Below are 72,089 nucleotides of genomic sequence, written 5' to 3' on the forward strand. Positions count from 1 at the left end.
CATGGCTCTAGTGCATCCGTTGCATGGCAATCCCTACTCCTCATGTTGACATCAATTGATGGGCATCTCCATAGCCCGTTGATTATCCTCATCAATGTGAGACTTTCTCCTTTTTTGTCTTCTCCACACAATCCCCATCATCATATTATATTCCATCCATAGTGCTATATCCATGGCTCACGCTCATGTATTGCGTGAAGGTTGAAAAAGTTTGAGATTATTTAAGTCTGAAACAATTGCTTGGCTTGTCATCGGGGGTATAGAAGTTGGGGACATCTTTGTGTGACGAAAATGAAGCATAGCCTAACTATATGATTTTGTAGGGATGAACTTTCTTTTGCCATGCTATTTTGACAAGACATGATTACTTTGATTAGTATGCTTGGAGTATTATTATTTTTGTGTCAATATGAACTTTTGTCTTGAATCTTTCGGATCTGAATATTCATATCACAATCAAGAAGATTTACATTGAAATTATGCCAAAGTACCACTCCGCATCAAAAATTCTTTTTTTATCATTTACCTACTCGAGGACGAGCGGGAATTAAGCTTGGGGATGCTTGATACGTTTCCAACGTATCTATAATTTTTGATTGCTCCATGCTACTTTATCTACTGTTTTAGGCAATATTGGGCTTTATTATCCACTTTTATATTATTTTTGGGACTAACCTATTAACCGGAGGCCCAGCCCAGATTTGTTGTTTTATGCCTATTTCAGTGTCTCGAGGAAAAGGAATATCAGACGGAGTCAAAACGGAACGAAATCAACTGGAGAAGTTATTTTTGCAAGGAAAGCAACCCAGGGAACTTGGAGTGCACGTCAGGGGAGATACGGGCTCCCCACGAGGGTGGGGGGCGCGCCCCTTGCCTCGTGGGGCCCCCGTAGCTCCTCCTACGTACCCCCTGCACCCATATATACTCTTGTACCCTAAAACTTCCAGAACAGAAGATAGATCGGGAGTTCCGCCACCGCAAGCCTCTGTAGCCACCAAAAACCAATCGGGACCCTGTTACGGCACCCTGACGGAGGGGGATCCCATCATTGGAGGCCATCTTCATCATCCCGGTGCTATCCATGACGAGGAGGGAGTAGTTCACCCTCGGGGCTGAGGGTATGTACCAGTAGCTATGTGTTTGATCTCTCTCTCTCTCTCGTGTTCTCTCTCGTGTTCCTCTATGGCACGATCTTGATGTATCCCGAGCTTTGCTATTGTAGTTGGATCTTATTATGTTTCTCCCCCTCTACTCTCTTGTGATGAATTGAGTTTCCCCTTTGAAGTTACCTTATCGGATTGAGTCTTTTATTAGAACACTTTATGTATGTCTTGCGATCCACTTGATGTATGTTTTGGTGATCAACTTGCGGGTTTCGTGAAATTGGGAACCTATGCATAGGGGTTGGCACACGTTCTTGACTCTCCGGTAGTAGCTTTGGGTCACTCTTTGAAGTACTTTTATGTTGGTTGGATGAATCTGAGATTGTGTGATGCATATCGTATAATCATGCCCACGGATACTTGAGGTGACAATGGAGTATCTAGGTGACATTAGGGTTTTGGTTGATTTGTGTCTTAAGGTGTTATTCTAGTACGAACTCTTTTATAGATCGATCCGAAAGAATAACTTTGAGGTGGTTTCGTACCCTACCATAATCTCTACGTTTGTCCTCCGCTATTAGTGGCTTTGGAGTGACTCTTTGTTGCATGTTGAGGGCTTGTTATATGATCTATCTATGTTATTATTGTTGAGAGAACTTGCACTAGTGAAAGTATGAACCCCAGGCCTTGTTTCCTATCATTGCAATACCGTTTACGCTCACTTTTACCACTTGTTACCTTGCTGTTTTTATTATTTCAGATTACAAAAACCTATATCTACTATCTATTTTGCACTTGTATCACCATCTCTTCGCCGAACTAGTGCACCTATACAATTTACCATTGTATTGGGTGTGTTGGGGACATAAGAGACTCTTTGTTATTTGGTTGCAGGGTTGTTTGAGAGAGACCATCTTCATCCTACACCTCCTACGGATTGATAAACCTTAGGTCATCCACTTGAGGGAAATTTGCTACTGTCCTACAAACATGTGCACTTGCACGCCCAACAACGTCTACAAGAAGAAGGTTGTGTAGTAGACATCACATACCGTCGGGGCGTGTATGACCCATCCCTCGGAAGGGGCGAAGGTGCTCGGCGGTGGTTGTCGCGGGCGTACTCACGATCATACTCTCCATGAGCTCTTCCCAGGTGCCGATCTTGGCGGTGACCACGATCTTCACGCCGCAAAGGCGACCTAGGACTATGTGTCGACTGAACAATGTCAGCCCTCACGGATCTGCTGTGAATTCTGTTCCACGACTGGGACATGATGGAGTTCTGGTCTCCTGCAGCTTGGAGCAGCGCCTTGATCTGTTCCAAATCTCTTCCAGCCTCTGAATGGGACGGCTGAATAGGCTCTACAATACGCGCAGCAGCTGCAAGATTCTGAATCGGTGTGCGAAATACCTGAGTTTCTAGTGGAAACAATTGCCGTGGACACCGACTAGACTCGGGGATCAGTCGACGGGCACGCTCGTCGAGAGAATGTTGGAGATTCTCCAAACGAGTGGACTCAGCCAGCATGGCCAGGCGCACTGCTTCCAAGGCACGAGCCTCGGCGGTTTCCCTTATGATGGGGGTCTGGAGATCCTCCATGTCGCGACGATGCAGCTCCTCCCTCTGCTGCGAGCTGAGAGGTTGGGGCTGATACTCCTCATGGCCGAATGACGGGCCGTCACCATCACCGTCGCCACCACTACGATGAAAACCAGGTGGGCTGCGATGGGAGTCGACCATGAGGACTTCCGCCGCGGGGTCGCAACTCCCGCTCTCCGAAAAGGTGCCTACGAAATCAGTCGACAGGTCGACTGAACCGCAGTGAAATATGTTAGGCTCGATCGCCGTGACTTGGGGGTGAATGCCTGACGAGCCACCGCGTGTTTCACCCACCGCTGGAGCCGTGATCGACCAGACCACTTGCGGCGGCGTCCAGCAGAGTAAAACGACGACACGAGGACCGACTGATACGGGGTCGACGGCTGCTGAAGGTGGACGCCGCAGGCACTCGCGCGGAAGTGCGATGAACCATGGTTCAGGAGGGACTCGACATCGAGGGGGGTCTCCTGGAGCCAGGCAGAGTCGTCAGCGATGAAAGTGAGCGCGCCGAGTTGGAACTCGCGGCCCATGACCAAACTGCCGCCGAAAACCATGTTGATGAAGATCGAAGAAAATGCAACCTCGCCGGAAGTGGCTAAGACGCTTTGCCCCATGGTGGGCGCCAACTGTCGTGGTACTAAGTCTGACAGGAAGTATAGGGGTACGTATGAGGAGGCAAGGTCCTAGCTTCGGTGAGATTGTACGCAAGAGTTTACGAGTTCAGGCCCCTCTCGGAAGAGGTAAAATCCTTACGTCTCGGTGCCCTGAGGCGGTCGACTGGAATATGAGTGTGTGTATGTGTGTGTGTGTGTGTGTGTGTGTTACAGGGGGTGCAAACCCTTGTCCCAGAGGAGGGGGTGGATTATATAGAGTGTGCCAGGACCCTAGCCCACCTCCGTTACAGGGGTTCAATGTACATAAAGGTAGGGCGTTAGTGATAACGCCAGCTATAAAGTGCTATTAATGATCTTGAAGGCTACGGAGTGAATGTCTGACCGCTGCCGTCCTGAATGACTCCTGGCCTTCTATAGGTTGAGTGGTTTCTCGTATGGTCGAATGGCTTCGTCTTGGTCGAGTGATACCAGGAGGGAGGGGTACTGGTCGAGTGACTTACACTCGACGACTTTAGTTGATACTTCTGGTTGTCTCTTAGACGTCTTTGCTTCTAGGGTAGTGACCTTGGGTAGGACGTATAGGTCAGTCCTATGACCCTACCCTAGGTCTATATCATCATCACTAGGTGCTTACCGTGTGGAGTTGATGTTCATGTAATACTCTATGTAACATCCAAAGTGAAGGGTTTCTTCTCCCCATCCTCTCTTTGATATATATAGTACGCACACTCGTGCGTATTCAAGGAAAAAACGAATGTAAGAAGACTGATGATGAGGACATGATATTACCATGTACTATTGTATTGTGATGTCATCCATCGTGGACTGGTAGTGTTGTCGTTGCCACCACTCGTTGGCTCAGCTTTTTGAATCCTTGGCAGAAAAAATCGCACGGTGGCCAATCAGTCAAACCTGCGGCATCAGCATCAACGTAGGAGGTTGCATCGTCTGGAGCTGGTGAAGTGGCGGCGGGAAGATGGTGAAGCAGCCCACGGGGTCGGTGGCGGGCGGGGATCCGATAGTGGGGCGGTGCTCGCGGGGCTTCGCTGCTGCCTGGTGAGGTGGAGGCGGTCGGTGGTGAAGCAGCCCACGGTCAGTGGCGGGTTGGGCTCCGACTTAGCGATCAAGGCGGCGGTTGCGCGAGGCTCCGGGCAGTTGGGTTCCGGCTGGCGGGGTGGCGCTTGCGCAGGGCTTGGGGCTTGGTGGAGAGGCGCATCTGGTGCTTTTGACAGTTTTTTTTGTTTGAGAAATTGGTGCTCCAAGCACTTGGTCCCCAGCTGGCTGCCTGGCGCTCATGCTAGGTTGGGGGTTTGTGAAGCGACGCATCTGGGGGATTAGTGCCGTCTCAGCGGGAGTCAACCCGACAATCCGAGCCATGGGCGGTGGCGTGCATGGGCACCCTACCCGAATGGGTAGGGTATGCGTCAGTATCTTCGCCCATGGGTAAGCCCGATGGGTAATCCTATTAGTTGTGGGTGGGATATGGGCATAACTTCTTCCCCATGGGTCACCCAATGTGTTGCCCGATTAACTGACATATGGCTGGAATTGAAATAAATATATTAGTCAATATGTATTTCTTTGTATGCAAATACACTTCATATAAAATACTAGTATACGCTAACATAACTAGTAGAAGTAAAAGAAAAAAATAAGCCACAACTAGCAGGACAAACACAACCTTGGGCGTTCTCCATGCTCATAAGAACAACACGACCATTCACATGTTTCATTCGGTCCAACTTTACTAGGCCATAGGCCCTATCTCATGCATCTGGCTAGCTCGGTGGCTCGTAATAGTGTCGACTGGCTAGCGAAACAAAGAAGCAAAGGTATCGATGATTATATAATATAACTAAGGCGGCAAAGAGTTGTGCTGTCAGACCCCATGGGAAGCCTGTTGGGTTGGGTTACCCAATGGATTTGGGCATGGGTCTAATTCTATACTCATGGTAGGCTCGTGGGTGGATGATATACCCAGTAAGCTATTCTGGCATGGGTTTGGGAGAGGTCAACCTGGTCAAACCGTTTGGTGAGTGTATCTGGACTGTGGGAAGATCAATAGATGGGTAGAGTGTTGTTTTGGATCTCCACACTTTATGTTTTTATAGGGGTAGTATGGATAAATACATAGATAAAAGCGTTTTTAAACAAAAATTTTACATATATGACCACCTTTTCAGCATATGCTAGAGATGAAGTACTATATAGTGGATTTTAAGACCAACACTATTTTGGTATAGTGCTATTTTATTTCCAAAATCTTAAAAGTGCACGCGCACTTTTTGGTGAGACCGAGCGGCCGGCTCGCGGCCGCATGATCCAGCCATCACACGCACTATCTGGCAACTTCCCAGCCCACCCACCGACAGCCTCTCTCTCTTCACCGCACCACCCATGACTGCTCTCTCGTTCTCTCACCCGACCCGCGTCTCCCTCTCACTCTTCCCACGGATCTGGATCAGAGGGGCTTCTCCCCTCAACGCCAACCATTAGAAGCCCCCCACTAACTGGCCACCATGCTCCATAGGCGGATCGGAGGAGGGGAGGACCATCCCGCGTGGCTCTGCCCTGAGGTCCTCGTCGCGCCACCACCACGACTGTTGGCTTGGCCACACCACCACCGGCCTACTCCACCACGGGATCCTCCCCAACTATCTGGCTGCTCCCTGCCCAACCAGATCCAGCCCCATCGCCGTTTTTCCTTGCCGCCGTCGATGGGATGGGGTCGTCATCTACTTGCTCTGCCCGAGGCCGGCTGAGATCCTTTCCCTCCCGCTCCGACTGAGTCCTCTTCTCCCCAGATGGCGGGGGTGGAGGATGCTCCGGTCACGGTGGTGTGTGATGTCGGTGTCATGCTATGGCGGAGATGGAGCAACCTCCGGTGGTAGTGGTGTCTAATATAGTCTTTCCGGCGTTATGATCTGTTGGGTGGAGGTGCAACAATGTCAGGTCCAGCCGCCGGCAGCGTTTCTGGGCTGATTCTTGCAGAGGGGTCCCATGGGATAGCGTTACATTTGCTCGGCTGCGAGAGCTTCTCATCGGAAATTCTTTGATTGAACCATCATATCCTAGCAATATGTACTGCAGAAGCACAATGTTCAGAGGTACCGGTGTATTTCTAGGTGCCTGCATGTCAATAAAATCTAGTATAGTATAGTAGTATTTTGCTAGTAAACCTGGCACACGAGTCTAGTTTATCTTCACATCTTTAATTAAGTACAATTTCCTGTTCTAATTTAGTGCTAGTCTGCTAGAGTACATGATGATAGTTACTGAAGCAAACTAGTACAATTCTATGTATGTCTCATCTTGCTTGTGCTATGTCTTGAGCATGCGTTGGTTTTCCTTGAAGAGGAAAGGGTGATGCAGCAATAGTAGCGTGAGTATTTCCCTCAGTTTCTGAGAACCAAGGTATCAATCCAGTAGAAGGCTCCTCAAAAGTCCCGCGCACCTACACAAACAAACAAAGAACTCGCAACCAACGCAATAAAGGGGTTGTCAATCCCTTCACAGCCACTTGCGAAAGTGAGATCTGATGGAGATAGTATGATAAGATAAATATATTTTTGGTATTTTATAATATAGATGCAAAAAGTAAAGATGCAAATAAAAGTAGATTGAAAGCTAATATGATAAAAGATAGACCCGGGGGCCATAGCTTTCACTAGAGGCTTCTCTCAAGATAGCATAAGTATTACGGTGGGTGAACAAATTACTGTCGAGCAATTGATAGAAAAAAAGAATAATTAAGAGATTATCTAGGCATGATCATGTATATAGGCATCACGTCCGCGACAAGTAGACCGACTCCTGCCTGCATCTACTACTATTACTCCACACATCGACCGCTATCCAGCATGCATCTAGAGTATTAAGTTCATAAGGACAGAGTAACGCATTAAGAAAGATGACATGATGTAGAGGGATAAACTCAAGCAATATGATATAAACCCCATCTTTTTATCCTCGATGGCAACAATACAATACGTGCCTTGCAACCCTTTCTGTCACTGGGTAAGGACACCACAAGATTGAACCCAAAGCTAAGCACTTCTCCCATGGCAAGAAAGATCAATCTAGTAGGCCAAACCAAACTGATAATTCGAAGAGACTTGCGAAGATAACTCAATCATACATAAAAGATTTCAGAGAAGATTCAAATATTTCTCATAGATAAACTTGATAATAAACCAACAATTCATCGTATCTCGACAAACACACCGCAAAAAGAGTTTACATCAAATAGATCTCCACAAGAGAGGGGGGCATTGTATTGAGATCCAAAAAGAGAGAAGAAGCCATCTAGCTAATAACTATGGACCCGAAGGCCTGTGGTAAACTACTCACAACTCATCGGAGGGGCTATGGTGTTGATGTAGAAGCCCTCCGTGGTTGATTCCCCCTCCGGCGGAGCGCCGGCGAAGGCTCCAAGATGGGATCTCACGGATACAGAAGGTTACGGCGGTGGAAATTGTGTTTCAGTGGCTCCCTGGATGTTTTCGGGGTACGTAGGTATATATAGGAGGAAGAAGTACGTCGGTGGCCGCTCGTGGGGCCCAGGAGACAGGGGCGCGCCTAGGAGGGGTGGACGCGCCCTCCTATCTCCTTGCCGCCTTGATTGCTTCTTGACTTGCACTCCAAGTCCTCTGCATCACGTTCGTTCCAAAAATCACGCTCCCGAAGGTTTCATTCCGTTTGGACTCCATTTGATATTCCTTTTCTTCGAAATACTGAAATAGGCAAAAAAACAGCAATACGGGCTGGGCCTTCGGTTAGTAGGTTAGTCCCAAAAATAATATAAATGTGTAAAATAAAGCCCATCAACATCCAAAAGGGGTAAAATAATAGCATGGAACAATCAAAAATTATGGATACGTTGGAGACGTATCAAGCATCCACAAGCTTAATTCCTGCTTGTCCTCGAGTAGGTAAATGATAAAACAGAATTTTTGATGTGGAATGCTACCTAGCATATTTCTCAATGTATTTCTCTTTATTGTGGCATGAATGTTCAGATCCAAATGATTCAAAATAAAAGTTCATATTGATAAAAGAAATAGTAACACTTCAAGCATACTAATCAAAGCAATCATGTCTTCTCAAAATAACATGGCTAAAGAAAGTTCATCCCTACAAAATCATATAGTTAGGCTATGCTTCATTTTCGTCACACAAAGATGTTCCCAAATTCTACACCCCCGATGACAAGCCAAGAAATTGTTTCGTACATAAATAATCTCAAACTTTTTCAACCCTCACGCAATACATGAGCGTGAGCCATGGATATAGCAATATGGGTGGAATAGAATATGATGATGGGGATTGTGTGGAGAAGACAAAAAAGGAGAAAGTCTCACATTGACAAGGATAATCAACGGGCTATGGAGATTCCCATCAATTGATGTCAACATGAGGAGTAGGGATTGCCATGCAACGGATGCACTAGAGCTATAAATGAATGCTCAACAAAATAAAACTAGTGGGTGTGCATCCAACTTGCTTGCTCACGAAGACCTAGGGCATTTGAGGAATCCCGTCGTAGGAATATACAAGCTAAGTTCTATAATGAAAAATTCCCGCTAGTGTATGAAAGTGACAACATATAAGACTCACTATATGAAAAACATGGTGCTACTTTGAAGCACAAGATATGAGACTCACTACATGAAGAACATGGTGCTACTTTGAAGCACAAGTGTGGAAAAAGAGATAGTAACATTGCCCCTTTTATTTATTTTCTTCTTTTTTTTCTTTTTTTTCTCTTTTTTTCTTTTTTTTCTTTTTTTCTTTGGCCTTTCTTTTTTTTCTTTTTTTTCTTTTTTTTGGGCAATGCTCTAATATTGATGATCATCACACTTTCATTGATTATAACATATGAATTACAACTCTAAATTAGAACAGGATATGACTCTATATGAATGCCTCCGGCAGTGTACCGGGATGGTGCAATGAACAAGAGTGACATGTATGAAAAATTATGCATGGTGGCTTTGCCACAAATATGATGTCAACTACATGATCATGCAATGGCAATATGACAAAAGTAATGTATGTCATGATGATAAACGGAACGGTGGAAAGTTACATGGCAATATATCTCGGAATGGCTATGGAAATGCCATAATAGGTAGGTATGGTGGCTGTTTTGAGGAAGATATAAGGAGGTTTATGTGTGATAGAGCGTATTGTATCACGGGGTTTGGATGCACCGGCGAAGTTTGCACCAACTCTCAAGGTGAGAAAGGGCAATGCACGGTACCGAAGAGGCTAGCAATGGTGGAAAGGTAAAAGTGCGTATAATCCATGGACTCAACATTAGTCAAAAGAACTCATATACTTATTGCAAAAATTTAGAAGTCATCAAAAACCAAGCACTACGCGCATGCTCCTAGAGGGATAGATTTGTAGGAAAAGACCACCGCTCGTCCCCGACCGCCACTCATAAGGATGCACAAGCCAGGTACACTTCATGTTTCAAATTTGTTACACAACTTTAACCATACGTGCATGCTACGGGAGTTGCTAACTTCAACACAAGCATTATTTAAATTCATAATCACCAAACTAGCATGACTTTAATATCACTACCTCCATATCTCAAAACAATTATCAAGTATCAAATTGATCATAGCATCCAATTCACTTTCTATGATAGTTTTTTATACCCAGGTTGGATGCCTACCATTCTAGGACCAATTTTATAACCATAGCAAATAGCATGCTGTTCTAAAAGACTCTCAAAATAATATAAGTGAAGCATGAGAGACTAGCAATTTCTACAAAATTAAGCCACCGCCATGCTCTAAAAGATATAAGTGAAGCACTAGAGCAAAAACTATCAAGCTCAAAAGATATAAGTGAAGCACATAGCAAATTCTAATAAATTCAATCAAGTGGGCTTCTCCCAAAAGGTGTGTACAGCAAGGATGATTTTGGAAAACTAAAAAACAAAGACTAATATAATACACGACGCTCCAAGCAAAACACATATCATGTGGCGAATCAAAATATAGCTCCAAGTAAAGTTACCAATGAACGAAGATGAAAGAGGGGATGCCTTCCCGGGGCATCCCCAAGCTTAGGCTTTTGGCTATTATTGAATATCTTGGGGTGCCTTGGGCATCCCCAAGCTTAGGCTCTTGTCACTCCTTATTCCATAGACCATCGAAGCTTTACCCAAAACTTGAAAACTTCACAACACAAAACTCAATAGGAAATCTCATAAGCTCCGTTAGTGAAAGAAAACAAAATCACCACATAATGTACTGTAATGAACTCATTATTTATTTATATTGGTGTTAAACCTAATGTATTCCAAGTTCTCTATGGTTCATACCACTTAATACTAGCCATAGATGCATCAAAATAAGCAAACAACACACGAAAAACAGAATCTGTCAAAAACAGAACAGTCTGTAGCAATCTGTTACTAACGCAAACTTATGGAACTCTAAAAATCCTACCAAAATATAAAGTCCTGGACAATTTGTTTATTGATCAGCAGAAAAAAATAATCAATGCAAAATCACATTTCTGTGATTTATTGAATTTTTTGTCGTGAGCGCAAAGTTTCTGTTTTTCAGCAGAATCAAATCAACTGTCATCATAGGTTATCCTATAGGTTCTACTTGGCACAAACACTAATTAAAACATAAAAACACATCTAAACAGAAGGTAGATGAATAATTTATTACTAAACAGGAACAAAAACAAAAAACACAAAGAAAAATGGGTTGCCTCCCAACTAGCGCTATCGTTTAACGCCCCTAGCTAGGCATAAAAGCGAAGATAGATCTAAGTAGTGCCATCTTTGGCACTTGATTCATAGGTAGCTCGCATGATAGATTCATAAGGTAATTTGACTTTCTTTCTTGGAAAGTTCTCCATGCCTTTCTTTAACGGAAATGGAATCTAATATTCCCTTCCTTCATATCAATAATCGCACCAATCATTCTAAGGAAAGGTCTACCAAGAATAATAGGGCAAGAAAGATTGCAATCTATATCAAGAACGATAAAATCTACGGGCACCAAATTTCTATTTGCAACAATGAGGACATCATTGATCCTTCCCATTGTCTTTTTAATGGTGGAATCCGCAAGGTGCAAATTTAAAGAGCAATCATCAAGATCATGGAAACCTAGAATATCACATAAAGTTTTCGGAATCGTGGAAACACTAACACCCAAATCACACAAAGAAAAATACTCATGATCTTTAATTTTAATCTTTATAGTAGGTTCCCACTCATCATTAAGTTTTCTAGGTATAGAAACTTACAAATTAAGTTTTTCATCATAAGATTGCACCAAGGCATCAACGATATGTTTGGTAAAAGCTTTATTTTGGCTATAAGCATGAGGAGAATTAACGCATTGCAACAAGGAAATACAACTTTCTAAAGAACAATTATCATAATCAAATTCCTTGAAATCCGAGATAGTGGGTTCAATACTATTTAAAGTCATGACCTCTCCAATCCCACTTTTACCAAATTTAGCATCAAGATCTAAAAACTCCGAATTCTTGGGACGCCTTCTAACTAAAGTTGACTCATCTCCAGTCCCATTGTTATCAAGATTCATATTGCAAAACAAAGATCTAATAGGAGACACATCAATAACTTTAAGATCTTCATCATTATTTTCATTGAAACTAGAAGAACACGCCTTTACAAAGCAATCTTTCTTAGCACGCAATCTAGCGGTTCTTTCCTTGCACTCATCAATGGAAATTATCATTGCTTTGAGAGACTCATTGATATCATGCTTAGGAGGAGTAGATCTAAGTTTAAGAGAATCAACATCAAGCGAAAGTCTATCAACGTTCCTAGCCAAATCATCAACTTTCAGCAATTTTTCTTCAAGCAAAGCATTAAAATTCTATTGAGACATCATAAATTCTTTCACACTATTCTCAGAATCAGAGGGCATCTTATTAAAATTACCATAAGAATTATTGTAGGAATTTCCATAATTATTAGAGGAATTACTAGGGAACGGTCTAGAATTAAAGTTTCCTCTATAAGCATTGTTTCCAAAACTATTCCTACCAACAAAATTCACATCCATAGATTCATTATTATTCTCAATCAAAGTAGACAAAGGCATATCATTGGGATCAAGAGGAGTATTTTTAGTAGCAAACAACTTCATAAGTTCATCCATCTTTCCACTCAAAACATTGATTTCTTCTATAGCATGCACTTTTTTTACTAGAAGATCTTTTAGTGTGCCATTGAGAATAATTAGCCATAATATTATCCAGAAGTTTTGTAGCATCTCCTAATGTGATTTCCATAAACGTGCCTCCCGCGGCCGAGTCTAAAAGATTTCTAGAAGCAAAGTTCAAACCGGCATAAAATTTTTGTATGATCATCCATAAATTCAAACCATGAGTAGGGCAATTGCGAATCATCAATTTCATTCTTTCCCAAGATTGGGCAACATGCTCATGATCAAGTTGTTTAAAATTCATAATATCGTTTCTAAGAGTGATAATCTTAGCGGGAGGAAAATACTTAGAGATAAAGCATCTTTGCACTTGTTCCAAGAATCAATACTATTTTTAGGCAAAGACAAAAACCAAACTTTAGCACGATCTCTAAGTGAAAACGGAAATAACTTCAATTTAACAATATCATTATTTGTATCTTTCTTCTTTTGCATATCACACAAATCAACAAAGTTGTTTAGATGAGTAGAGGCATCTTCACTAGGAAGGCCGGCGAATTGATCTTTCATAACAAGATTCAGCAAAGCAGTATTGATTTCACAAGACTCAACATCATTAAGAGGAGCAATCGGAGTACTAAGGAAAAAATTATTATTGGTATTGGAGAAATCACACAATTTGGTATTATCTTGCGCCATGGCAACAAGTAATCCAACACACAAGCAAACAGAAAAAGGCAAGCAAAAAAGGCAAGCGAAAAAGAGATAGAGAGATTGGGAAAGAGAGGGCAAATAAAACGGTAAGGGTGAAGTGGGGGAGAGGAAAAAGAGAGGCCAATGGAAAATAATGTAAATGCGAGGGAGATGAGTTTGTGATAGGTACTTGGTATGTCTTGACTTGAGCGAAGACCTCCCCGGCAACGGCGCCAGAAATCCTTCTTGCTACGTCTTGAGCTTGCGTTGGTTTTCCTTGAAGAGGAAAGGGTGATGCAGCAACAGTAGCGTAAGTATTTCCCTCGGTTTTTGAGAACCAAGGTATCAATCCAGTAGGAGGCTCCTCAAAAGTCCCACGCACCTACACAAACAAATAAAGAACTCACAACCAACGCAATAAAGGGGTTGTCAATCCCTTCACGACCACTTGCGAAAGTGAGATCTGATAGAGATAGTATGATAAGATAAATATATTTTTGGTATTTTATAATATAGATGCAAAAAGTAAAGATGCAAATAAAAGTAGATTGAAATCTAATATGATAAAAAATAGACCCGAGGGCCATAGGTTTCACTAGAGGCTTCTCTCAAGATAGCATAAGTATTACGGTGGGTGAACAAATTACTGTCGAGCAATTGATAGAAAAGCGAATAATTATGAGATTATCTAGGCATGATCATGTATATAGGCATCACGTCCGTGACAAGTAGACCGACTCCTGCCTGCATCTACTACTATTACTCCACACATCGACCGCTATCCAGCATGCATCTAGAGTATTAAGTTCATAAGAACAGAGTAACGCATTAAGAAAGATGACATGATGTAGAGGGATAAACTCAAGCAATATGATATAAACCCCATCTTTTTATCCTCGATGGCAACAACACAATACGTGCCTTGCAACCCTTTCTGTCACTGGGTAAGGACACCGCAAGATTGAACCCAAAGCTAAGCACATCTCCCATGGCAAGAAAGATCAATCTAGTAGGCCAAACCAAATTGATAATTCGAAGAGACTTGCAAAGATAACTCAATCATACATAAAAGAATTCAGAGAAGATTCAAATATTTCTCATAGATAAACTTGATCATAAACCCACAATTCATCGGATCTCGACAAACAGACCGCAAAAAGAGTTTACATCGAATAGATCTCCACAAGAGAGGGGGAGAACATTGTATTGAGATCCAAAAAGAGAGAAGAAGCCATGTAGCTAATAACTATGGACCCGAAGGTCTGTGGTAAACTACTCACAACTCATCGGAGGGGCTATGGTGTTGATGTAGAAGCCCTCCATGGTCGATTCCCCCTCCAGCGGAGCACCGGCGAAGGCTCCAAGATGGGATCTCGTGGATACAGAAGGTTACGGCGGTGGAAATTGTGTTTGCTCGGTTGTTCCCTGGATGTTTTCAGGGTACGTAGGTATATATAGGAGGAAGAAGTACGTTGGTGGCCGCTCGTGGGGCCCAGGAGACAGGGGCGCGCCCAGGAGGGGTGGAAGCGCCCTCCTATCTCCTTGCCGCCATGATTGCTTCTTGACTTGCACTCCAAGTCCTCTGGATCACGTTCGTTCCAAAAATCACGCTCCCGAAGGTTTCATTCCGTTTGGACTCCGTTTGATATTCCTTTTCTTCGAAATACTGAAATAGGCAAAAAAAACAGCAATACAGGCTGGGCCTCCGGTTAGTAGGTTAGTCCCAAAAATGATATAAATGTGTAAAATAAAGCTCATAAACATCCAAAAGGGGTAATATAATAGCATGGAACAATCAAAAATTATAGATACGTTGGAGACGTATCAGCTTGCAAAAACTTATCATTCCGCGGACGATTGGGTGGTGAAATAAGTGCTTTTTTAGTCAGCTAACATTGAATGATTGGGTGGTGAAATAAGTGTTTTCTTTAGTCAGCTAACACTCTAACGCTTATATGCTCTGTAAATTATCAATCTTGAATTTTCTGAAGAGCATAGGAAGAGTTGCACAACCATATTTTCAGAGTTGCACATTGACTACCATGCAGTTGGTCGGGGCTGTTGTCAGAGTTGCACATCCTACTGGTAGGGAGTTGCTTAAGTCGGTCTATTTTTGCTAGTCACATATTTTTTTTGGCATCTACAGTATTGTAGTTGCACATATAGTAGTTCTCAGTTGGATATGACCATTGAAAACTTGTACAACACTACTGTAAACTGGAAGCATCTCATCCTACAAGTAGGCCTCATCGTCCACCTTTTTTGCAACTAGGAAGGTCCCCTTATCCAAGTTCTTTTGATTGACTATCCAACCAAGTAGTATAATTGTTTCTGGGTGGAAATTTTTTCGCTCACCCAGGCAGGATTCATGTGCAACTTTCTGTTTAATTCTTGTGCAACTTGTTATCTTGAATTGCCAAATTCATATTAAGAGTAGCCATTTTTTTTCTTTTTTTCTACCCATGTGCAACTTGTTAATTTAAGTTGCCAACTTCATATGTAAATGTAGCCTACCCCACCCCCATTTTGTCTTCCCCTGTGCAATTTTGTTAATTTTAACTAATATCTTTGTTCTTTTCTGTTTTGCAGACACAAAATGGTTAGTGAAGGAGATGTGCCTGGCACTTAAACAAAGGTTCACATTTCTTTTTCTTTTATCGTACTACCATTTATATTTGCTCTTTTCTTTTATCCTCTTAGGAGTTCAATCTTTTTGTTCAGTAGGGTTCTCCAAATAGGACCTCTCGGCGGAGCTCAAAACAGGCTGCTAAGCGGCAACCACATGGCACTGATAATGATCGGGATGGAGAGGATGATGACGTGTCCCGGAGAGTATCTAATGATCTGGCATCCTTAGGCTTTTCTAGTTGCACAAGAGTACCTGCTTAGTTGGCATCCTCAGGCTTTTCTAGTTGCACAAGAGTACCTGCTTAGTTGGCATCCTCAGCATTTCTAGTTTCACAATACCATCCAATTAGTTGACATCCTCAGTCTTTTTGTAGTTGCATTAACACCCTCAGCATTTTCTTCTAGAAGCCTGAAATGTGAATGTGCAATTTTTTGATTGGTCATGCAAGTGCTGAATATTTATTTTCCCAAGAGTATCTAATTAATTGGCATCCTCAAGATTTATAGTTGCACAAGACTATTCAATTAGTTGGCATCCTCAACATTTCTACCTGCACAAACAGTATCTAACTAATTGACATCCTTAGCCTTTCCGGTTGCACAAGAGTAACTATTTTTTAGTCCCATCTTCGAAAATTTTAGGGCTGCCTGAGGACTTGTCACCCTCGGCCTTTCTAGTTTCACAGGAGTATTTAATTAGTTGGCATCCTGAGCATTTTCTAGCTACACAATAGCATCTAACTTGTTGACATCCTCAGCCTTTCCACTTGCACAAGAGTAACTATTTTAGTTGGCATCCTATGCATTTTGTAGTTGCACAACTAACATAATATCTAGTTGGCATCGTCAACCTTTTTTATCCAGTTTTTCTGAAGAACAACAAATATATTGTATGCAGTTTTAACTAATCACCTTTGGCACCTTTCGTTTGCAAAACCTCAGGTGATCACGTCGGAAGGTGATCACCAATGGCACCTTTTGTTTGCAAAACCTCACGTGATCACGTTGGAATGTGATCACCTTGGGCACCTTTTCCTGATGACAGGAAATAAAATTTCATCTTCTTTCCTGTTTCACTTTTAGTATATAGAACATCCTATAGAACTTATTCCCCCTATTGCAATTTGTGTGAGACAAGACTATTTATACGCTCATTTTTAATATTGTTCTTGTGCTTTTTCTAGTCTAGTTTCTTTGCTGCACACATTTACAGCAAACTTGGCTTTAGATAGAAGTTTAGTTGCACAATTATATATTTATATTTGCACATACAACAAATCAGTCTTTTTTAATTTCATCTAGTCTGTGTGTTGGTTGCACACATCTTTTGCAGGAAAAGATAGACTGAATGTAGTGTCTGTGAAAATAGAAGCCCATATTTGTGCCAACTAAACATGGATCAAAAACCATATTTTCTTGCAATGTGTGCAACCAATAGCCAAAAGACTAGAACATATGGACTCCCGTCTGGGCTGTTTTGTTGCACACGTTTGCATAGAAAGGTTGGCTTGGACCCATGCTTAGTTGCACAAATATGTTCTTTTTGCAAAAATAGTACACCCAGTCCATCTTTCTAGTCTGGGATGTTTTTTTTTGCACAAATGCTGCAGGAAAGTTGGTTTTGGACCGATGACTTAGTTGCACAAATGTGTGCTTCTTTTTTGCACAAATAATACACCTAGTCCATCTTTCACATCTGGGCTGTTTGTTGCACACATTTTGCGGGAAAGTTGTCCTTGGATTAGTGCTTACTGTGCACATATATTTACTCTTTTATAGTTGTGGCTATTAGTTGCACACATTGCAGGAAAAGTTGGCTTGGATCCATGATTTAGTTGCACAAATATGGGCTTCTATTTGCCCAGACACTACATCCACTCCATGTTTCTAGTATGGGTTGTTTGTTGCACATTTTTTTTTGCAAAACTACTCCCGTGTGTCTATTTGCACACATAGAGGCAGAAGTTGGTTTTTCTACCGGGTCTAGCTGCACAGAGTGGTGTTTAATTACACAGATATCAGATTACTGTTGCTACTCCCTCCAATTGTGGAGAAGACCGATGGCAGATCCAGAGGCAAAGGGGAAGGGAAAGTGAAGAAGGGAGGATCTGGAGCCAGAAGGGAACTTACCTTGATTGATGTTTCCTGGTACGCCTCTCTCCTCCCTCCTGTTACCACTTCAGCTCTTGCCAAAAAATCACCTTGTTTTGTTTGCCATGGCAGCTCTATAGGTTTTTGGATCCAGGATGGGATCTCTTTTCTTTCATGGCACTAGTACAAAAAGGCCCATCTGTCCCGGTTTATAAGGCCCATTTGTCCCGGTTCGGGAACCGGGACTAAAGGGTCGGTACTAAAGCCCAACACCTTTAGTCCCGGTTCTTACACCAATTGGGACAGATGGGGCTCCACGTGGCCGCTGCGGCTTGCCAGGCAGGGGGGGCATTTTGTCCCGGTTGGTGCCACCAACCGGGACCAAAAGGCTTTCACGTGTCAGCAGTTCATGGGTTGGAGTTTTTGTTTTTTTCTGAAGGGGGGGTGGGGGTTTAGTAGGGTTAATTTATGGGTTTCATATATTGTGTTAGCTAGCTAATAGAGAGAAGTGTCCTCTCTTATCTCTGTGCTTGGTTGACGCTAGGTACTATACGTATAGAGAGGACTCGACACGCTAGCTAGCTAGTAAGAAAATGAAGGAAACCATTAAGTACAGAAGATCGTCATGAACATATACACAAAGAGAAGTGATCGACCTCTCCTTCTCTGATAGATTGGTCGAACAACAAGTTTTCGTATATCTATCCGACACTACTGGCTACATACATACATACATACATACATACATACATACACACATACATACATACATACATACATATATATATATATATATATATATATATATATATATATATACAGTATAAGATCTTCTACAAAATCCCCTAATATCTGAACTCAACTTCCACATGATATCTCCGTGTTTGTCGATGACGTGGTCAAGAAAGAATCCCGCCAATTCCTCTTGAATTGCTCGTATGCGATCTTGTGGTAGAAGTTCATCCCGCATCTGCCACATCTAATTCGAAGAAGGGGGTCAATACATATATATGAATGAAACTCAACACAAATGATGGTAATAAAATAAAATTGTGAATATTATTGCTTACGCACTTCATATTGTTGCTTAGAGTAGCCCCACTCACAGGTGGTGTGGCGGATGAACTCGCAAATGTAGCATCCACAGAAATCATTCCCGGGTTCCTGCCACAACCACTTTACAGCAATAGAGGTCAATCAAACTAATAAGCAAGCATGCTAAATGGTATTGATGAAACTAGCTAGAATCAATGGGAGATGCGCGGAACTAGCTAGTAGCTATTACTTACTATCGGGTGGTTAAATCGCAGTTGCGCTGGCAGTCCCGGAGCTTGTGCGGTGAACTTTTTCCAAACCTTGCCGAACAAAGGAAACAATTACTTAATATCAGGAAATGAACAAAGTTGTTGATATGGTGCGATAATGATCGATCGAACTTACTTCTCGAGCATTTTAGTCATGGTCGCATACTCCTCCGGATTTTAGTCATGGTCGCATACTAGTCCCTGCTCAAGCTTAATCTCTAGCGTAATAAAGTGGAAGTTGCGCACGCATGCATAACTCATCAATTACATTACTATAACCTCGAGTAATAAGGGAAACCGAATATGCACAAGACAGTAACACTCACTTGTATTCGTAAGGAAAGAGTATTTTAGCTTTGTTTTGATTTCGAAGTAACGATCGTAGCAAGTTGGCCTTGGTATCTTTGGGATCATGTTTAACATTCCATTCATCCAAGAGATTTGTGTTAATGAACCTAATATCACCTACTTGCCTTTTCTTCAATTTGGCGATCTTCAATCTGCATAATATAGTGAGAATAATTATATATACATGCAATGAAAGAGATGAGCTATATATAGAGACTTAATTAATTACAGATAAGTAGTACTTACAGACAGTAGAAAGTGATGATTGTTTTATCGAGGGCCTTTTGATTGAAAAAGTGGAAGTACTCCTCATATGGAACAGACAACAGATCAATTCCAACGAGGTCGTGCTCCTCTTTAACTATCAGCATCAAAGTATTTTTCCCAGACTTCCTGCAGATGTCCATGTACCAATCATGGAATCTTCGCATCATCGTTGTTAGGGAAGTACCAGGTCTGACGAGAGGCTTTCCGTGCTGGAATCTGAATGTGTCCACCTCCATTGTTTCAAAAATTAGTGCATCGTCGTCGGTCATGTAATCTCCAGGATTGGTACCGGGAAGCATCCCCCGAAAATTAGCGACGATATCGCTAGACACATTGAGCGGGGAGCACGATTGCTTCGCTAGTTCGCCGAGCTAGGGATTTTTTCCCTTTTCTTCGTTCTGCTAGCCTTTGATCAGTGCAAGTACTTCCCGACTGCTCCGCTTCCTTATATGTCATTTCAATGATGCAGTCATAGTTGGATTGCGGCGGAGGCGGTGGTGGTCGCTGCAGGGCATCCAAAGTGCGCTTCCCTTTCACCGGATCTATCTTAGATGTATCTTAGCTTTTACCGATTGAAAGAAGTCATTCACTTGGCCTTCAGAGATCTTCTGGTTTTCCGCATTGCTCCTCTCGTATGGTAACTTGTCTAGAGGCTTGAGAGACGATGGACCGTATCTATAATGCCTCCCGCCTCTGGCTGTACTGCTAGATGCCAGAGCAGCCGGAGCAGCTACGGCTGTCTTCTTTCATTGCTTAAGGGGCGGAGAAGCCAGAGGCGGACTGCTACGACGTGCTGGAGCGGCGGCGTCTGTGTTCTGTCGTCGCTTATGAGATGGCGAAGGAGGAGGCGGGTTGCTCGGACGCGCCGGAGCAGGCAGAGAAGAAGGCGGAGTACTGGCGCCCTCACGTGCTGGAGAAGGAGGCGGAGGGCCCTGATCACTCACCAGAGGAGGAGGAGGCGGCGGAGGAGGCGGAGTGCCTAGCTGACTCGTCGGAGCCCTGAAGTTCAGAAGGTTGATGTTCTCCTTCCGCCATAGACACGGAGTCTTCATAGCAAGACCGAGCTGAGTCTCTCCATCACCGTAGCGTACTCAAGCTAGAGCTCCTCAAATCCCTTCGTTATTTCGTCCACCATCACAACAACATAGCCTTGTGGAATTGGACGGCAATGAGAAGTTGCTCTGGGTGAAGGAGGGAACACAGAGCCGACAGTCGCCTTGACTTTGAGGTTCTGTCATTGCGTCATAAGGTGGCACTGGTGTAAATCCGTGATAAAATCCACGGGGTAGCTAGGACCCGTCAAGTCAAGCTGCTGAACGAGCTCAGTGGAAGCCATGCTACTTCTCCGCTGAGATGGCGGGGTAGCTTCTGGGGTAGCTTCTTGGGCAGGATCTCGCAACTGTTGGTTCTCAACATCTTGTCGTTCCTCTAGCTTCCGTACCCTTGCCTTAAGCTCCTGCAGTTCACTCTGCTCCACTTTCCTCCTCCTCTCCTGGGTTTTGTAACCGCCTGCCTCGGGAAACCCAACCTTCCACACAACAGAGCCTGGTGTGCCTCGAGTTCGTCCAGGGTGCTCAGGATTCCCGAGGGCCCTTGTGAGCTTGTTGTTCTCTCTGTCGGGAACGAACTTCCCTTCCCGGACTTCCTTGATTGCTTTCTGAAGCTTCGTGAAGGGTGTTTTAAGTTGCTCGTCCGTCCAGTAGCACTTCCCTGTTTCAGGGTCCAAAGTTCCCCCAACCCCGAAGAACCAAGTCCTTGAACGGTCTGGCCAGTGCAACGTCTCTGGTTCGACCCCTTTAGTAATCAGGTCCTGCTCAGCCTTGTCCCACAACGGCCGAGCTTTGAGGTAGCCACCTGACCCCATGCGATGGTGATTCTCCTTCTTTGCAGCATTTATCTTGTTAATCGCTAACATCTTCTTACTCCTCTCCGATGGCTTGTTGGCCACAAATGCGGGCCAGTGATCTCTTATCTTCTCAAATCGGTCGATGAATTCTTGAGTCTTCCCTTTGTCAACATACGTTGCTTTCAACTAATTCTTCCACCTCCTGAATAGATCTTGTTGGGTTTCCTAGTAATTTCAAAAAAATTCCTACGCACGCGCAAGATCATGTGATGCATAGCAACGAGGGGAGAGTATTGTCTATGTACCCAACGCAGACCGACTGCGGAAGCGATGACACGACGTAGAGGAAGTAGTCGTACGTCTTCTCGATCCAACCGATCAAGCACCGAAACTACGGCACCTCCGAGTTCGGGCACACGTTCAGCTCGATGACGATCCCCGGACTCCGATCCAGCAAAGTGTCGGGGAAGAGTTTCGTCAGCACGACGGCGTGGTGACGATCTTGATGAACTACAGCAGCAGGGCTTCGCCTAAACTCCGCTACAGTATTATCGAGGAATATGGTGGCAGGGGGCACCGCACACGGCTAAGGAATCGATCACGTGGATCAACTTGTGTCAACTTGTGTGTTTAGAGGTGCCCCTGCCTCCGTATATAAAGGAGGAGAGGAGGGGAGGCTGGCCGGCCAAGGGGGGGAGGCGCAGGAGAGTCCTACTCCCTCTGGGAGTAGGATTCCCCCTCCAATCCTAGTCCAACTAGGATTCCTCGGAGGGGAAAAGAGGAGGAGGGGGCCGGCCACCTCTCCTAGTCCTAATAGGACTAGGGGAAGGGGGGGCGTGCAGCCCAACTAGGGCAGCCCCTTCACTTTTCCACTAAGGCCCATTATGGCCCAAATAGCTCCCGGGGGGTTCCGGTAACCCTCCCGGTATTCCGGTAAAATCCCGATTTCACCCGGAACACTTCCGATATCCAAATATAGGCTTCCAATATATCAATCTTTACGTCTCGACCATTTCGAGACTCCTCGTCATGTCCGTGATCACATCTGGGACTCCAAACAACCTTCGGTACATCAAAATGCATAAACTCATAATATAACTGTCATCGTAACCTTAAGCGTGCGGACCCTACGGGTTCGAGAACAATGTAGACATGACCGAGACACGTCTCCGGTCAATAACCAATAGCGGGACCTGGATGCCCATATTGGCTCCTACATATTCTACGAAGATCTTTATCGGTCAGACCGCATAACAACATACGTTGTTCCCTTTGTCATCGGTATGTTACTTGCCCGAGATTCGATCGTCGGTATCCAATACCTAGTTCAATCTCGTTACCGGCAAGTCTCTTTACTCGTTCCGTAATACATCATCTCACAACTAACATATTGGTTGTAATGCTTGCAAGGCTTATGTGATGTGTATTACCGAGAGGGCCCAGAGATACCTCTCCGACAATCGGAGTGACAAATCCTAATCTTGAAATACGCCAACCCAACATCGACCATTGGAGACACCTGTAGTACTCCTTTATAATCACCCAGTTACGTTGTGACGTTTGGTAGTACCCAAAGTGTTCCTCCGGTAAACGGGAGTTGCATAATCTCATAGTCATAGGAACATGTATAAGTCATGAAGAAAGCAATAGCAACATACTAAACGATCGGGTGCTAAGCTAATGGAATGGGTCATGTCAATCAGATCATTCTACTAATGATGTGACCTCGTTAATCAAATAACAACTCATTGTTCATGGTTAGGAAACATAACCATCTTTGATTAACGAGCTAGTCAAGTAGAGGCATACTAGTGACACTTTGTTTGTCTATGTATTCACACATGTATTATGTTTCCGGTTAATACAATTCTAGCATGAATAATAAACATTTATCATGAAATAAGGAAATAAATAATAACTTTATTATTGTCTCTAGGGCATATTTCCTTCACCGGCCACCTCTCCTAGTCCTAATAGGACTAGGGGAAGGGGGGGCGCGCAGCCCATCTAGGGCAGCCCCTTCTCTTTTCCACTAAGGCCCACTATGGCCCAAATAGCTCCCGGGGGGTTCCGGTAACCCTCCCGGTATTCCGGTAAAATCCCGATTTCACCCGGAACACTTCCGATATCCAAATATAGGCTTCCAATATATCAATCTTTACGTCTCGACCATTTCGAGACTCCTCGTCATGTCCGTGATCACATCCGGGACTCCGAACAACCTTCGGTACATCAAAATGCATAAACTCATAATATAACTGTCATCGTAACCTTAAGCGTGCGGACCCTACGGGTTCGAGAACAATGTAGACATGACCGAGACACGTCTCTGGTCAATAACCAATAGCGGGACCTGGATGCCCATATTGGCTCCTACATATTCTACGAAGATCTTTATCGGTCAGACCACATAACAACATACGTTGTTCCCTTTGTCATCGGTATGTTACTTGCCCGAGATTCGATCGTCGGTATCCAATACCTAGTTCAATCTCGTTACCGGCAAGTCTCTTTACTCGTTCCGTAATACATCATCTCACAACTAACATATTAGTTGTAATGCTTGCAAGGCTTATGTGATGTGTATTACCGAGAGGGCCCAGAGATACCTCTCCGACAATCGGAGTGACAAATCCTAATCTCGAAATACGCCAACCCAACATCGACCATTGGAGACACCTGTAGTACTCCTTTATAATCACCCAGTTACGTTGTGACGTTTGGTAGTACCCAAAGTGTTCCTCCGGTAAACGGGAGTTGCATAATCTCATAGTCATAGGAACATGTATAAGTCATGAAGAAAGCAATAGCAACATACTAAACGATCGGGTGCTAAGCTAATGGAATGGGTCATGTCATTCAGATCATTCTACTAATGATGTGACCTCGTTAATCAAATAACAACTCATTGTTCATGGTTAGGAAACATAACCATCTTTGATTAACGAGCTAGTCAAGTAGAGGCATACTAGTGACACTTTGTTTGTCTATGTATTCACACATGTATTATGTTTCCGGTAAATACAATTCTAGCATGAATAATAAACATTTATCATGATTATAAGGAAATAAATAATAACTTTATTATTGCCTCTAGGGCATATTTCCTTCAGTCTCCCACTTGCACTAGAGTCAATAATCTAGATTACACTGTAATGATTCTAACACCCATGGAGCTTTGGTGCTGATCATGTTTTGCTCGTGGAAGAGGCTTAGTCAACGGGTCTGCAACATTTAGATCCGTATGTATCTTGCAAATCTCTATGTCTCCCACCTGGACTAGATCCCGGATGGAGTTGAAGCGTCTCTTGATGTGTTTGGTCCTTTTGTAAAATCTGGATTCCTTTGCCAAGGCAATTGCACCAGTATTGTCACAAAAGATTTTCATTGGACCCGATGCACTAGGTATGACACCTAGATCGGATATGAACTCCTTCATCCAGACTTCTTCATTTGCTGCTTCCGAAGTAGCTATGTATTCCGCTTCACATGTAGATCCCGCTACGACGCTTTGTTTAGAACTGCACCAACTGACAGCTCCACCGTTTAATGTAAACACGTATCCGGTTTGCGATTTAGAATCGCACGGATCAGTGTCAAAGCTTGCATCAACGTAACCTTTTACGATGAGCTCTTTGTCACCTCCATATACGAGAAACATATCCTTAGTCCTTTTCAGGTATTTCAGGATGTTCTTGACCGCTGTCCAGTGATCCACTCCTGGATTACTTTGGTACCTCCCTGCTAAACTTATAGCAAGGCACACATCAGGTCTGGTACACAGCATTGCATACATGATAGAGCCTATGGCTGATGCATAGGGAACATCTTTCATATTCTCTCTATCTTCTGCAGTGGTCGGGCATTGAGTCTTACTCAATTTCACACCTTGTAACACAGGCAAGAACCCTTTCTTTGCTTGATCCATTTTGAACTTCTTCAAAATTTTGTCAAGGTATGTGCTTTGTGAAAGTCCAATTAAGCGTTTTGATCTATCTCTATAGATCTTAATGCCTAATATGTAAGCAGTTTCACCGAGGTCTTTCATTGAAAAACTTTTATTCAAGTATCCCTTTATGCTATCCAGAAATTCTATATCATTTCCAATCAGTAATATGTCATCCACATATAATATCAGAAATGCTACAGAGCTCCCACTCACTTTCTTGTAAATACAGGCTTCTCCGAAAGTCTGTATAAAACCAAATGCTTTGATCACACTATCAAAACGTTTATTCCAACTCCGAGAGGCTTGCACCAGTCCATAAATGGATCGCTGGAGCTTGCACACTTTGTTAGCTCCCTTTGGATCGCCAAAACCTTCTGGTTGCATCATATACAACTCTTCTTCCAGAAATCCATTCAGGAATGCAGTTTTGACATCCATTTGCCAAATTTCATAATCATAAAATGCGGCAATTGCTAACATGATTCGGACGGACTTAAGCATCGCTACGGGTGAGAAGGTCTCATCGTAGTCAATTCCTTGAACTTGCCGAAAACCTTTTGCGACAAGTCGAGCTTTGTAGACAGTAACATTACCATCAGCGTCAGTCTTCTTCTTAAAGATCCATTTATTCTCAATTGCTTGCCGATCATCGGGCAAGTCAACCAAAGTCCATACTTTGTTCTCATACATGGATCCCATCTCAGATTTCATGGCTTCAAGCCACTTTGCGGAATCTAGGCTCACCATCGCTTCTTCATAGTTCGTAGGTTCATCATGATCTAGTAGCATGACCTCCAGAACAGGATTACCGTACCACTCTGGTGCGGATCTTACTCTGGTTGATCTACGAGGTTCAGCAGTATCTTGATCTGAAGTTTCATGATCATTATCATTGGCTTCCTCACTAACTGGTGTAGGTGTCACTGAAACAGTTTTCTGTGATGAACTACTTTCCAGTAAGGGAGCGGGTACAGTTACCTCGTCAAGTTCTACTTTCCTCCCACTCACTTCTTTCGAGAGAAACTCCTTCTCTAGAAATGATCCATTCTTAGCAATGAATGTCTTGCCTTTAGATCTGTGATAGAAGGTGTACCCAACAGTTTCCTTTGGGTATCCTATGAAGACACATTTCTCCGATTTGGGTTCGAGCTTATCAGGTTGAAGCTTTTTCACATAAGCATCGCAGCCCCAAACTTTAAGAAACGACAACTTTGGTTTCTTGCCAAACCACAGTTCATAAGGCGTCGTCTTAACGGATTTTGATGGTGCCCTATTTAACGTGAATGCGGCCGTCTCTAAAGCATATCCCCAAAAAGATAGCGGTAAATCAGTAAGAGACATCATAGATCGCACCATATCTAGTAAAGTACGATTACGACGTTCGGACACACCATTACGCTGTGGTGTTCCGGGTGGCGTGAGTTGCGAAACTATTCCATAGTTTTTCAAATGTACACCAAACTCGTAACTCAAATATTCTCCTCCACGATCAGATCGTAGAAACTTTATTTTCTTGTTACGATGATTTTCAACTTCACTCTGAAATTCTTTGAACTTTTCAAATGTTTCAGACTTATGTTTCATTAAGTAGATATACCCATATCTGCTTAAATCATCTGTGAAGGTGAGAAAATAACGATATCCGCCACGAGCCTCAATATTCATCGGGCCACATACATCGGTATGTATGATTTCCAACAAATATGTTGCTCTCTCCATAGAACCGGAGAACGGTGTTTTAGTCATCTTGCCCATGAGGCACGGTTCGCAAGTACCAAGTGATTCATAATCAAGTGGTTCCAAAAGTCCATCAGCATGGAGTTTCTTCATGCGCTTTATACCGATATGACCTAAACGACAGTGCCACAAATAAGTTGCACTTTCATTATCAACTCTGCATCTTTTGGCTTCAATATTATGAATATGTGTATTACTACTATCGAGATTCAATAAGAATAGACCACTCTTCAAGGGTGCATGACCATAAAAGATATTACTCATATAAATAGAACAACCATTATTCTCTGATTTAAATGAATAACCGTCTCGCATTAAACAAGATCCAGATATAATGTTCATGCTCAACGCTGGCACCAAATAACAATTATTTAGGTCTAATATTAATCCCGAAGGTAGATGTAGAGGTAGCGTGCCAACTGCGATTACATCGACTTTGGAACCGTTTCCCACGCGCATCGTCACCTCGTCCTTTGCCAGTGCCCGCTTATTCCGTAGTCCCTGTTTCGAGTTGCAAATATTAGCAACAGAACCAGTATCAAATACCCAGGTGCTACTGCGAGCTCTAGTAAGGTACACATCAATAACATGTATATCACATATACCTTTGTTCACCTTGCCATCCTTCTTATCCGCCAAATACTTGGGGCAGTTCCGCTTCCAGTGACCAGTCTGCTTGCAGTAGAAGCACTCAGTTTCAGGCTTAGGTCCAGACTTGGGTTTCTTCTCTTGAGCAGCAACTTGCTTGCCGTTCTTCTTGAAGTTCCCCTTTTTCTTCCCTTTGCCCTTTTTCTTGAAACTAGTGGTCTTGTTAACCATCAACACTTGATGCTCCTTCTTGATTTCTACCTCCGCAGCTTTCAGCATTGCGAAGAGCTCGGGAATAGTCTTGTTCATCCCTTGCATATTATAGTTCATCACGAAGCTCTTGTAGCTTGGTGGCAGTGATTGGAGAATTCTGTCAATGACGCAATCATCCGGAAGATTAACTCCCAATTGAATCAAGTGATTATTATACCCATACATTTTGAGTATATGCTCACTGACAGAACTGTTCTCCTCCATCTTGCAGCTATAGAACTTATTGGAGACTTCATATCTCTCAATTTGGGCATTTGCTTGAAATATTAACTTCAACTCCTGGAACATCTCATATGCTCCATGACGTTCAAAACGTCGTTGAAGTCCCGATTCTAAGCCGTAAAGCATGGCACACTGAACTATCGAGTAGTCATCAGCTTTGCTCTGCCAGACGTTCATAACATCTGGTGTTGCTCCAGCAGCAGGCCTGGCACCCAGCGGTGCTTCCAGGACGTAATTTTTCTGTGCAGCAATGAGGATAATCCTCAAGTTACGGACCCAGTCCGTGTAATTGCTACCATCATCTTTCAACTTTGCTTTCTCAAGGAACGCATTAAAATTCAACGGAACAACAACACGAGCCATCTATCTACAATCAACATAAACAAGCAAGATACTATCAGGTACTAAGTTCATGATAAATTTAAGTTCAATTAATCATATTATTTAAGAACTCCCACTTAGATAGACATCCCTCTAATCCTCTAAGTGATTACGTGATCCAAATCAACTAAACCATGACCGATCATTACGTGAGATGGAGTAGTTTTCAATGGTGAACATCGTTATGTTGATCATATCTACTATATGATTCACGCTCGATCTTTCGGTCTCCGTGTTCCGAGGCCATATCTGCATATGCTAGGCTCGTCAAGTTTAACCTGAGTATTCTGCGTGTGCAAAACTGGCTTGCACCCGTTGTAGATGGACGTAGAGCTTATCACACCCGATCATCACGTGGTGTCTGGGCACGACGAACTTTGGCAACGGTGCATACTCAGGGAGAACACTTCTTGATAATTTAGTGAGAGATCATCTTATAATGCTACCGTCAATCAAAGCAAGATAAGATGCATAAAAAGATAAACATCACATGCAATCAATATAAGTGATATGATATGGTCATCATCATCTTGTGCTTGTGATCTCCATCTCCGAAGCACCGTCATGATCACCATCGTCACCGGCGCGACACCTTGATCTCCATCGTAGCATCGTTGTCGTCTCGCCAATCTTATGCTTCCACGACTATCACTACCGTTTAGTAAGAAAGTAAAGCATTACATCGCGATTGCATTGCATACAATAAAGCGACAACCATATGGCTCCTGCCAGTTGCCGATAACTCGGTTACAAAACATGATCATCTCATACAATAAAATTCAGCATCATGCTTTGACCATATCACATCACAACATGCCCTGCAAAAACAAGTTAGACGTCCTCTACTTTGTTGTTGCTTGTTTTACGTGGCTGCTACGGGCTTAAGTAAGAACCAATCTCACCTACGCATCAAAACCACAACGATAGTTTGTCAAATAGACTCCGTTTTAACCTTCGCAAGGACCGGGCGTAGCCATACTTGGTTCAACTAAAGTTGGAGAGACAGTCGCCCGCAAGCCATCTCTGTGCAAAGCACGTCGAGGGAACCGGTCTCGCGTAAGCGTACGCGTAAGGTTGGTCTGGGTCGTCTCATCCAACAATACCGCCGAACCAAAATATGACATGCTGGTAGGCAGTATGACTTGTATCGTCCACAACTCACTTGTGTTCTACTCGTGCATATAACATCAACATCAAAAACCTAGGCTCGGATGCCACTGTTGGGTTTCGTAGTAATTTCAAAAAATTTCCTACGCACACGCAAGATCATGTGATGCATAGCAACGAGGGGAGAGTATTGTCTACGTACCCAACGCAGACCGACTGCGGAAGCGATGACACGACGTAGAGGAAGTAGTCGTACGTCTTCTCGATCCAACCGATCAAGCACCGAAACTACGGCACCTCCGAGTTCGAGCACACGTTCAGCTCGATGACGATCCCCGGACTCCGATCCAGCAAAGTGTCGGGGAAGAGTTTCGTCAGCACGACGGCGTGGTGACGATCTTGATGAACTACAGCAGCAGGGCTTCGCCTAAACTCCGCTACAGTATTATCGAGGAATATGGTGGCAGGGGGCACCGCACATGGCTAAGGAATCGATCACGTGGATCAACTTGTGTCAACTTGTGTGTTTAGAGGTGCCCCTGCCTCCGTATATAAAGGAGGAGAGGAGGGGAGGCTGGCCGGCCAAAGAGGGAGGCGCAGGAGAGTCCTACTCCCTCTGGGAGTAGGATTCCTCCCCCCAATCCTAGTCCAACTAGGATTCCTCGGAGGGGAAGGGAGAGAGGGGGGCCGGCCACCTTCTCCTAGTCCTAATAGGACTAGGGGAGGGGAAAGAGGCGCAGCCACCTTGGGCTGCCCCTTTCTCCTTTCCACTAAGGCCCATGATGGCCCATATGGCTCCCGGGGGGTTCCGGTAACCTCCCGGTAACCCGGTAAAATCCCGATTTCACCCGGAACACTTCCGATTTCCAAACATAGGCTTCCAATATATCAATCTTTACGTCTCGACCATTTCGAGACTCCTGTGGCAGTGATTGGAGAATTCTGTCAATGACGCAATCATCTGGAAGATTAACTCCCAATTGAATCAAGTGATTATTATACCCAGACATTTTGAGTATATGCTCACTGACAGAACTGTTCTCTTCCATCTTGCAGCTATAGAACTTATTGGAGACTTCATATCTCTCAATCCGGGCATTTGCTTGAAATATTAACTTCAACTCCTGGAACATCTCATATGCTCCATGACGTTCAAAACGTCGTTGAAGTCCCGATTCTAAGCCGTAAAGCATGGCACACTGAACTATCGAGTAGTCATCAGCTTTGCTCTGCCAGACGTTCATAACATCTGGCGTTGCTCCAGCAGCAGGCCTGGCACCCAGCGGTGCTTCCAGGACGTAATTCTTCTGTGCAGCAATGAGGATAATCCTCAAGTTACGGACCCAGTCCGTGTAATTGCTACCATCATCTTTTAACTTTGCTTTCTCAAGGAACGCATTAAAATTCAACGGAACAACAGCACGAGCCATCTATCTACAATCAACATAAACAAACAAGATACTATCAGGTACTAAGTTCATGATAAATTTAAGTTCAATTAATCATATTACTTAAGAACTCCCACTTAGATAGACATCCCTCTAATCTTCTAAGTGATTACGTGATCCAAATCAACTAAACCATGACCGATCATCACGTGAGATGGAGTAGTTTTCAATGGTGAACATCGTTTATGTTGATCATATCTACTATATGATTCACGCTCGACCTTTCGGTCTCCGTGTTCCGAGGCCATATCTGCATATGCTAGGCTCGTCAAGTTTAACCTGAGTATTCTGCGTGTGCAAAAACTGGCTTGCACCCGTTGTAGATGGACGTAGAGCTTATCACACCCGATCATCACGTGGTGTCTGGGCACGACGAACTTTGGCAACGGTGCATACTCAGGGAGAACACTTCTTGATAATTTAGTGAGAGATCATCTTATAATGCTACCGTCAACCAAAGCAAGATAAGATGCATAAAAAGATAAACATCACATGCAATCAATATAAGTGATATGATATGGTCATCATCATCTTGTGCTTGTGATCTCCATCTCCGAAGCACCGTCATGATCACCATCGTCACCGGCGCGACACCTTGATCTCCATCGTAGCATCGTTGTCGTCTCGCCAATCTTATGCTTCCACGACTATCACTACCGTTTAGTAATAAAGTAAAGCATTACATCGCGATTGCATTGCATACAATAAAGCGACAACCATATGGCTCCTGCCAGTTGCCGATAACTCGGTTACAAAACATGATCATCTCATACAATAAAATTCAGCATCATGCTTTGACCATATCACATCACAACATGCCCTGCAAAAACAAGTTAGACGTCCTCTACTTTGTTGTTGCTTGTTTTACGTGGCTGCTACGGGCTTTAAGTAAGAACCAATCTCACCTACGCATCAAAACCACAACGATAGTTTGTCAAATAGACTCTGTTTTAACCTTCGCAAGGACCGGGCGTAGCCATACTTGGTTCAACTAAAGTTGGAGAGACAGTCGCCCGCAAGCCATCTCTGTGCAAAGCACGTCGAGGGAACCGGTCTCGCGTAAGCGTACGCGTAAGGTTGGTCTGGGTCGTCTCGTCCAACAATACCGCCGAACCAAAATATGACATGCTGGTAGGCAGTATGACTTGTATCGTCCACAACTCACTTGTGTTCTACTCGTGCATATAACATCAACATCAATAACCTAGGCTCGGATGCCACTGTTGGGTTTCGTAGTAATTTCAAAAAATTTCCTACGCACACGCAAGATCATGTGATGCATAGCAACGAGGGGAGAGTATTGTCTACGTACCCAACGCAGACCGACTGCGGAAGCGATGACATGACGTAGAGGAAGTAGTCGTACGTCTTCTCGATCCAACCGATCAAGCACCGAAACTACGGCACCTCCGAGTTCGAGCACACGTTCAGCTCGATGACGATCCCCGGACTCCGATCCAGCAAAGTGTCGGGGAAGAGCTTCGTCAGCACGACGGCGTGGTGACGATCTTGATGAACTACAGCAGCAGGGCTTCGCCTAAACTCCGCTACAGTATTATCGAGGAATATGGTGGCAGGGGGCACCGCACACGGCTAAGGAATCGATCACGTGGATCAACTTGTGTCAACTTGTGTGTTTAGAGGTGCCCCTGCCTCCGTATATAAAGGAGGAGAGGAGGGGAGGCTGGCCGGCCAAGGGGGGAGGCGCGGGAGAGTCCTACTCCCTCTGGGAGTAGGATTCCCCCTCCAATCCTAGTCCAACTAGGATTCCTCGGAGGGGAAAAGAGGAGGAGGGGGCCGGCCACCTCTCCTAGTCCTAATAGGACTAGGGGAAGGGGGGGCGCGCAGCCCAACTAGGGCAGCCCCTTCTCTTTTCCACTAAGGCCCACTATGGCCCAAATAGCTCCCGGGGGGTTCCGGTAACCCTCCCGGTATTCCGGTAAAATCCCGATTTCACCCGGAACACTTCCGATATCCAAATATAGGCTTCCAATATATCAATCTTTACGTCTCGACCATTTCGAGACTCCTCGTCATGTCCGTGATCACATCCAGGACTCCGAACAACCTTCGGTACATCAAAATGCATAAACTCATAATATAACTGTCATCGTAACCTTAAGCGTGCGGACCCTACGGGTTCGAGAACAATGTAGACATGACCGAGACACGTCTCCGGTCAATAACCAATAGCGGGACCTGGATGCCCATATTGGCTCCTACATATTCTACGAAGATCTTTATCGGTCAGACCGCATAACAACATACGTTGTTCCCTTTGTCATCGGTATGCTACTTGCCCGAGATTCGATCGTCGGTATCCAATACCTAGTTCAATCTCGTTACTGGCAAGTCTCTTTACTCGTTCCGTAATACATCATCTCACAACTAACATATTAGTTGTAATGCTTGCAAGGCTTATGTGATGTGTATTACCGAGAGGGCCCAGAGATACCTCTCCGACAATCGGAGTGACAAATCCTAATCTCGAAATACGCCAACCCAACATCGACCATTGGAGACACCTGTAGTACTCCTTTATAATCACCCAGTTACGTTGTGACGTTTGGTAGTACCCAAAGTGTTCCTCCGGTAAACGGGAGTTGCATAATCTCATAGTCATAGGAACATGTATAAGTCATGAAGAAAGCAATAGCAACATACTAAATGATCGGGTGCTAAGCTAATGGAATGGGTCATGTCAATCAGATCATTCTACTAATGATGTGACCTCGTTAATCAAATAACAACTCATTGTTCATGGTTAGGAAACATAACCATCTTTGATTAACGAGCTAGTCAAGTAGAGGCATACTAGTGACACTTTGTTTGTCTATGTATTCACACATGTATTATGTTTCCGGTAAATACAATTCTAGCATGAATAATAAACATTTATCATGATTATAAGGAAATAAATAATAACTTTATTATTGCCTCTAGGGCATATTTCCTTCAGATCTGCCATCTTCTTGAGAGCACAGGACTTGATCAATGGCTCTATAACTGGATTCTCCAGATCCTCCTCTTCCGGTAGGGTGAAATTTACCTTCAGCGCTTTCCAACGATCATCTTTTTGTCTATCTTCGACAAAAGAAACTTGAAGCTCTTCCTTCTTAGGCTGATTCCATAGCTCCATGCTGATCGGGATCATGTCCCTAACAAGAACCCTGCACTGAGCAGAAAATGCTTCCTTGTTTCGGAGGGGTTTAATCGGTTGGCCATCGCGCGCGATTTCTGTGATCGTGAACCTTTCATCCGCGCGTAACTTTTTCTTCGGGCCTCGTTTTGTTACCGAAGTTTTGCTTGATCCGGAAGGCTATAAAAGAAGAAAGAAGAGTTAATATATGTACGTACCAAAACAATGAATGCCACCAACCGAGACTAAAGGCCTTGCGCTACCCGCGTCAAAATTTTAGTCCCACCTCGCTAGTTGAGAGATCTCGAGAGTGGTTTATAAGTGCTGCTGCGCCCACCCTCTCGAGCTCCTCTCAACTGCAGGCTTTCAGGCCTAACCTGTCACTGTGTGCCTGTGGGCCTACTGGGCCTACTGCGGGCCTGAATCCTAGCCCATGATTGGGTTTCTAGTCATATTCAGGCCATGGTGGCCCAGTAGGTGGCACTTTTTTTGCTTTATTTATTTTCTTTTGTTTCTACTTATTGTTGATATTTTTATTTATTTTATTAAAATTTATTTATTTTACTTTATTAAAGTTTATTTTGTTTCTACTTATTTATTAAAGTTTATTTTGTTTCTACTTATTTTATTTTGTTTCTACTTATTTCTTTTCTTTTCTTTTTTGCTTTTTTTATTTATTTTATGAAATTTCTTTTTGCTTTTAATGTTTTGAAGAGAAAATACTTTGATAATTTTAGTTGCATAAATTTTATATAATTTTAGTTGCATAAATTTTGTATAATTTTAGTTTCAATAATACTAGAGGTTTATAAAAGCTTTTTGGTTGATTCCTTTAGCTATTAGAGTTTCATTAAAGTTTTCTAGTTCATTATTTTTTCTATTAGAGTTTCATTAAAGTTTTCTAGTTCATTCTTTTAGTTTACTATTTTTGCTATTAGAGTTTCATAAGAGTTTTCCAGTTCATTCTTTTTTATATTAGTTCATTCTTTGAGCTAAATGACCCTGAAATTGAAAAGCATTTCAAATGAACTCTGAAAAGGTTGAAAGTTGGCATGGCATCATCATTTCACCCACATAGCATGTGCTAAAAAGTTGAGAGGATTACGGCAAAATCTGGATGCACTTCGTGTACAAAACGGACTATTTGTTTCGAGGTATTAGGGTTTCGGACGAAAACTCGTCTGTTACAATAGGCATTTCATTTCTTCACATGTAACTGCAGTGATATTCTAGATCAAAGGCATCATCATAATAGTGTATTCACTTTTTATTTGCTTCTATCCTTTGCTTATTGCGCCATAACCATGGATAATCTTCATCGTTTAACAGGGTGCTTGGGTCAGCCTTGACTTTGAAGGGAGGAATTTCATGTAACTTTTCATAATCTTCGGATATGTCTGTCTTGCCCTCCACTCCCGCGATGTCTCTTTTTCCTGAAAGAACTATGTGGCGCTTTGGCTCATCATATGATGTGTTCGCTTCCTTATATTTTCTTTTTCTCGGTTTGGTAGACATGTCACATAGAAAACCTGCGCCACATCATTGGCTAGGACGAACGGTTCGTTTGTGTACCCAAGATTATTCAGATCCACTGTTGTCATTCTGTACTGTGGGTCTACCTATACCCCGCCTCCTGATAGATTGACCCATTTGCACTTAAACAAAGGGACCTTAAAATCACGTCCGTAGTCAAGTTCTCATATGTCCACTATGTAACCATAATATGTGTCCTTTCCCCTCTTGGTTACTGGATCAAAGCGGACACCGCTGTTTTTGTTGGTGCTCTTTTGATCTTTGGCGATCGTGTAAAATGTATTCCCATTTATCTCGTATCCTTAGTAAGTCAATGCAGTCGAAGATGGTCCCCTGGACAACGAGTACAGCTCATCACAAATAGTATTGTCACCTCTGAGACATGTTTCCAACCAACTGCCGAAAGTCCTTATGTGTTCACATGTAATCCAATCGTCACACTGCTCTGGGTGTTTGGAGCGCAGACTGTTCTTGTGTTCATCGACATACGGGGTCACCAAGGTAGATTTTGTAGAACTGTGTACTGTGCTTGAGACCAAGAATGCCCGTCCCTGCATATTATTGAGTCCCCTCCAAGCGTGCCTTTTCCAGTCAGTCTCCCCTCATACCGCGATTTAGGGAGATCAATCTTATTAAGGACAGGAATAAAGTCAACACAAAATCCAATGACATCATTTGTTTGATGGCCCATGGAGATGTTTCCTTCTCGCCTAGCGCGGTTACGGACATATTTCTTTCGGACTCCCATGAACCTCTCAAAGGGGAACATATTGTGTAGAAATACGGGGCCCGGAATGACAATCTCGTCGACTAGATGAACTAGGACGTGTGTCATGATATTGAAGAAGGATGGTGGGAACACCAGCTCGAAACTGACAAGACATTGAACCACATCACTCCTTAGCCTTGGTATGATTTCTGGATCGATCACCTTCTGAGAGATTGCATTGAGGAATGCACGTAGCTTCATGATACGTCCATTTTGCATCATGCTTTTATATCGATATTTATTGCATTATGGGCTGTTATTACACGTTATGACACAATACTTATGGCTATTCTCTCTTATTTTACAAGGTTTATCATGAAGGGGGAGAATGCAAGCAGCTAGAATTCTGGGCTGGAAAAGGAGCAAATATTGTAAACCTATTCTGCACAGCTCCAAAAGTCCTGAAACTCCACAAAAATCATTTTTGGAATTAATAAGAATTATTGAGCAAAGAAAGTACCAGAGGGGGCCCACACCCTGGCCACGAGGGTGCCCTCCGGTGCCCATCTTATGCTATATGAAGTCTCTTACCCTAAAAAATCATAAGAAAGCTTACGGGACGAAACTCTGCCGCCACGAGGCGGAACCTTGGTGGAACCAATCTAGGGCTCCGACGGAGCTGTTCTGCCGGGGAAACTTCCCTCCGGGAGGGGGAAATCATCACCATCATCATCACCAACGATCCTCCCATCGGGAGGTGGTCAATCTCCATCAACATCTTCACCAGCACCATCTCCTCTCAAACCCTAGTTCATCTCTTGTATCAAAACCACAAATTGGTACCTGTGGGTTGCTAGTAGTGTTGATTACTCCTTGTAGTTGATGCTAACTGGTTTATTTGGTGGAAGATCATATGTTCAGATCCTTAATGCATATTAATACTCCTCTGATTATGAACATGAATATGCTTTGTGAGTAGTTACGTTTGTTCCTGAGGACATGGATGAAGTCTTCCTATTAGTAGTCATGTGAATTTGGTATTCGTTTGATATTTTGATGAGATGTATGTTGTCTCTCCTCTAGTGGTGTTATGTGAACATCGACTACATGACACTTCACCATTATTTGGGCCTAGAGGAAGGCATTGGGAAGTAATAAGTAGATGATGGGTTGCTAGAGTGACAGAAGCTTAAACCCTAGTTTATGCGTTGCTTCGTAAGGGGATGATTTGGATCCACTAGTTTCATGCTATGGTTAGGTTTACCTTATTACTTCTTTTGTAGTTGCAGATGCTTGCAATAGGGGTTAATCATAAGTGGGATGCTTGTCCAAGAAAGGGCAGCACCCAAGCACCGGTACATCCACATATCAAATTATCAAAGTAACGAACGCGAATCATATGAGCGTGATGAAAACTAGCTTGACGATAATCCCCATGTGTCCTCGGGAGCGCTTTTCTCATTATAAGAAATTGTCCAGGCTTGTCCTTTTGCTACAAAAAGGATTGGGCCACCTTGCTACACTTTATTTACTTTCATTGTCTGTTACCCGTTACCAATTATCTTATCACAAAACTATCTGTTACCTACAATTTCAGTGCTTGCAGAGAATACCTTACTGAAAACCGCTTGTCATTTCCTTCTGCTCCTCGTTGGGTTCGACACTCTTACTTATCGAAAGGACTACGATAGATCCCCTACACTTGTGGGTCATTGATACGTCTCCAACGTATCTATAATTTTTTATTGGTCAATGCTATTATATTACCTGTTTTGGATGTTTATGGGATTTATTTTACACATTTATATCATTTTTGGGACTAACCTACTAGCCGAAGGCCCAGCCCGCATTGCTGTTTTTTTTTTGCCTATTTCAACATTTCGAAGAAAAGGAATATCAAACGGAGTCCAAACGGAATGAAACCTTTGGGAGCGTGATTTTTGGAACGAACATAATCCAGAGGACTTGGAGTGCAAGTCAAGAAACAGCCGAATCTTCCACGAGATAGGAGGGCACACACACACCCCCCTATAGGGCGCGCCCCCTGTCTCGTGGGCCCCTCGGGCGTCCACCGACGTACTTCCTCCTCCTATATAAGCCTACGTACTCCGAAAACATCCAGCGAGCAGACGAAACACAATTTCCACCACCGTAACCTTCTGTATCCGCGAGATCCCATCTTGGAGCCTTCGCCGGCACTCTGCCCGAGGGGGAATCGACCACGGAGGGCCTCTACATCAAGACCATAGCCTCTCCGATGAGTTGTGAGTAGTTTACCACAGACCTATGGGTCCACAGTTATTAGCTAGATGGCTTCTTCTCTCTTTTTGGATCTCAATACAATGTTCTCCCCCTCTCTTGTGGAGATCTATTTGATCTAATCTCTTTTTGCGGTGTGTTTGTCGAGATCCGATGAATTGTGGGTTTATGATCAAGTTTATCTATGAATAATATTTGAATCTTCTCTGAATTCTTTTATGTATGATTGAGTTATCTTTGCAAGTCTCTTCGAATTATCAGTTTGGTTTGGCCTACTAGATTGATCTTTCTTGCCATGGGAGAAGTGCTTAGCTTTGGGTTCAATCTTGCGGTGTTCTTACCCAGTGACAGAAAGGGTTGCAAGACACGTATTGTATTGTTGCCATCGAGGATAAAAAGATGGGGGTTATATCATATTGCTTGAGTTTATCCCTCTACATCATGTCATCTTGCTTAATGCGTTACTCTGTTCTTTGTGAACTTAATACTCTAGATGCAGGCAGGAGTCGGTCGATGTGTGGAGTAATAGTAGTAGGTGCAAGCAGGAGTCGGTCTACTTGTTGCGGACGTGATGCCTATATACATGGTCATGCCTAGATAATCTCATAATTATTCGCTTTTCTATCAATTGCTCGACAGTAATTTGTTCACCCGCCGTAATACTTATGCTATCTCGAGAGAAGCCTCTAGTGAAACCTATGGCCCCTGGGTCTATCTCTTATCATACTATCTCTATCAGATCTCACTTCCGCAAGTGGCCGTGAAGGGATTGACAACCCCTTTATCGCGTTGGTTGCGAGTTCTTTGTTTGTTTGTGTAGGTTTGTGGGACTTGTTGAGGAGCCTCCTATTGGATTGATACTTTGGTTCTCAAAAACTAAGGGAAATACTTACGCTATTGTGCTGCATCACCCTTTCCTCTTCAAGGAAAACCAACGTAAGCTCAAGATGTAGCAGTCATCACTTCATAATGGCTAATTGGACGTTTTCCGGTAGAAGCCCCCTCAATGCAACCAGAAGCAGTTGCGTCATAATCATGTGGCAGTCATGAGACTTTAGGTTCTGGAACTTTTTCTATGGCATATTTATTATTCCCTTTATATTCGACGAGAAGCCAGATGGGACCTTCATACTGAGCAGGCATACAAAGAAGAATTCCTTCTCTTCTTTGGTAAGAGCGTGGACAACACATAAAAACCATTCTGCTTGTTTGCCTCAGCCACTTCGAGAAAATTATGCACGCCCTTAATGTACTCAGAGGTGTGTCTGTCACCGTACATCCATTGCTGGTTCATCTGCGTGCATTATATATAATTAAGTGTGTCAAAAACCATTACAGAACATAATGAATAGATAATTAAGTGACCCAATTAATAGAAGTTCATCATCACATTAAAACCAAAGTACATACATAGTTCTCATCTAACAACATATAGCTCTCCAGAGCATCTAATTAATTAAACCATACATTGAAACTATGTAAAACATTTCAATGCGGAAACAAATGCGATCATAATCGCAACCAAGTTAACAATTGATCCAACGTATAATGATACCAAGCCTCGGTACGAATGGCATATTTTCAAATTTTTCTAATTCAAGCGCATTGCATCCATGTTGATCTTGTGATCATCGACGACATCCGCAACATGCAACTCCAATATCATCTTCTCCTCCTCAATTTTTCTTTTTTTTTCCTTCAAGAAATTGTTTTCTTCTTCAACTAAATTTAACCTCTTAACAATAGGGTCGGTTGGAATTTCCGGTTCACATACCTCGTAGATAAATAAAATCTATGTCACGTTGGTCGGCATAATTGTCATAAACAATAAATGAACCAAATAGTTATAAAGATAATATATACCACATGCGAATCATAGACAGGACGAGGGCCGATGGGGGGGATACCAAAACCATCGCACTATATAATAAGAAGCAATAATAAAAGTAAGAAAATTATACAAGTATCTATCTAAACATACAAGTAAGATTTTTTTTTCCTTTCAGAAAGAAGATAAGAGCAAGAGGCTCACCACGGTGGTGCTGGCGACGAGATCGGCGCGGGTGATCGACGGCGGTGAAGACGGGGACGGGACGTAACAGACCGTTAAACCTAGACAAATATTGAGAAAAATGGAGCTTGGAGGTCGAGCTTGGAGAGGAGAAAGCTTAAGTAGTGTGGCTCGGGCATTCCATTGAACACCTCGTGTGCATAGGAGGTGAGTTAGACCACCACAAAGCCCTCTTCCCTCGTCGGCCTGAAAAAATAAAGCAGTGTGCTCTGCTCTTATGCGAGGGGGTATATATAGGCATCTCATTGGTCCCGGTTCGTGGTTTGAACCAGTACTAAAGACCAGCCTTTGGTCCCGGTTCAAGCCACCAACCGGGACCAATGGTGGTGGGTCAGGATTGAGGCCCATTGGTCCCGGTTCGTCCCATCAACCGGGACCAAAGGGGCCAGATGAACCGGGACCAATGCCCCCACGAGGCCTGACAGACCCCCTGGCCTCACGAACCGGGACCAGTGGGTCCATGTCTCCCGGTTTATGACAGAACCGGGATTAATGAGCTTATCTAGCCCGAATGAAAGCGCTGTTTTCTACTAGTATGGAGAAGAAGGAGACGCCGTGGAGGAGGAAGTGTGAGCGAGGAAGGCGTAGAAGGCATCTGTAGGGTAGTAGGTCACGTGATAACGACTAGGCCTTGAATTTCTCTTTCTGTTCGTGGGTTTTGCGGAAGGATGCTTTCCTTTTGGGGAACTGGGGACATAAATTTTCCTTTTCTGTCCGGCCGCTCGCAAGGGCTAGCGAGCCAACGGCCGCCAGCTGGACTCGTCCTATTTTATTTCACTGTGTCCCGTACTTAATCACGATCTCGACATGTTTGGTGGTGTATTCGTGCAAACTTCACCCGATGATTGAATTGGCCGCCATGACAAAGCTTCGGAGGCTGCGCTCCGCCGGCCCGCCCGAAGCCGCGGCCTCTTGCGCCATCCATTTGAGAGCCTCTACTCTTTCCCTGATCTCAATGGCCCTCTGGCCATAATCCATGAGCAGCTCAACGCACCTCGCAAGCTCCTCCCCGGTCAAGACGCCCTCGCTGTTGCGCTCCCCTCTAACGCCGGCAGCCCACTCCTCCTCTATTAAGAACGCGCTCGTCGGCTGGTCCAACAAGCTTGGCGCGGCGACGACCGGCACGCCGAGCGCCATGACCTCCAGCGCCGAGTTCCAGCCGCAGTGGGTGACAAAGCATCCCACGGACGGGTGCGACAGGACCTTGGGTTGGTCGCACCACTCCACCACCATGCCCTGCCCCTCTAGCACGACGTCATCCAGGCTCCGGCTCACGTCCTCTTGCCGCCCATCATTGCGCACGACGAGCAGGTACGGCCGCCCACACCGCCGCAGCCCGTTGGCAATCTCCTCCATTTGCTTCTTGCTGTACGTCCATATGCTCCCGAATGAAACGTACACCACCGACCTTGCCGCCTGCGCGCCCAGCCACTCCATGTACCTCTTCTCGTCGGCGCCGGCGTGGTTGAACAGGTGGATGTGCGCCTCGGTCGAGGAGAAGCCGATCACCGGCCCAACGGCGAACACGTCTAGGTGCTCCTTCATGGCTGCCAGCGCTGCCGGCTCCAGCTCGTCGAAAGTGTTCACGAGAACCTTGGTGCAGCCAGGATCGCCCAAGTGCTCAAACAGCTCTCGGGCCGATTCGTTGAAGAACTTGACCAGCTCGCTGCCCGTGGTGTCGACGAGGAAGGACGGGAAGTCGCGGATCCGGAGCGGGCGGTGCAGCCCGGGCAGGGACACCTCGTACGCGGGGTCGGCGGCGTGGGAAGTGACGAGGTCGCCGTGGCCGTGGAAGTAGTGGTAGTACGCGGCGAGCACGGTGGCCGGCTGGATCCAGTACACGGCCAGCGGGATGGCGTGCTCACGCGCGACGTCCAGCGCCGCGGGGAGAACCATGCTGCAAACGACACACGTGACGGGCCGGCCACGTGCGGCGAAGGTGGCGAGGAGGGCTGACAGGCTCTCAAAGGTCGCCTGGCGGCTGCGCGCCCTCGCCTCGCCGTCCCTGGCCATGGAGCCGTCGTCGAGGCCGTCGGAGTATGGAGCATAAGAGACGACGCCGTCGGTGGCGGTATCCTCATCATTGCCGGCGTCTCCGGAAGAAGGGAACATGCGACGGTGAGCGGACACCGGGAGGGAGACCGTGGCGAGGACGGGCCCGGAGCCGTGGACGCCGTGGAGGTGCGCGAGGCGGTGCGCGAGGACGCGGCACGGGTTGAGGTGGCTCTGGAAGCCGTAGGCCACGATGAGGAAGTGGTGGCCGGTGTGCACGCCGCCGTTGCGGCTGTGTTGCTGTGTGTCCGTGGCCATGGATAGAGGAAAGACGATAAATTTCAACTTTAAATGAAGATGTATCTGCTTCTTATGTGATGGGCAACCGCCCGTGCGCCCTATATATTGGCTGGTGCCGTTGTGCTATCTTAGCCCTGTGCCGGAAACAGTGGGGGTGCACTGCAGTGCACAGTGTGCCGAAACGGAAACATCACCAGCAGCTAGCTACGGGTGACGTCGACACCGACGGTTATCCTATTCCATTTGGAGTTTTATTCCTTAACTAGTTATAATCGAGTCTTAGTTCATCCAGCTACAAGTATTGTCATACACAGGGAGTATATAACCACATGTCCCATGCGTTAACTAGTTACTAGTACAATCTATAGCTTCCGGGTTCGATTAAAAGAGAAATTCATCTTCATTTTTTCGAACCATGCAGGAGGACTGCATGTAGTCTTACACTCATCTACATGCTCCATGCCCATGCGCGTGCAGACTTGTACGACTCGCTGTCGAGCAGGGATGCAAGTCGTGGTTGATTGCTGGCCAGAGGAGAGCACCCGCAGCCGAAAGTGCGTTCGTGGAGCATTGGTGTCCAGTGAAACACCCGCGGGTGTTCTCCAGTAAGCATGTTTTTCGGCGTGTTAATTGTGATGTTTGATGTTTAGGCAGCTTGTTTCTGGGCAGGTTTCAGCTGAAAGCCATAGAACAATAATTTTTAACTGCAGTTTTTTGCGAACCAAGCTTGGTCTGACATTTAGTTACGTAAAACACGCTCGCATAAACTTATTTTTCGTCGAGGACAGCTTATGGCACACAAATTCAGTACCAAACATTTTTTGAGGTGGACAGAAACCACACTAAACAATGGCTAATCCATGCTGTGGGTGCCGGGATACATTTGCAATGCAGCAAACTCCCTGAGCACGCACATGCCACCCCGGAGCCCATGCCGGTCACTGCTTCATGCACTGAGTGCATGTTCCATTGTTCAGGAATACCTGCACGTCACACAGAGGATCTTGCATCATACTTCCTCCGTTTTAAAATATAGTGTTTTTTCTATTTTCGTGATTCAACTTTGACCATAAATTTAATCAACGAGACATATTGCGGCGGGAGCAAAAGTTATACCAGTGAATTCGTATTCAAAAGAAGTTTTCAATTATATAATTTTATTTCAGCCGCAATCGATTTTGTTAGTTAAATTTATGGTCAAAGTTAGACCTTGGGAAGTGTGGGCATACTATATTTTGGAATGGAGGGAGTATAGTACTAGCTCCAGGGCATGCACTGTCACTTCACTATACCTGATCACTAACCTATGCATCACAGCACACGCCTGGAACAACACAACAGACCAAACTAAGCAGTAGAGATAAAGCAAACGCACTGGCGGTTGTGTTATATATCAATCTAAGCAAGTCTGTCAACAACAAAACTGCCAGGTAAGTGCAATTTTACAAACACCCACACACTTGTCGGCATGGAGCTAGCGGTACTCCACGCACACCATCTCAGATCAAGTCAAATGCATATATTAAGTTTAAGAGGAAAAAAAACTGAAGAAATAAATCCAAGTAAGTCACAACACACACCCGCATGTGTGTTTGCTTTATCTCCACACACGCCAACATTGTCAGTTCACAACAACGGTATAGAAGGATTACACTAGAATTTCGAGCAACGCCTACACCGCAGCATGAACCTCCCTCACCTGGCGACTGGAAGAACTGATCATGCCACTCAGGGCATCTTTGATTCGTAGGATTTTGAAAACGTAGGAACAGAAAAAGTATAGGATTGAAGTGGCATGCCCACTTGAATCCTACAGGATTAGCAATGAGTGTTTGATGGCACAGAAAAACAAAGAAATTGTAAAAAAGATTGTAGTGGATGTTAGATTTCCTACGAAATGTAGTATAAAAGATTTCATGGAAAAAATTCCTATAGGATTCAATCTTATAAATGAAAGGACCAACATAGAAAAAATCTTAAGGATTTCAATCCTTCAAAAATCATATAAAATACCTTTGAATCAAAGGAGCCCTCAAATTGACAACACGATTGGTTGTTCCTCGGCTTACTACGCCAAGCCAGCTCCAGGGAAGAAGATGACGCGGCTGCCGCAGGATGAGGTTGCTCGGATCCATGACCGTGTGATCCATGTCGATCGTGCCCCTTCTGACTTCAAGGCTCTCAAGCTCCGAAACCATGACCTGATTCTTTCGCCGGAAGACGAGAAGGTGGGATATTATGCTGCTGTACGCGCGTTCTACAGAATTGTAGAGGAATTCTCCAAATTCCAGGCGTGGGTACGCCAAGAATGGCTACGTGGAGGTCGATGATGACTTCCTCGCTAAGAGGGCCCGGATCCGAGCACTCTCTGACAGGGAAAGGGAGCATGCACTCAAGACGATTGACTTCTCTGATGAAGATGAAGATCTGAAGACGCTTGTTACGCCCAGATGGCACCGAGTAGCTAAGAACTGAGCACTTTGCGATCACACTTGTAAGTTTAGCCTTGTGTTTCTTCTGTCTGAACCTTGGTAGTTTAGCCACGGCAATGTGAATTACTACCTCTGATGCTATGTGCTACCTTCTGATACAGCAGCCAGCCCTATGTGCGATCTAGAACTTGATCTTGTCAAGGTGTGAGGGATGCAGACTGTGGAGTTGCAAATTGTTCTCTCTTTTTTCCTGGACTTCCGGGTAGGCACTGGTGAATGCCTTGTTGTACCCCAGTGTCTTTCATGATGATGAGAAATGCGTGTCTGCAGTTTTATCGGCGCTGGCAATCACGTTCAATGTTCTGTACTGGCTTGTGACAAGCAATTGGAGATCATCGAGCTGTTCAAAGAAACTTGCATTATCACCTTCAGTGTTATGTAATACTCCGTACTTGTTATGATCCATCGGTACTATATTGTGTCCATGTCAACTGCGCTAAGCTAAGAACTGATGAACGCCTTGTATAATAATTCAGAACTGATGAACTGAGAAATGCATATCTGCAGTTTTATGGCTGTTGTGTGCCTTGATTTCGCATCTTCATTGGTTGTTAGTTTGTCAACCGGTTCTGTTTTCGTTACAAAAACAAAACATGACCACCAAGTTTCAGGTTGCAGCAGATTTGAGTGCGAAGGCTGGCCATGGAGAAGACATCTAACCAGTTTTTACTTGTCCCCTTCGGCTTTTAGTTGGGAAGTCCACCGATGAGTTTTGACGAGTTCATGTCTGTAGCCTGCTGGGGTACACAGCCTGGGAGCAAAGAAAATTTTGGTCGGCTGGGTAGCTTTTGGAGGGCCTGCTTGGGCCATTTGGCTAACTCCTAGTGAGTTAACTCGTCTGTGATAACAGAGTGTGTGCCTAATTGTTGCTCTTCTTATTGTTTCCGTTTGATATTAATCAAAGTGTGCTGACTTCGAGTCAATTTATGTATGCTTCTAATTGGGGGGAATATTTGATGACTCCATCCATATAGTTGTCAGTTAAGCCTTATGAGCAATACATTGAATTCTGTTTTTGATAAGCTAGATGAAGCAGAGTGTCTAAACAGACAAGTTGACTGTACATTTGAGTTATTGCTTCTCAAACATACATTAGAAACCTGTTTATGTAATGGTTTGCAGGCATAGTTGCAGAAACAAAACTAAGTTTCTTGTCCGTTATGGTGACACTGGTGAAATTATGGATAATCTGATAAGTCCATACATTGATTTTGGCAATGTTTAGTGGCAGTAATTAGATACAGTTTTGCTAGAACTCATCTAGATGAGATATAATTTGGTCTCATTCATCTTTTATAGTCATTGGATGTGATGCTATAAGATGTGTGTGTGCTGACGTGGGTTGTATCTGTTCTTGTTTTCAAAGTGAATGAGACCAAATTATATCTCATCTAGATGAGTTCTAGGTACAAGTATTGAATACCTGGTCATGTTTTTCGTGGGAAAACAGAACTCTCGATCCTAATTCTAAGTTAGAGATCCTAACTGTCCTAAAGAGATATTGTTGCTGCCTCTGTTGGTGCTTGCCTGGAACTTGACTAACAGGACTCGATACCTGATTATTTTTTACAATAGACATATTATCATACTAACTTGACTGACAGGCCTAGATTCTTTTGCTAGTTCACATGTTTTATCATAATTTGCGTTCATGATTGTTCTTTTTTTGGAATCCGTAAGTGTACGAGTTTTCTGGTTTAAATAGGTATAGGTAACACTCCATCTAGATTTGCTTTGCTCTGGATGATGTGCTACATCCATCAATCGTTGTCGAATATAGGATTGAAATGTTTGCCTTCTGGCTTGCTTCATTTGGCAACCAACCGATGAAAGACCTTAGGAGTGTGTGCTCAGCAAGATAGCCAAGATGGTTAAGCCACAAGAACAATCAAGGGATTTTTCATGGTTGAAACGCTAATCTACTTGGAAGAAAAAAAATCAGAAAACAGTTTGCATACCAATGGGGAGAATCTAATCTACCTGCAGTTGGTTCCTCCGATTAAAATCTACAAACAGAAATCACTACTGAAGAAAAAAGAAACGAGAAAGGAAGCCACGAATCGTAGTAATCACTAGCAGTTCTTATCAGCTGTAGCGAGCTTGCACTTGACCTTCTGGAAGACGACGGCCGGCGTGCCGGGCGGCGCGAGCTGCAGCCTGAGCGGGCACTTGGCCTGGAACTTGCACTTGGTGAAGTGCGCCTGGTACCTGACCTCGCCCGACAGCGCCACCTCCACCTGGAACACCCCCGTCTTGTTCTCCTCCTTGAACTCGGCCACGCCGGCGTTGCCGAGCGCGACGTAGGCGCCGTCGGAGCCGGAGACGAGGTGGTACACCTGGGTCTTGCCGGCGGGGTGCGCGGAGCCCTCGTCGGCGAGCCTGACCCGCTCGAAGCGCTGGCCGTCGAAGCTGTAGTCGGCCTCGAGCGGCTGGGTGTTCTTGACGCTCATGGCCCAGTTCTTGTTCCGGACGGTGAGCGTGAGCGAGAGGTTGTAGGCGAAGGCGGTGGCGGGGGCCGTGGCCAGCGCGAGCCGCGTGAGGGAGGCGTCGGTGACGGCGACCTCGGCGTGGCGGATGAAGCCGTAGGCCGCGAGGAGGACGGCGAAGAGGACGACGCCGGCGAGGACGGCGAGGCAGGCCGCGCAGCAGAGGATGGTCTCGCGCGCGTCGTGGGAGACGCAGGGGCAGCAGCAGTCGCAGAACGCGTCGTAGCAGCCGCACTCGCTGCAGCACATGGCTGGCTTCGGCTGAGCCTGCCTGGATCTTGAGCTGGATCTTGGAGTGGGACTAGAAGGTGGACGAACGCAGGAACTATGGGGGTGGCGGCCAGTCGATGCGGATTGGGGAGGGAGCTCTGGGTGCTGTACTGCTGCTGTGTGTCACGATTGGCTGGCTGACTGGCTCCCTCTGAAGGCGTATCCCTGACAGCAATGGCAAAACAGACGGGCATAGCAACGAGTGGAGGACCAATGTTGAGTCAACGGGTCAACTGGTCAAGTCGTCGAGCCTAGTTTTTTCGAGAATACGCCAATAATGTACCATATTTTTATATAAGAGAGCAAAATATTTATAAGAATCCGTTGGTCGATGCGAACATCAACCTTCGGAGCTCCTACACCAACCATTACACATAGATCAATGTCTCACAAATCTATCTAGTCCTCCTACTCCTACACCCGCTTGCCTCCAATCGAAAATGTCCTCTAAGATCCAGCTAACTAGTTCCCTTGGTCCTTTGCGTTGCTCTGGTCGGTTGAACACTCTGGCGTTCCTCTGCTTCCATAAGGACCAAGACACTCCAATGACAAAAGAATCGAACCCTCTCTTGTCCTTCCTCTGGTAATTTGTTCTTGTAGTGCTCCACTAAGCCTCCCAGGTTTCTTGGACTTCCGGTGCATGACTGTTTAGTCGAAGTGTGTCGAAGCAGGTATGCCAAACTTTCCTCGGATAAACGCATAAACTTGATCTGTAGTTGCTTCTGAGAGACACGTTCACGCACAAAGTGATAGTCAACTTCAATGTGTTTCGTTCGGGCATGGAATACCGGATTTGCAGAAAGGTATGTAGCACCGATGTTATCACACCAAAGAACAGGAGGCTGTGATTGGGGTATACTTAACTCCTGAAGCAAGGACTGTACCCAGATAATCTCTGATGTGGCATTGGCCACAGCCTTATACTCAGCCTCAGTACTGCTACGCGAGACAGTAGCCTATTTCCGAGCACTCCAGGCAATCAGGTTAGAGCCAAAGAAGACAGCATAACCCCCCGTGGATCGCCTGTCATCCGGATTGCCAGCCCTGTCTGCATCAGAATATGCTGAAAGACAACCAAAGTCAGACGGCCGAATATGCAAACCATGAGCCACCGTGAAACGAATATAGCGCAAAATCTGCTTAACAGCAGACCAATGAGTGTCACGGGGTGACTGCAGATACTGGCAGACTCGGTTAACAGCATAGGAAATGTCTGGTTGCGTGATCGTCAAGTACTGGAGCCCACCAACAATACTCCGGTACTCGGTCGCATCAGAAGAAGAAAGAAGCACACCATCAACAGCATTGAGCTTATCAGTGGTAGACATGGGTGTAGTCGTCGGTTTGCACTTAAGCATCCCAGCTCGCTGCAACAAATCCAGAGAGTACTTCTTCTGCGTCATAACAAGGCCAGCAGCACGAGAAGTAACCTCCACACCAAGAAAGTAATGAAGCTTCCCAAGGTCCTTGACCGCAAAATCAGCACCAAGTGAGCGAACAAGCGCAGTAGCAGCCGACTGAGAGGAGCTGACCAAAATGATATCATCTACATAGACCAACAAGTACATAGTAACCTCAGGCCTTTGAAGAAGAAACAATGAGGAGTCAGCAGTTGATGATGCAAAACCATGAGCACGAAGAGCCATTGCAAGATGAGCATGCCAAGCACGAGGAGCCTGCTTCAGACCATAAATTGCCTTGGACAGACGACAGAGATGATCAGGGCGATCCGGATCAGAGAAACCCGGAGGCTGGCGCATGTAAACCTCCTCCGCCAAGACACCATGAAGAAAAGCATTTTGAACATCAAGCTGACGAAGAAACCAACCTCGAGTAACAGCCAGAGAGAGAAGAAGTCTGATGGTAGTAGGCTTGACCACTGGACTGAAGGTGTCTTCATAGTCAAGTCCAAAACGCTGTTGAAAACCACGAGCAACCAGACGAGCCTTATAGCGCTCAATGGACCCATCAGAATGCCTCTTCACTTTGAAAACCCATTTGGAATCAATGACATTTACCCGTGATTGTGGAGGAACAAGAGTCCATGTCTGATTGCGAAGAAGCGCTTGATACTCCTTCTCCATGGCCTCTCTCCAATGAGGAATGCGCATAGCAGCTTGATACGTGCGTGGCTCAGAGGATGGATCTGCGAGAGCAGCAGACATGCACGCCGCTAACCAAGCAACTGTGCCATCGTGACGTTGCTTAGGCTGAAAAATGCCACTCCGACTGCGCGTATGTGGACGTAGAGCAGCAGCAGGAGCCGGCGGAGGCGAAGGTGACGGAGACGTGACGGTCGCCGGAGATGCAGGAATCACCTCAGGCGAGCTCGGGACAGACGACTCCGGGCTGCATGGCGAAGACTGGCCCGACGACAGGCGCTCAGAGGCCATGGGCGAACCGAGGGTGGGCGAGGCCAGCTCCGGTGACACCGGCCCAGACGGCCTTGGCGAGGCGAGAGCAGGCGAGGCCGGCCCTGATGAGAAGGGCGCAGACACCCTGGGCGAGGCAGGGGCGGACGAGGCCAGGCCTGGTGATGACTGCCCCGACGCCCTGGGCGAGACGGGGACCGAGGAGGCCGGCCCAGTCGGCGGGGTTGCAGGGCGCGACGATGGCGAAGGCAGCCCAGAAGCCAGAGGCGACCGGGCCAGGACGTCGATCGGCCGTGCATGAGCACGGAAACCGAGGCCATGCAGGGGCGCCATGTGCTCCTCATGCACAACAGAAGGTGCCGAGGATGAAGGCGATGGCGACGAAGAGGAAGATGGCGCTTCCAGAATCTCCAAACGAGCCCCACGACCAGTGCCTGCACCATGGTTAGGCAACAATAGAGGAGAATATGCAACATCATCAAATTGGTCAGAAGCAACAGAGGATGAATGCATGACAGGTGGCTCGGTAGTGGACACAGGTAGTTTGGCAAAGGGAAAAACATGCTCATCAAACACAACATCCCGAGAGATGTAGACACGATTAGTGGGAACATGAAGACATTTGTATCCTTTATGAAGAGAGCTATAACCAAGAAAAACACACTTCTTGAAACGAAACTCGAGCTTACGCTTGTTATATGGACGGAGATGGGGCCAGCAAGCACACCCAAACACCTTGAGAAAGGTGTAGTCCGGTTGTTCATTAAGGAGAACTTCAATGGGAGTCTTCATATTCAAAACACGAGTGGGAGTATGATTGATGAGAAAACATGCAGTGGTGAAAGCATCACTCCAAAAACGAAACGGAACAGATGCATGGGCCAAAAGAGTCAGACCAGCTTCAACAATGTGACAATGCTTACGTTCTACTGAACCATTCTGCTGATGTGTATGTGGACATGCTAAACGGTGAGTGATCCCAAGCGACTGAAAGAAGGAGTTGAGGTTGCGATACTCGCCACCCCAGTCCGACTGAACATGAACAATTTTGTGCTTGAGAAGGCGTTCAACATGTTTTTGGAACTGAACAAAAATGTCAAACACATCAGATTTACGTTTGATAAGATAAAGCCAGGTAAAGCGGCTGTAGGCATCAACAAAACTGATATAATAATTATGACCACTAACAGAAGTCTGAGCAGGGCCCCATACATCTGAAAACACAAGTTCTAAAGGATGTTTCACCTCACGACTGGACTCCGAAAAAGGAAGTTGATGACTCTTCCCCTGCTGACAAGCATCACACACTGCTACATCTTTATTACTAGACACACTAGGAAGCTCATGACGACGCAAAACATGCCGGACAATAGGTGTGGCCGGGTGACCAAGACGAGCATGCCACTGTGACGGAGATACCCGAACTCCACTGAAGACGCGAGCGACGCCAGGATGCTCCAGACGATAGAGACCTTGGCAGAGCCGCCCACTAAGAAGAATGTCCCTCGTGCCCCGATCCTTAATAAAAAGATCAAAAGGATGAAATTCACAAAGCACATTATTATCACGAGTGAGTTTAGGAACTGAAAGAAGATTACGTGTCACAGATGGAACTCGAAGAACATTGCGAAGTTGAAGACTCCTATTGGCATGTCTAGTGAGAAGTGATGCTTGACCAATATGAGAGATGTGCATACCTGCTCCATTGGCGGTGTGGATCTTGTCGGAGCCATGGTAGGGTTCACGAGTGTGAAGCTTCCCCATCTCACTGGTCAGGTGCTTTGTCGCTCCAGAGTCCATGTACCAGTGGGGATCAATGGAGTAGGACTGAGTGTGTCCCTGTGGCTTCTGCGGCGGCGGACGATCAGCCATGGCGACCTGACGAGCAAAGTTGCGTGTATCCTTCCCGTCATTGCCAAGACCAAGAAAACCCCGCTGGAAGCGCTTGTGACACTTCGAGGCCCAGTGCCCATCGCGACCACAAAGTTGGCACACACGTGGACCGCCAGCCCCTGGTAGCGTCGCAGTAGGAGGAGGGGCCGAGGCGGGTGGTGGTGACTGCCCCGAAGGAGCCCTGGATGAAGCAGAGGAGCGACCACCCTTGGTGGCGGCGTTTGCCGAGAGGGCGCCGTTGCCCCTGGATCGGCGCGTCTCGACTCGTTGCTCAGTAAGAAGGAGGCGTGAAAAGACCTCGTGTGCTGGCATGGGCGTGGAGTTGCCCCTCTCATTGATGATCTCGACTAGGGCATCATACTCCTCATCAAGACCATTGACAATAAACGAGTTGAACTCGGAGTCGGTGAGGGGCTGTCCAATGGAGGCCAGCGTGTCGGCGAGACTCTTGACTTTGTTGTAGAACTCAGTGGCGGTGGAGTCAAGCTTCTGACACTCCCCAAGTTGGCGACGGAGCCCAGATACACGAGCCTGCGACTGTGCCGCAAACGAGCGCTCAAGAATAGTCCATGCCTCGTGGGACGTCTTGGCGAAGACAACAAGCCCAGCAACGGCCGGAGAGAGCGACCCCTGGATGGAGGAGAGGTTCGCCTGATCCTGCCCTGTCCAGACACGGTGAGCCGGATTATAGACCGGACCATGCACGTTGTCAACCAGGGCAGGAGGGCAAGGGAGAGAGCCGTCGACATAGCCAAGCAGGTAGTGACTCCCAAGAAGCGGAAGAACCTGCGCGCGCCAGAAGATGTAATTGTCCGACGACAACTTGATGGTGATGAGATGGCCGAAGTGAAACGGCGGCGGCGGCTGCGATCCCATCGAGGAGACTGGCTGAGGTGAGAACACCGTGGAGACAGTCGGAGGGGCAGCCGGCGCGGTGACAGAGGGCGCGATGGCCGCGGTTGACGCCGCGAAGCCTGCCAGCGCGACGTCCTCCGCCACCAGCGGCGCAGTGGCCGAGGGCGCGACAGCCGCGGTTGACGGGGCGGCGGTGGTGTGGGCCACAAGCGCCTGCCCGGGCGAAGTAGCAGCCGGCGGGAGCGCGAAGAGGGAGCCGACGCTCCGTGTCCCGATCGGCGCCTGAAGGGAGGCGGCATCCAGCGGCCTCGAGAGAAGTGCCGCGAGGGAGGCTGGCAGAAAAACGGTGGCGGTGGAGCCGGACGCAGCGGCGGACGTCATAGCAGTCGGGCGACGGCGGCGGCGGGCGCGGCGGCGGCGGCGGCGGTTTAGGGTTTTTAGGCGGAAGCGGACGTAACCTAGCGTGATACCATGTAAGACAATAGGCTTTGGGGGGGACCGGCACTACCCTCTAGGGGTGGCCTATCACATATATATATATATAATGAGGTGGTATACAACGTTACAATATACACATGTAAATACAGTCTAACATCTAACATGCAAACTCCCACGTCACCAGCTCTGCCAACTCAGAAATTATTTTTCTTTTTTTCCCAACGAATCGTTTGGTTCAATCTGCGATGAATTAACCCACCTCTAAATACTCTGTCTCCTCCCTTCTCCTGATAATCCGGAAACAACTCCTTTAGTTTCTCGGCCCCTGCCTCTCCCCCTCCCCCATCAATAATACCCACCCCGCATCCCCAACCTTCCCTCGCTTCCACCATCCATCTCCCTCCAATTCATCGCGTATGCCATACTCTTCCTCACATGGGATCCTCGGAAGGGTTCTCTTCGCCTAAAGATACCATCCAGGGCTACCTTGGATTCTGATCGAGTGATTGGCCAACAACGAGCAAGTCCCATGGCGTTGTAGTCTTAGATAATGGCTTCCCCGTCCCTGTATCATGAATTTATTCTCCTCACGAAAGGTTATGCTTCATGATCTCATCCTGTCCCACGAATGTAGATTTGATGTTGTTGATTACTTTGTACAAGTCCGAGATTAGCAGTTCTCAAGTTAGGGAAAGTATGTATGTACGTGTCATTTTTTTAGACTGCAGCTTTTGATGTTGTACGCCATAAGCAGCAGTATCTAGCACTTCCCCTCCCACTGCTTGGGATTTTCTTGACGATCGATCTAGAAGGGTGTTGTGCCAGCATGGATAAGAGCAGGCTAATCGATAGGTGGAGGTCTTCTTGATCGATCAATCGATCTCGCCTAACCTGCCCAACAGGTAAACTTCGATCCATCGGCAAGCCGATCTATATGCATGTATTCTTACGTTGCGGCTATATGTAACGGCGACATGTGCGAAGGCTGCCATGGCAGGTTTACCGGCGGCCTAACGGCGATGGACGGAAATAACGCTGCTCTTCCATGTTTTTGATCTCACCGTTCTGATGCAGGAGACTTTGGCATCAGTCCATAGGATTGATATAAACATTCATATTCTTTCTTTCTTTCTTGAGAAAAATGCAGCTGTTCTTTCATTTAGAACTGATAAAAAAATATCAGATAAATAGAAAAGGAAAACGGATCAGATGAAAAAAAACTAGCATGGATATTCATTATTTCCCTACATTTGAAATTGATTATATTTACTAAATCAATTGAAGTCTTGCCCAAGCTACAATTATTGGCAATCCCCTTTTACAATGATGTTTCACGTATTGCTTATATTTGTCGTCCTACAAAAGCATCACTGGTATTTTTCCTCTTTCTTTTTATGTTGTGTTCGTGTATCTTTATGATTTACATGAGCACGTGAGTAACTATTGTTAACCCTTCCAGATCGATCATCTTGTAATCCTGCCTTGCTGAATAATTACTGAATATTTGACCCTCCATTCTTTGTTCGACATTATTTTTATGAGAATATTTTATTTTGTAACCAATAGTTAAATTATGCAAAAGTTGTAAACACATGAACAATGTATTTAACGGCCAGTTGCATTTGATGTGCTCTAGCCAATACAGGTATGAAGTTTATGTTATAGCTCGGTTGCTTTTGTTTCATGTAATTGGTGCTATCTGAATATGCACAAAAAAGTCTTTCAGATGACGGTCTAATGTGAGCTCTATCGAAATGTATGGATATCATAAGTGTAAACTGATGACTTTCCTTCTAATGCATGTACTTATTCCCCATGAAGTAATTATTTGTGTAAAGGTAATTTTCATGTCATGTTCCTTCAACACTACTGGAACCGATGAAGACCATAAGTGTTACCAGGTGTGGTTTCCACGCTTGGATTCAACCTAACACTTGATTGTATGTTACTTACTGGATTCACAAACACTGCATTTTTCTTTAGTTGACTGACATGATATCCTCTCTTTGTAAAATATGCCTCGAATCCCCGGGATGAATAAATTATAGTCGTTTGATAAACTTTCAAGTAGGAGCTCCACTTCATTACAAATCTTATACTATTTTCAGTATTTTAAGGAAGTAGGTGTAAAGGCTACAACCTTCGTTCTCACAAAAAGGGTCCCTCACTGAGTTTGCAATTGTGCCACTACGAACAATGTAGCCAGCTTTTGTGTCCTTTCCTTGCATAAAAATGGCATGCCTTTGGGTTTCTTCATATTTTCCTAACGATCAAATTTTATATATTTTCCAGTAATAAAAATATTGTACTTTAACACCTTTTTTATGTTTGCGCGTTTGAAATAATTTGAGCTTATGTTTTATTATGTTTTTCTGTCCAGTGTTGGCATATCTTCAAAGTGAAATCATCTTATTTGCAAACCTTGACGGTGTGTGTTGTTGAACGAAATGTTATAAATCAAAGTATCAAACTGATGATGCTTACTTACAGTGCTTCCATCCCTCCTTTTGTTACACATCAATACGAGAAAGTTAGATAGGGGACACTCTGATTTCTACCTTCTGGCCCCACTTATAATTATACTATCTTATTTGTTCCCATTGCAGACTACTGATGATGGAACGGCCGACTTGATAATGTTGCATTGAAGCAAACTTTTTTGCCTGTGGAGTCATGCAATGCGAATCAACACTTAGGCTAAACTCCACACATCAAATGAACTATAGTATCCCGCAGCAACGCGCGGGGTATCATCTAGTTTAAAAAACGGGGGAGTATCAATTTTGGCTAGTGACCTAGCGCGTCTGCTTAGATCCCTCATTTGCATGCCTTGTTAGACTATGTATAACTTCTGTACCTATGTACGTATTGTAACACAACCATTATATATAATGAGATAAGCCACCCCTAGAGGATTGTGCTGGTTCCCAAAACTTATTGTCTTACATGGTATCACGCTAGGTTACATCGCTTCCGCTTCTAAACCCTAATACCCGCACCGCCGCCGCAGCCGCCGCCGCCTTCACCGCTGCCACCGCGCCACCGATTGCGCCGCCGCCATGTCGAGCGCCGCCACCACCGGTTCCACTGCTGCGGGCTTCCTCCCGGCCTCTCTTGCGGCTCTGCTCAACTTCCCACTCGATGCCGTCTCCGTTCCGGCTCCGATCGGGACAAGGAGCATCGGCTCCGTCTTCTCCACGCCGCCGGCGCCCTCGCTCGGGCGTGACCTCATGGTCCACACCGCGGCGCTGCCGTCCGCTGCGGATTCCGCAGGCGTCGTCCCGCCGCTCCTGCCGCGAGCGGATCACACCGCCTCGCTGGCGGGGTTGGCGGCGTCCGCCCCGGCCGCGGGCCTTGCGGCGTCCGCACCGGCCGCGAGCTTTGCGGCGCCCGCCCTGGCTGCGGTCCCGCCTCCTCCCGCATCGGCTTCGGTGCCTCCGGCTGCCTCCATGGTGTTTGCACCCCAGGCAGCCTCCTCGATGGGATCGTCTTCGCCGCCGCCGTTTCACTTCGATCATCTCATCACCATCAAGCTCTCCGCAGACAACTACATCTTCTGGCGTGCGCAGGTTCTCCCGCTCTTGGGGAGTCACTACCTGCTAGGCTACGTCGACGGATCGCTTCCCTGCCCACCCGCGCTGGTAGACAGCGTGCACGGTCCGGTCTACAATCCGGCCCATCGCGTCTGGACGGGGCAGGACCAGGCGAACCTCTCCTCCATCCAGGGGTCGCTCTCGCCGGCAGTTGCCGGCCTTGTTGTCTTCGCGAAGACGTCTCATGAGGCCTGGACCATCCTTGAGTGCACCTTTGCAGCGCAGTCCCAGGCTCGTGTCTCTGCACTCCGTCGTCAGCTTGGAGAGTGTCAGAAGCTTGACTCCACGGCCACTGAGTTCTACAACAAGGTCAAGGGCCTTGCCGACACATTGGCCTCCATTGGACAGCCCCTCACCGACTCCGAGTTCAACTCGTTTATTGTCAATGGTCTTGATGAGGAGTATGATGCCTTAGTCGAGATCATCAACGAGCGGGGTAACTCGACACCCATGTTGGCACACGAGGTTTTCTCTCGGCTTCTTCTCACTGAGCAACGGGTCGAGACTCGCCGCACCAGGGGCACTGGCTCTCTCTCGGCCAACGTCGCCACCAAGGGTGGCCGCTCTTCTTCATCACCCCGGTCTCCCTTGGGGCTGCCACCGTCGCCCGCCTCGGCCCCCCCACCTACTGCGACCTTACCGGGGGCTGGCGGTCCACGTGTGTGTCAGCTTTGTGGCCGCGATGGGCACTGGGCCTCCAAGTGTCATAAGCGCTTCCAGTGAAGCTTCCTTGGTCTTGGCAATGACGGCAAAGATACACGCAATAATGCCCGTCAGGTCGCCATGGCTGATCGTCCCGCGCCGCAGAAGCACCAGGGACACACTCAGTCCTACTTCGTCGATCCACACTGGTACATGGACTCTGGGGCGACAGAGCATCTGACCAGCGAGCTGGGGAAGCTTCACACTCGTGAACCCTATCATGGCTCCGACAAGATCCACACCGGCAATGGAGCAGGTATGCACATCTCTCATATTGGTCAAGCATCTCTTCTCACTAGACATGCCAATAGGAGTCTTCAGCTTCGCAATGTTCTTCGCGTTCCATCTGTGACCCGCAATCTTCTTTCAGTTCCTAAACTCACACGTGATAATAATGTGCTTTGTGAATTTCACCCTTTTGATCTTTTTATTAAGGATCGGGGCACGAGGGACATTCTTCTTAGTGGGCGGTTGTGCCAGGGCCTCTACCGTCTGGAGCATCCTGGTGTCGCTCGCGTTTTCAGTGGAGTTCGGGTCTCTCCGTCACAGTGGCATGCTCGTCTTGGTCACCCGGCCACACCTATTGTCCGTCATATTTTGCGTCGTCATGAGCTTCCTAGTTTGTCTAGTAATAAAGATGTAGCAGCGTGTGATGCTTGTCAGCAGGGGAAGAGTCATCAACTTCCTTTTTCGGAGTCCAGTCGTGAGGTGAAACATCCGTTAGAACTTGTGTTTTCAGATGTATGGGGTCCTGCTCAGACTTCTGTCAGTGGTCATAATTACTATATCAGTTTCGTTGATGTTTATAGTCGCTTTACCTGGCTTTACCTTATTAAACGCAAATCTGATGTGTTTGATATTTTTGTTCAGTTTCAAAAACATGTTGAACGTCTTCTCAAGCACAAAATTGTTCATGTCCAGTCGGACTGGGGGGGGCGAGTATCGCAACCTCAACTCCTTCTTTCAGTCGCTTGGGATAGCTCATCGTTTAGCATGTCCACATACACATCAGCAGAATGGTTCAGTCGAACGTAAGCATCGTCATATTGTTGAAGCTGGTCTTACTCTTTTGGCCCATGCATCTGTTCCGTTTCAGTTTTGGAGTGATGCTTTCACCACTGCATGCTTTCTCATCAATCGTACTCCTACTCGTGTTTTAAACATGAAGACTCCCATTGAGGTTCTCCTTAATGAACAACCTAATTATACCTTTCTCAAGGTATTTGGGTGTGCTTGCTGGCCGCATCTTCGTCCATATAACAAGCGCAAGCTTGAGTTTCGTTCTAAGAAGTGTGTTTTCCTTGGCTATAGCTCTCTTCATAAAGGTTACAAATGTCTTCATGTTCCCACTAATCGTGTCTATATATCTCGGGACGTCGTGTTTGATGAGCATGTTTTTCCCTTTGCCAACCTTCCTGTGTCCACTGTCGAACCACCATCCCTGCATTCATCCTCTGTTGCTTCTGACCAATTTGATGATGTTGCATACTCTCCTTTGCTGTTACCTAACCATGGTGCAGGAACCGGACGTGGAGCTCGTTTGGAGCTGTTGGAGGATTCACCATCATCATCGTCGTCTTCTGGTGGGCATGTCGATCGCCCTCTATTGCATGGCATCAATTCGCGTGCCCATGCATGGTCACCCGACGAGCCCGTCGCGCCGAGCATCTCCACTGTTCGGTCTGCTACGCCAGTGATCACCGAGTCTCCAGCGGCTCGGCCTTTTTCGCCAGCGGCCGCCGAGTCGCCTGTGGCTCGGCCCGTCACGCCGTCTTCGCCCGCGGCTCGGGTCCTCACGTCGCCTTCATCAGCGGATCGGCCCGCGACACCGGCCGCGCCACGTCCCACTATGCCGAGCTCGCCATCGGCCCGGTCTGGGATGCCGGAGTCGCCAGCTGTTTCGTCTGCTCTGCCGGTTTCGCCGGTGGGCCGGCCTTCTTCACCGACTGAGTCCGAGGCTACCGTGCCTGGCTCCTCGTCACCGGCTGACTCGTCAACGTCGCCGTCCTCCAGCCCGTTGCAGGCTGCTCCGTCGACCTCGGTGGTTCCTGTGTCTCGACCACATACACGCAGTCGCAGTGGCATTTTCAAACCTAAGGAACGTACGGATGGTACGGTTGCTTGGTTGGCTGCTTGTTTGGCTGCTGCTGTTGCGGATCCATCTTCTGAGCCTCGCTCATATCAGGCTGCCCTGCGCATTCCACATTGGCGAGAGGCTATGGAGCAGGAGTTTCATGCTCTCCTTCGTAACAAGACATGGACTCTCGTTCCTCCACCACCACGGGTAAATGTTATTGACTCAAAATGGGTATTCAAAGTGAAGAAGCATTCAGATGGATCTATTGAGCGTTACAAAGCGCGACTTGTTGCTCGCGGTTTTTGGCAGCGTCATGGTCTTGACTATGAGGACACCTTCAGTCCTGTCGTCAAGCCTACCACTATTCGGCTTCTTCTCTCCATTGCTGTTTCTCGTGGTTGGTCCCTTCGTCAACTTGATGTGCAGAATGCTTTTCTACATGGATTTTTGGAGGAAGAGGTTTATATGAAACAGCCGCCTGGTTTCTCTGATCCTGATCGTCCTGACTATATCTGTCGTCTTTCCAAAGCACTATACGGTTTGAAGCAAGCTCCTCGTGTCTGGCATGCCCGCCTTGCCTCTGCCCTTCGTGCTCATGGGTTTGTGCCGTCCACTGCTGACACTTCATTATTTCTTCTACAGAAGCCAGAAGTCACTATGTATCTTTTGGTATATGTCGATGATATTATCCTTGTCAGCTCTTCTCAGTATGCTGCTGATGCTCTTGTCTGCTCTCTTGGTGCTGATTTTGCGGTCAAAGATCTTGGGAAGCTTCACTACTTTCTTGGAGTTGAGGTCACTTCTCGTGCTACTGGTCTTGTCCTTACGCAGAAGAAGTACTCCTTGGAGTTGTTACAAAAAGCCGGCATGCTGAAGTGCAAACCGACCACCAAACCCATGTCGTCTACCGACAAGATAACAGCTGTTGATGGTGAGCTTTTGTCTCCTGCGGATGCCACAGAGTACAGAAGCATTGTTGGTGGACTTCAGTACTTGACGATCACGAGACCAGATATCTCTTATGCTGTTAACAGGGTTTGTCAGTATCTTTAGGCTCCCAGAGATACTCATTGGGCTGCTGTTAAACGCATTCTTCGTTATGTTCAGTTCACCCTGACATTTGGTATGCATATTCGGCCGACTTCCTCTCGGGTCCTTTCGGCCTTCTCTGATGCAGATTGGGCTGGTAGCCCAGATGACAGGCGATCCACGGGGGGTTATGCAGTATTCTTTGGCTCTAATTTGATCGCCTGGAGTGCTCGGAAACAGGCTACTGTGTCACGTAGCAGTACTGAAGCTGAGTACAAGGCTGTGGCTAATGCTACTGCAGAGATTATTTGGGTGCAGTCTTTGCTTCAGGAGTTGGGTTTGTCTCAACCACAGCCTCCTATTCTTTGGTGTGATAACATCGGTGCTACATACCTTTCTGCAAATCCAGTATTTCATGCCCGAACGAAACACATTGAAGTTGATTATCACTTTGTACGGGAACGTGTATCACAGAAGCAACTTCAGATCAAGTTTATCTCGTCTAAGGATCAACTTGCAGATATCTTCACTAAGCCTTTACCACTGCCACAGTTTGAGGCTTGTAGGCGCAATCTTACCCTTCTCAGTTCTTTAGAAAGTGGCTAAGATTGAGGGAGGGTGTTAGACTATGTATAACTTCTGTACCTATGTACGTATTGTAACACAACCATTATATATAATGAGATAAGCCACCCCTAGAGGGTTGTGCTGGTTCCCAAAACTTATTGTCTTACATGCCTACACACACTCCTCAAAATTCCTCTCTATTTTTTTTATCATTTCATCAATCATTTTATGTGCGGCCGGTCAGAGCACGCATACTTGCGGAAGAACGTAAAAAGTAGAAGCAAGAATAGGAGCGTTTCCATCGCTGCACAACGACGGCAGAAGCGGCATGCCAGCACGAGCAACCACTGCTCTCAGCGGGGAGCACGAGGGGCTCGCGGACCCGTCGATGCTCCTCCGGCTACCCCAAGTAACGCTCAGCGCGGCAGACCAGTCCCGGGGCACGCGAGTTCCGGCCCGGACGCGGCATGGGCACAGCATCAACGGCCCCAGTGGGCACAACGCCCCGGCTACGGTGCGGCGAGGGTGGCACTTTCTCTTCTAAGAGCAACAATCGACACCTAACCTAAACGTCTCGGCAGACAACTTAGATTAGACTCGGCCACAAAATTGCCACCCAACCGGACCCCCAAAGCCAGCTCAAACATCTGGGTTGTCCATCACCCCTCACATTCATTTCATATACATATGGGGGTGGATTTGGCTGCCTGGACACGACCGGACGTGTCCGCCACGTCGGATCGGCCTACCTCGACCCCATTGATATTCCGTCTCTATTCATACCCCGGATCAAACCCTAGCCATTTACAACCCCACTTCACTTCTTGTCCGCTCCACCGAGCTCCTCTACATTGATCTCCGGCCACTTTCAACATGGCAGACAGCGGATCTGAGTCCGGCAACTCTAGATCGACTAGGACCTCATTCCCTGCTCGGTTGAGGAGGAGATAGCCGTCCGGCTGACTCTCCGCTGGTCCCGGGAGGAAACCCAAGCTCGGAGCAACCCTGACGCTGGGTCCTTGCCCCTACCACATCAGGCTTTAGACTTGTGTTCATTTTGCTTTGGATAGCCGAGAGAGGTTGAAAACGGATAAGTCTCCCCACCTGGATTTCGCAGATTGGGATGGTGGTTTTTGGGTGGTCATGGTTTACCCAGTGTTTCAAGGAGCGGTCGATTTTTTGGCTCGCCCAATAATTTTTTTGGGATATGTTAGAGTGCCCCTCAAAAAAAAAAACAGCTTTTATAGTCAAGTTTTTTTTGACGTAGACGCTCATACATATATACATACACTCGCCTTTATAAACGCAAGCATGCACACTTAGAGCTGTCTTAAGGCTGGAAAGAATGGCAGCGGAACACACAATGCCCAGAAAAAAGAAGTGAAAAAACTACGGTTCATTATCAAAATGAGTTAGCCTGGCATGATATCAAGTTGAGAGTTCATCATACAGTTCCTTGCACTAATTGGCGCTAGCTTGCAAACCTAGCACAAGCCATACAAGAGCCATCGCTGAAAGATACAAACAACAGAAGATCAACAAAATTTGTCATCGATCCCAGAGGTTTCCATCACTACACGTACTTGCCTCTGTACTTGGGCTTGGAACCTCTATCAGACTCGGGCTTCTTATCATGCTCCGCCGGGCTGAACACGGCAGAGTGCAGGTTGCCCTCCTCCATCCATTTCTGGTGGTTCTCCCTGAACTCCTGGTGCCGTTCCTCGCCCATCCTCTCCACCTCTTCCGTGTAGGGCCCCACCTTCACCATGGTCAGCAGGACCCGGCTGTACCGCAGGCTCAGGATCTGCTCGCAGGAGGACACCAGCTTGAAGCAGGGGTGCTCCGGAAATTTCGACACACCAGCAGCATCATCCTCCCGCAACATTGGATAGAAGAAGACGAGTCTGCCGCCAACCACCAGCATTCTCGCAGCAAGGTGGAGCAGGTCGTGAACACATTCGGCAAGGCTATATGGCGCAGTTGATGGAATGTGGTTCTCTCTCTTCTCGTCCGGAACTGTGTACGGAGGGATGATGCCTTTTAGGAGCTTCCGACCACCCGACTTGCGCCCACCAGCTCGGACACCATATGGGGGGTCGCAAATGATTGCATCAAATATCTGATGGACAAAAGCAGCAGTAGCTTTATCATTTCTTGTGACCAAGACAATAGGATTAGATAGTATCCGAGGAGTAGCAGCAAGCAGCTTACACAGAAGATAACCTCATAATACTAGCATCTAAGGAAAGATGCAATGTTCAGTTGTAGATCACAATCACAAAGCAATGTTAAAATAGTACAGTTATTCTATCACACAATAGTCTAAAGATTTTTTCACATAGTTATTCAGTTGATATATCTCGCAGTAGTTTATACAGTGTGCTCCAGGTACTGCTTTGAAGGAGTATTAAGCAGATATTTACCATCAATTACTTTCTCATGGGACTAAAAATCAAACATTTCATGGTGAACTTGTTTCAAATTAAAATGGATATATACCAACCACATGAAGGTCATATAAACATTCAACTATGTGACTGAGTATCATATAAGCACAATTGAAATCACAATCACAAAGCAATTTTAACATAATACAGTTGTTCTATCTCACAATAATCTAAAGGTTTTTACACATGGTAATTCAGTTGATATATCACACAGTAGTTTATACAGTATGCTCCAGGTACTGCTTTTAAGCATAGTTAAAAAAAGCGCTAGGCACTTGTTCATTTTGCCACTGCCTTACGCTTTAATGACTAAGGCGCAGGCTTATACGCAGATTACGTGCTAGGCATTTTGCTGTCACCAGAGCCTAGGCTTTGACTTTTTTAACTATGCTTTTAAGGATTATTAATCAAACAATAACCATTAATTAATTTTCTCATGGGACTAAGGCACACGCTTACGCACAGATTAAGTGCTAGGCGTTTTGCTATCACCTAGAGCCTAGGCTTCACTTTTTTAACTATGCTTTTAAGGATTATTAATCAAACAATAACCATCAATTAATTTTCTCATGGGACTAGAAAACAAACATTTCATGGTGAACTTTTTTACAAATTAAGCTAGATATACCAACCACATGAAGGTCATATAAGCATTCGACTATGTGATTGTGAATATCATATCATATGTGTCCATGCAAGACTTCAAGCACAGCTACAAACATTCGCTAGCCAAACATTCGGCAGCATGCATTTATGCAAAAGGGGTGTAGTTGCTGATGATTTTCTTCATTTCCGACCAGTCGCTGATGAACAATTCCAAAACTGCAACAGTGATGCACTGAAACATTGCACAAATAACACAAAATGTAGGATAGTGTACCTCCTTCAAGCCTGGACGCCAAGGTGGCAGGTTGTTATCTGCTCGCAGCACACACAAAGGCTCTGGCAACTTGTACTGAATAAGATAATATGGTCAATACATTAGATGAATTATAGGCATCCACCAAATCATAAACTAAATAAGAAGATGTACTACTTCAAGATCTAATAATGATGTTTCAGACAAGTCTTCATGGCAAACATGCAAGAAGCTTCTCTGAACTGAAATTTGGTCAAGTCCACCTAACTACCTGCTCAAAGTTGCTCCAAATGTTGCAATCAGGGCCACGACCATCCCGCACAACCCTTATATCAATATCTGCACCCTGAAAGAACTTTATAAGCGAGACATTGACTAGCAAAAGCACAGCTATGTATTTATTTCTGCAATAAGCACAAACCATAGTCATGGCTCCAAAATGTGCAGCAGCGACCAAAATACTCCCAGTGCCAACAAAAGGGTCATACACAAGTTTCCCAGGCCGTGCGAGCCCTTGGTTGGCCATGAGGAAGGCCATTTCACAATCCATTGCAGTCGGACCAATGTACTTCCTGCTCTTCAACTGATACGTCGGCAATAGATGCCTATCTGCTGCTCCAACCTCCCGGCCGAAGAATATCGTCTTCTGGACAACTGGTGGGAGGCCATTTTGTGACCCGTAATCATCGGTCTCCAAGACAAAGAACTTGTGTTCGGGCTTCTTCAAATTAACACGGCCCTAAAACAAGAGAAATATCACAACACCCATCATAAGAAGAAGGAACAATTGGCATCCACAAATGCCTACCTCTGAAATTAATAGTACACAACTACAAGGTAGCAGAAGAATTGTGGCAGTAACCTCGAATGGGATGTAAGTGAACCCCTTTATGATCTCATTCTGCTCTTCGAAGCTGATCACCTTGCCGAAGCTGTCGACGACAATCTTGAACGAACTTTCGGGCGTCAGGTACGGCAGCTTCCTCTCGTCGGGGTACTCCCGTATCGCCTTCTCCAGTTCGTCGTAGGTGGCGCCTTGTCCCCACAGTTCATAGATCCCCTTCACGAGCAGGCCTGGCACATGCAGTGTCCGGGATAAACGCGAGATGCTAGGTACTACTACAGTATAAATCAGTAAAGGATGGCGAGGGGAGCTCGCTTACTGCGGTTGGCGATCTGCGCGGCAAGACGCTCGTCGCCGGGGAGGCGGACGAGGTGGAAGGGGGAGTCCTCGTGGTGGTTCTCGGGCATACGCCACTCGACGGCGTCCCCGGAGCCGGGCCCACCGAAAAGCTCGGCGAGCGATTGCACTTCCGGCCGACGGTAGTCCAGGAGCCTGTGGTAGAAGACGCAAAGGTACCACATGTCTCCGCCTCTGCTTTCTGAGTACCTCCGGCAGGTCGACGACGGCGGAGGGTGTGGCGTCTCCGGCGGCGGCGGGTGGAGGGAGTCGAAGCTGGGAGCGTCTAGGTATTGGCCGCAGCGAGCTCGATTGCTCCGCTCGCCTATAGGGGCTCCTTCATGGCCCGGCCCATTAGACAGTGTCCCTGTAACGTTCATTTGGATCTGTGTTTTTACTGGTTTCCGACGTTGGTTTTTGCTAGTTTCTTTAGCGCTCATCACAATTTATAAATAATAATATACATAGGTTAAAAAATATTTATACAATTCAAAAATTACACGTTTAAAAATTGTTCTCAATTTTAAAATATGTTCATACAATACACAAGATGTTCATGATAATAGTAAAATGTTCATGAAATTAAAAAATGTTCATAATGTGTTTATAAAGTGGTCATCATGTATTTAGAAAATTTTCTCCATGTATTTAAAATGCTATATTTAAATGTTCATTGTGTATTAGATGTTTGATGTGTGTTTAAAATGTTCGCCGTGCATTTAAAAAATGTTTGCCGATTATTTAAATAATGTTGAACGTGTTTTTAGCAAATATTCAACATCTGTTCAAAAACAGTTCACTGTGTATTTAAATATGTTCGATGTTTCTTCAAAAAAATGTTTAACATGTATTAAAAATATACCTGACATGTATTTGTACAAATGTCGGCATATATTTGAAAAATAAAGAAATAATATAACCGGAGAAAAGATTAAAAAAAAGGAAAATACAAACAGAGAAATTTAAAAAGAAAAACCTGAAAATACCCAAAAAAGAAAACCGAAAAACAGTAAAAAAAAATTGAACAGAAAACCTACCCGACACACTACAACCCAAACTTGACATGTTTGGTATCCTGTATCGTTTTGGGTCCTTGCATGTGTGACTCAACTAGGCCTGGCTGAGCTAATGCAGGCTCAAAACTATATTGTGAACATTGTTGGGTATCTGCATTGCATTAATGACTAGATTATGTTTTAGTGTCCTGCATTTGTGCTTTAGAGATGATCAAATGCAAACCGCAGTCGTTTGGATTGTCTACTTTGTTGTTCTGATCACCCATTTTTTAAATGTGATCGTCATACCACCCAAATACAACACTATTCACAACATTGATCACATATGACCAACAACAAAATTAACACTACTCCTACACCATTAACACCAATAGTGGGTCAATGGCCGCTGACCGCGGCCTAGGTGAGCGAATTGACGTGAAGAAGTCCGCAGCCGTTGCAAGCTCTGACGGGTCCATCCCACGCAAGCGGGGGTTTGGGGCTTATAAAAGCGCTCACCTGATATCTTGCGTATCGTGCTTTCGGACATGCCTACTTCAACGTGAGTTATAGTGCATCACCCACAGCATTGAGGGTGCACGTTGACGTGAACAACTCAGGTAGTGTGTGTGTGTGTGTGTGTGTGTGTGTGTGTGTGTGTGTGTGTGTGTGTGTGTGTACGAGATATGTGCGAAGAGAGGATGGACGCACCTCCGGTGATTGATCCAACAGCAGCAGGTGCGGATGGATAGAGTAATCCAACTTCAAGCAGTGACGTTGGGCTTGTAGGGAAAATAAGACAATATTTCGGTGGGTGAAACTAGATGATCCATAGAAGAGAGTAGAAGATAAAGGGCCAGTTTGGTTGCAGACCTGGACACTATGCCTGGAGAGATTGCGCCTGGAGCGAGCCTGAGACGAAGGTGATTTCTGCCTGGCCAGGCTGGCCTGGTGCACGCCTGTTTGGTTCAGGCCCTTGCTTGTTGCTGTGTACTTGAGTGCTTAAGGAATATTCAAATATTAAACCGTACTGCTACTAGCTTCAGATTATCTCCAGGCTGCTCCCAGGCGCAAGGAGTAGGATGCCTGGGCCAGGCTAAACGTTCTGCCTGGACTAAACAATTCACTTTTTCAGCCAGGCCAGGCTAATCGTTGCTGCTTGTACAACTAGGCCAGACAAGCGTTTCATCTGTCTGGACACCATCCAAACATGTCCCAGGCACACTCCAGGGACGCTCCAGGCCAGGCGAATTTTGATGAGGACACGAACCAAACTGCCTCAGATTCCGTTGTACGAAACCTCCTGATCCATAGAAGAGTGTATAAGATAAGATTTCAGTGTACGAAACTTCCTGATCCACAAGAGGGAAAAAGGAATAGCGGTCACCAATGTGAATTTGTATACAAATAAGCTATTCCATACATAATAAAAACACAAGAGAATTTAGATAAGTCTCCATAATAGCTTAAGTGTTTAACTTGGTAACAAGTACACAAACGTCATAATAGCTTAAATGTTTAACTTGGTAACAAGTACACAAACGTCATAATAGCTGAAGTGTTTAACTTGGTAACAAGTTCACAAACAACATAATCGCAATCTCCACTCAGTTCAAATTACTGACATAAATGAAAACATGTAATAATAAGCAGGGACATCTTCACTCTTCAGCCTTTACACAACATTTCTTCATCCTCCTACAAAATGGCAGCAATGAAAGAATTAGTAAATAACACAAAATTTTAATATTTAAATGAGTTTACAGCAATGCAACATATTCAATGCTTTCACTTATGGGCAGTGCCTTCACAAGACGATCAGAGATGGAGAACTAAGGAAGACTGATATTTCTAAGGCTCGCTGATGGCGAAAATTATACAGTCACAATATACGCCCGCGCTGCAATTCAAAGACAATCCTCGCTGCCACCGTCACCGGCGCCAGCACAGGCTTGCCCCGACGACCGTCTCAGGTGGCAGCGAGGGAGGAGGGGGAAGAGGAAGGTGGTAGCTGGGGACCCTTGTCGCCCCCCCCCCCCTCCCCCCCACCCCGAGTCGCCTTGCGGGGCAACGTCAGGGCATGAGGTGGGAGGGTTGATTAGTTTTTAAGAAAAGTCGCGCACAATTATGCTCGAAGACTTGACTGGTTGACCGTTGACTGAATATTTGACCAGTATGCCGTTGCTGTCAGGAATCCACGTTCATATCAAGTGAAAAATAAGTGCCCAATCCCCCTACTCTATCCGCGTCGACTGGTAGCTGAAACTCCAAAAAGCCGCCACCACTCCGGTTCCTGCGTTCGTACTCCACTCCTGCCAGTCCAAGATCCAGCTCAAGATCCAGGCAGGGTCAGCCAGCCATGTGCTGCGGCGAGTGCGGCTGCTACGACGCACTCTGCGACCGCTGCTGCCTCTGCGTCTCCACCGGCGCGCGCGACACCATCCTCTGCTGCGCGTGCTGCCTCGCCGTCCTCGCCGGCGTCGGCCTCCTCCTCGTCCTCCTCGCGGCCTTCTGCTTCATCCGCCACGCCGAGGTCGCCGTCACCGACGCCTCCCTCACGCGCCTCGCGCTGGCCGCGTCCCCCGCCACCGCCTTCGCCTACAACCTCTCGCTCACGCTCACCGTCCGGAACAAGAACTGGGCAATGAGCGTCAAGAACACCCAGCCGCTCGAGGCCGACTACAGCTTCGACGGCCAGCGCTTCGAGCGGGTCAGGCTCGCCGACGAGGGCTCCACGCACCCCGCCGGCAAGACCCAGGTGTACCACCTCGTCTCCGGCTCCGACGGCGCCTACGTCGCGCTCGGCAACGCCGGCGTGGCCGAGTTCAAGGAGGAGAACAAGACGGGGGTGTTCCAGGTGGAGGTGGCGCTGTCGGGCCAGGTCAGGTACCAGGCGCACTTCACCAAGTGCAAGTTCCAGGCCAATTGCCCGCTCAAGCTGCAGCTCGCGCCGCCCGGCACGCCGGCCGTCGTCTTCCAGAAGGTCAAGTGCAAGCTCGCTCCGGCGAGCAGGTACTGCTAGTGATTGGTACGATTGGTGGCTAGTGATTTCTGTCGGTAGATTGGGAGGACCAAGTATAGTTGCCGGGAACGGGGAACGATGCCGCGTCCCCTGTACCGGGAACATCGACCCGGATCGAGGGTCGGGGTCGACACAGGGAACGACGCGATTCGGTGACGGGAACGCGACCCGGAAAGGCAGGTTCGCAGCTCCGTTTCAGTGATCGCAAATACACTGGATCTCGACCCAACTTGCCAATGAACGGGAGGCCAAATGGATAGAATCGAGACTTACCTGAAGTCCATGGCATGAGCCTTCCGCTGTCGACCAAAACGATGCGCGCCGGAGGCTAGTGTGCATGTGCGAACGCGGTGCCCAGCGGCGCCGGCGGCTGGTGTCGACGTGCAGACTGCGGATGCGATGCCCAGCGGCGCCGGCGGCTGGTGTCGACGTGCAGACTGCGGATGCGGTGCCCGGCGGCGCCAACGGCTGGTGTCGACGTGCAGACTGCGGATGCGGTGCTCGGTGGCGGACTGCGGACGCTGTGCTAGATGGCCGGACGGCGGCGGCGGCTGCCGTGGACCAGCGAATGTGGTGCCCGCTTCCCACTGCCCATCCTCTTGATTGGAATTTGGGAATCATACGGGGCAGATTTCATGGAATCATACAACAGTGAGGGCTTTTTTCCCCTGCTTGCCCTCGCCCCGTCTGCGGCGGCGGCGCACCCATGGCCGGCCGCTCGCCGACCTCCCCCAGCTCAAACCGACCCCTCCCACCACCTCCTCCAGGCCCACCCCCACCATCAGCAGTTCGCTGCCCATCCTCTTACCGCGACGTCCTCTCGAGCCCTGCCGCTGGATCTGCCGATGCGACCTCCGTCAGGGACGGGTTGCCTGCGCCCAGACTTAACTCGGTGGTGGTTGGGCCTTCACTCCGTCCGCCCCCGCGGCCGGTCGTGGGCACGCCCGCCAACGGCCACCCGAGGCGCCACCCTGAAGCCAGCAGCTCTCGCATTCATGGCGGCCAGGGCTGGCAGACGGTCAGGCCCCCATACTGGTGGCGCCGTGACCGGCCTAGGAGGCATACCATCAATGGTGGACGGCAGCGCAACCCTCTCCCTCGCCCCCTCACCCGCATCCAGCATCTATTTATGACGCGTGCGGAGGGCTGCTGCTTCCGCTGTCTCTCGCCCAAACACCGTGTTGCTTCGTGCACCAACCTCCCTCGGTGCCTCTTGTGCTCCCGCTCCGGTCACGTCTCCAGCGCCTGCGAGCTCAACCACCACCGCAAGGCCACCACCCCTGCACCCCCCGCCGCCGCAACCTCCTGTGTCATCCCCGCCCCCCACTCACCAAACGCAGCCGCGCCCCCCCTCGCCGCAGCCGCCGCAGCTGCTGCCGCTCCCACTGTCGCCATGGAGAACCCGGTGCCGGACGTCCACCTGCGCCCTAGGAT

General features: G+C 46.4%; 5 protein-coding genes across 5 annotated transcripts; 1 reads left to right on the plus strand and 4 right to left on the minus strand.

Moving 5' to 3' along the window:
• Positions 1–41,853: 41,853 nt before the first annotated feature.
• Positions 41,854–43,396, minus strand: LOC119361246 (cyanidin 3-O-rutinoside 5-O-glucosyltransferase-like). Its single transcript, XM_037626551.1, has one exon. It carries the CDS (start codon positions 43,394–43,396, stop codon positions 41,921–41,923), a length of 1,476 nt encoding a protein of 491 aa, XP_037482448.1. The 3' UTR covers positions 41,854–41,920.
• Positions 43,397–47,741: 4,345 nt separating this feature from the next.
• LOC119365843 (NDR1/HIN1-like protein 3) lies at positions 47,742–48,767 on the minus strand. Its single transcript, XM_037631492.1, has one exon. The coding sequence runs from the start codon at positions 48,603–48,605 to the stop codon at positions 47,943–47,945; it is 663 nt and encodes a 220-aa protein (XP_037487389.1). The 5' UTR covers positions 48,606–48,767; the 3' UTR covers positions 47,742–47,942.
• A 14,761-nt stretch (positions 48,768–63,528) lies between these two features.
• Positions 63,529–66,928, minus strand: LOC119365844 (tRNA (guanine(10)-N2)-methyltransferase homolog). Its single transcript, XM_037631493.1, has 6 exons — positions 66,622–66,928; positions 66,321–66,532; positions 65,880–66,197; positions 65,730–65,804; positions 65,480–65,554; positions 63,529–64,271 (listed from the first exon to the last, which is right to left on the minus strand). Exons 1-6 carry the CDS (start codon positions 66,821–66,823, stop codon positions 63,726–63,728), a joined length of 1,428 nt encoding a protein of 475 aa, XP_037487390.1. The 5' UTR covers positions 66,824–66,928; the 3' UTR covers positions 63,529–63,725.
• Positions 66,929–69,899: 2,971 nt separating this feature from the next.
• LOC119368462 lies at positions 69,900–70,797 on the plus strand. Its single transcript, XM_037633715.1, has one exon. The coding sequence runs from the start codon at positions 69,993–69,995 to the stop codon at positions 70,653–70,655; it is 663 nt and encodes a 220-aa protein (XP_037489612.1). The 5' UTR covers positions 69,900–69,992; the 3' UTR covers positions 70,656–70,797.
• Positions 70,798–70,836: 39 nt separating this feature from the next.
• On the minus strand, positions 70,837–71,289 carry LOC119368463. Its single transcript, XM_037633716.1, has one exon. The coding sequence runs from the start codon at positions 71,274–71,276 to the stop codon at positions 70,851–70,853; it is 426 nt and encodes a 141-aa protein (XP_037489613.1). The 5' UTR covers positions 71,277–71,289; the 3' UTR covers positions 70,837–70,850.
• Positions 71,290–72,089: the final 800 nt, after the last annotated feature.

Source organism: Triticum dicoccoides, chromosome 2B (assembly GCF_002162155.2).
Source record: "Triticum dicoccoides isolate Atlit2015 ecotype Zavitan chromosome 2B, WEW_v2.0, whole genome shotgun sequence".
Taxonomy (NCBI): domain Eukaryota; kingdom Viridiplantae; phylum Streptophyta; class Magnoliopsida; order Poales; family Poaceae; genus Triticum; species Triticum dicoccoides.

What these genes read in the sequence shown, in the direction of transcription:
- LOC119368462 (XM_037633715.1), top strand. Translation starts at nt 69,993, where the DNA reads ATGTGCTGCGGCGAGTGCGGCTGCTACGACGCACTCTGCGACCGCTGC.
- LOC119365843 (XM_037631492.1), bottom strand. Translation starts at nt 48,605, where the DNA reads ATGTGCTGCAGCGAGTGCGGCTGCTACGACGCGTTCTGCGACTGCTGC.
- LOC119361246 (XM_037626551.1), bottom strand. Translation starts at nt 43,396, where the DNA reads ATGGCCACGGACACACAGCAACACAGCCGCAACGGCGGCGTGCACACC.
- LOC119368463 (XM_037633716.1), bottom strand. Translation starts at nt 71,276, where the DNA reads ATGATTCCCAAATTCCAATCAAGAGGATGGGCAGTGGGAAGCGGGCAC.
- LOC119365844 (XM_037631493.1), bottom strand. Translation starts at nt 66,823, where the DNA reads ATGTGGTACCTTTGCGTCTTCTACCACAGGCTCCTGGACTACCGTCGG. An exon ending in CGCGCAGATCGCCAACCGCA is followed by an intron (nt 66,533 to 66,621) that starts GTAAGCGAGCTC and finishes TGCATGTGCCAG; the next exon opens with GCCTGCTCGTGAAGGGGATC. An exon ending in ATTTTGGAGCCATGACTATG is followed by an intron (nt 65,805 to 65,879) that starts GTTTGTGCTTAT and finishes AAGTTCTTTCAG; the next exon opens with GGTGCAGATATTGATATAAG.